Source organism: Astyanax mexicanus, chromosome 14 (assembly GCF_023375975.1).
Source record: "Astyanax mexicanus isolate ESR-SI-001 chromosome 14, AstMex3_surface, whole genome shotgun sequence".
NCBI classification, from domain to species: Eukaryota; Metazoa; Chordata; class Actinopteri; order Characiformes; family Acestrorhamphidae; genus Astyanax; species Astyanax mexicanus.
The window spans coordinates 3749957-3808961 of NC_064421.1; the positions used below are offsets into that span (position 1 = coordinate 3749957).

The window sequence follows — 59005 nt, forward strand, 5'->3', positions numbered from 1 at the left end:
AAAAAAAAACTCAAGTTTAAAAAGGATGATGTGGCAACCGTACAAAAAAATCCCTCCAGGATTTACTTCTGCCAGTGTGGTGCACAGGGTATACACATGTGGAGCTGTTCACACTACACGACTGGTTGTGCTGTAATCGTGAGTCCTTCAGTTGCTGAGACTTTCACACTGAGTTAGTCCAGAATGCTGCATGCAGATTATTGACAAGAACCAAGAAAAGAGAACATATAACACCAGTTCTCGCATCTCTTCATTGGCTACCTGTCAAATACAGAATACAGTTTAAAGTGCTTTTAGTTGTTTTTAAAGCATTAAATGGTCTGGCACCCTCTTATATCGCAGATTTGCTTACCTCCTCAGTCTCACAGCGCTCTCTGAGATCATCAGCACAGAATTTGTTGGTCATTCCTAGAGTTCGTTTGAAACTCAAAGGTGATCGTGCATTTTCAGTGTATGCCCCAAGACTTTGGAATAGTCTGCCACCCATTATTCGCCTAGCTACCTCTGTTTCGGTTTTTAAATCTGGTTTAAAAACTCACTTATACAAACTTGCTTTTGATTAGTGAGTTACTGTGGTAATTGAGAGGTCGATTTATCCTACATTTATTGTTGTGCATTTTAGTTTATTTGTATTTTAGCGCTTTTTTTATTTTATTTCTGTTTTATGTTGGGATACTTATTTTAATATGTTATTTAAGTGATTTCTTCTACCTATGTTTTGGTTGTATGTATTTATTTGTAGTCATTAGACATTTTGTGTACAGCACTGTCACGTCTGGTGCTGTTAGCTCCTCTGTCCCTTCCACACCCAGCTCTAACGGAGGTTCTCAGGTCAACAACTACATTACCCAGAATGCACCACCCGCTGACATCATGCACTCACCTGATCACGTGACACCTCACCTGCTTCCTCCAGGAAGTCCTGAATACTGATTACTGGCACTATATAAGAGCACTCCACACAAACACCCACGCCGCGTATTGTAGGTTCTCCTCATTACAAAGCGTTACTTTATCTCTTGTCTCAGTTTATCTTGTGTATGACCTTGCTTTTGTTTTCTCGACGCCGATTATTGCCTTTGCCTCTGATACTGGATTGTTTGTGTATTACCTGGACTGTGTTTTCACTACTGCCTCTTGGATTACCTCTGACATTGGATATCTCGTGTATGAACTCTGGACTGTCTCTCGTTTATGGTATGGTTTTGTCTACATTGCTCTGGTTTCTGGTGATTACCCATTTTCTGTATCAACCACGTCTTACAGCTTTTTATTTTTATAATAAACGTATTGTTTTATCAGTATCTGCACGTGTCTGCAATTCTGTGCTCACCATGACAAGCACCTTGGGCAGTGGAAGATGTGTAAAGAGTGCTTTATAAATAAAGTTTACTTACTTACTTACTTACCTACTTACTTACTTACTAAATGACTGATCAGTGACACAGGATCACAAATTACACTATTTCTCGCTGTGGGAAATCGTCGACTCACCTGTCTGCTCTCTAGAAACACGTTTCATAACGAGAACACACCAGACCTAAACACACGAGGACTAGTGATGCTATGCAGAGAATCTCTATAGAGGAGAATACACACTTAAAGTGAGTCCAACATGAACAAGTTTATATAAAGCAAATAAGTAAAATCAGAGTTTATAAATGTCTGATCAGTTTTATTCTAAAATATGTACTTACATCCTCAAAACAGAACTATATCAAATGTTTCAGTACGACAGGCATCATTTTTTATCATTTTGAACTCTGGTTATAAGCCTTTTAAACATGCTCTACTCATATCTCCAGCATCAGCTCGTCAACCAATCAGCTCACAATAGCAGTAATGTAAAAATCTGTAGTAGTGTAAAATCTGTTTTCTGTAGATAAACTGAAATATACAGGCAAGCTTGCTTTACTGTTTTAGTAAAATACATTATTTTACTTTCTAAAATGAAAGAAATACTCAGAACAAGTAGTTCATTTTTATTTTTAATTTAACAGGGGAAACATAAAGTGCTCATGTAGTTCTCTCTTCCTGTGATCTCATTAGCAGTATGTATCCTCTGCTCCTGACTCCTAGTCGTCGACTGAGTCAGATATTAAACATGTTGAATATTTGCCAGGCTTCTGCGCAAATAAATGTTATGTAAAATCATCTGGTTGGCTCTTGTTTTAAAAGATTGTGATCTGTATCTGTACTGTATCTGTTCTTGTATTCCATCCCCAGCTTAATGTCCCTAAACTGTTTTACCACCACAGGCTAAATGAAGCCTAATTTAATAAAACAGTCGGTGTCTGAAGCTATTAGGCCCACAGTTGTGTTTTTATCGATAAGGACAAGTCCTCACAGGCTGAGGCTGTTCCTGAATCATTAAATAGCCTGTTAGAATTTAGAAATTAGAGAGACATTATTAATACAGCTCAGAAAATTTCAAAAGTATTACCTCTTGTTTAAATTAGACAGTTTTGAACATCTCTGCTGAATTCTCTCAGTCAGTTTTATGAGGTAGAGTCTCCTGGAATTCAGGCTTTCAGTTAACAGCTGTGCTGAACTCATCAAGAGTTAATTACTTGAATTTCTTGTCTCTTAATAAAGTGTTTGAGAGCATCAGTTAAAGTAAAGTAGTGAAGAGGTAGAGTTACAGGTATACAGTGAATAGGGAATATTTGAGTAATGTTCTAATCCAGGTTATAAGAAGCAACAACTACAACTGAAAGTCGTTCAATCTAAAAAGAAAAAATTCAAGAAGTTTGAAAGTATCACCCAGTGATGAAACTGGCTCTCATCAGGAAAGGAAGAGCAGAGTTAACTCTGTTGCACAGGATAAGTTCCAGCCTCAGGAACAGCACATGTAATTTTATAATTATTACCGTATTTCTTGCACTATAAGGTGCACCGGATTGTAAAGCATATTGAATGAAACGTTATTCTTAAAAAAACATTTTTAGACGAGTCAGACAAGTCAAACTAGTGCTGGATTTCTTTCCTGATTTCTTTCCTGAAAACGGTTTATTTGTCTGAGTAAAGCACTTTCGTTTATTTACAGTAAGCTTAGATTTCCAGATTTACACTAAGGCTAGAGCATTAGCATTAGCGGCTAACTGCTAATGCCACCTAACTTCTGCCCGACAGAGCTACACTGAGGAACCCTGAGTGTTCCGGTAAACCAGGGAGCTATCAGCTAGAGGTTTTGCTGGTGCTTAGCGGATAATGCTAATGCTGCTCCAGCAGTGCTAGCCGGGGTTAGCAGCAGACTACAGGCTGATAATACTCACCTCTGAACGACGAAAGAGCTAACGTTTAGCGGGTAATGCTAAATGATAATACTGCTGGAGAACTAAACTGAAACTCCTGTATAACTCTGTACTTCAGTGGAGTGGCTTTACTGCTCCTTAATACCTGACTGGTAGAATTCATACATAAGGAGCACCGGATTATAAGGTGCACTAATGATTTTTGGTAAAATTAAAAGATTTTAAGTATTAATTTACAATGTAATACGAAAAACATTGAAGGAGTGTCCAAACTTTTGACTGGCACTGTACATTATTTCCAGTTTTACACTTTTAAACATGGGGTCGCCTTACTGCAAACTTAAAGTTGCACCACATTTTTAAGGGCATCATTTGGGACTGGGGGCCCTTAATGCTCCTTAATTAAGTGATGCCTCCAGTATTGTGCCCTCTAGTGGTCAGTGCCCCCTAACGTTCAGATAGTTAGTCAGGCAGTTCCATGGTTTTACATAGAAAGATATTTAATGCCTCAGTAAATACGCAGTTCTCTGAGCAATTGCCCATTTTCCTAATGAATGAAAATCCACATAAATGTTTAACTTCTATAAATGAAAATCACGTGCACCTGCAGATCCCCAGTCAGACTTAACCAAGGCCAATTCAGCCAGGCAGGCTGTTGAAATGTGTACTTGTGGGTTATTACTGACAGCAGAGTGGGGCAGAGCGAGACTGCTGGAGTCTGGACGTGCAGACGGATCCTCAGCGGAAAAGTTGGAGCTAATCTGAGAGGCTGGCATGTGAAGAGCTCGAAGCTGTGAAGCTGAGTTTGAGTCATCTCTGTAATTTCACTTTGTGCCAAAGCTGAACTTCGCTAACCACAGCTGAGGACCTGTTTGCCATTTGGGATCCGCATCTAAGGCTTTGCCCTTCCTCCCCACATAATAATTATAACGTATTATAATGTATTATAACGTCACTTCCGCCGTTTCTCTCTCTTCTCTCGCAGACCCTCAATCTCACTCAGCCTTTCATTGATTTCAGCTTGTTTTATTGCCTGGCTCTCCTATTATTTACTCAAATTTACTGCAATCTAGGTTAGAACACTTCTCAGACGGTGCTGCTTCACACTCTGAGGACCACCATGGTGTTCAGAGTTTCTTCTAGCTTTGAAAACTACAGTATTTTTCAAACTATAAGGCGCACCTAAAATTATTTAATTTTCCCAAAAATCGACGGTGCACCTTATGTATAAATTCTACCAGTCAGGTATTAAGGAGCAGTAAAGCCACTCCACTGAAGTACAGAGTTATACAGGAGTTTCAGTTTAGTTCTCCAGGAGTAGTAGCATTAGCTGCTAACCGCGCTAAGCACTAGCTCTTTTACCGAGGTGAGTATATCGGACTGTAGCCTGCTGCTAACCTCGGATAGCACTGCTGGAGAAGCATTAGCATCAGACTCTAGTTCAGCAGCACTAGTTCAGAGGCGAGTATATCAGTTAAAACAAGCTATGTGGGACGACTCACTAGCTAATATCACCCTGGCTTACTGGACCACTCAGGGTTCCTCAGTGTAGCGCTATCAGGTGGCATAAGCCGCTAACTGCTAGCAGGTAGCCGGTAATGCTAATGCTCCAGCCCTAGTGCAAATCTGTAAAACTAAGATTACTGTAAATAAGCAGTTTTCAGGAGAGAAATCTGCGTAGATTAACATCAAATGTTTTTGTTGAACTTGTTTAAAGCTTAGCTTTACAGGTCTCACCACTCCTGCTGAATTAAGAAGGAAAATATGGCGACACCCCTGTTCCTAGTTACCAGTGTCGCATAAAATGTGCCTTATAATCCGTGTATGAAAATAGACCATAAAATAGACGTTTATTGATAGTGTGCTTTATGATCCGGTGTGCCTTATAGTGCGAAAAAAACATTAAGCTATCCTGCATAAAGAAGCACACAGTCTGTATAGCTGTGTTTTTAATTTCTTCCCAAATGTAGTCATTACCCATTACACCTGCTAGTTGAAGGGCGTATCATGCAGCTGGATTAAGGCTTTGACTTTGGCGCATTCGTATCTTAAAGTGTGGTGCTTATGCGCGTCTTAGCAGAGGATACTGACCTGCGCGTTCACTATTCACGCTGTGAAGATACACCAGCAGCTCATTTAAAGGAAAAAGCAATGTTATTTTATTCTTTATTCTGTTTATTGTCCTTTTGTGTGAGTTTAATGAGTGGAAATGTACATGCTTAGATTGGATTGGGTGACTGACTCTTGGCTGTTGTCAGGGTTTTAATCAGTCAGTGCCGCACCTGTATTTCCCACCGCCAAGATACAAAAGAAACACACCAGAAATTTAGCTGAACACACCTCACTTCCAGCAGACCACCACGCCCATCAGTGCAGATACAGTATATTCCTAAGCTCTAATGCTCTTTTAATGAAAATGAAAATAGACTTTTAATGGGGTGTAAGATAGAGTAGCAATATGCATTGCAATGCGCCAACGTGTCATTCTGTATGAATGGGGAGATACTGAAATGAAATATATAAGTATGAATATGAAGTGCCAAATCCGATTTAAGCTCAAAGTTGATAAATGAGGCCTGTAATGTTTGGGAACGGGCTCTTGCAAAGGAAACTATGTAGACATTTGAACATTTGAGTAAATTCAGAGCATCTCTATTTGTCAGCGCACGCTACAAACTCTTGTAACCGTGTTTACCTTGGGTTTCAGGGGATACCTCAGCTATTTGGAGCGACGTGCTTATGAAATCAAAGGAGGCCGCTTGTGGCCGAACGGAGCCGCTTTGTGGGTAAACGCTGGGTAAATGGAGCAACTCGGGCCATTAACTGGGATATTCCTGCCAGCAGTCTGGCTCCCGTCCTTTAGCAGGTTATATTTGGTGGATATTCAGCCATCAGCGGTAAATAAAGCTTCAGACTTCCTCTGCTACCGCCGCTCCTCCATTCCGCCTCAGGACAGACAATTGCAAACAAATCGCCTTTGAAATATTTCCACACGCTGTTTAATTTTCTGCACCTCAAAGGTTCTCCCCAAAATACTGCCTCCCTCTAACAAAGCGGCCTTTGTGCTTATGAGCCAACCAGCCAAACCAGTGGGCCGAGATCCAAACACCTTAAACAGCTTTAGATTCCCTTCTGCCGCGTGGCTTTTCGTACAGGGCGATTCCAGCCAGAATCAAACCCAGATCTTGTTTAGGTTGCTTCCCAAAACACACGTCAGCCGCACTGGAACCGCCAATCAATCACGCTGAGTATTGTATATATCGGCTCCGGACTCTTCGCTTACTGTAAGCTGTCGTGAAGCTGTACGATAAAAATAAGCGCTGTGGCCTCTGTGATGGGAAAGACCACGAAAATCAGCCTTTCTGTTCCGGCTTTTTGGATTAATGATGAAAATGATGATTGTGATGTGCCTTGTGATTATATACATAAGTTATAGAAATAGATATAGTAAAAATATCAACTTATTGCACTTTTTGCTGACACAGATTGTGTAGTCCCTGCAGAGATGTACTGCCAATAGAATAGAAAACATTGAAGCAGATAATCAATCAATCAATCAATTAATCAGTCAATCAACCTTTATTTTCACTCAGGAATACATTGAGGGTGACCTTCATTTACAAATCCTGACCAGCATTTACAGTAAAAGGGATTAAAAACATTTAAAAAGAAATTAGAAATAAATCAAAATAAATAAAATAAATTAAAATAAATACAAAAAATTGAAATATTTTTTTTTCTTTTCTTTTGTATTTATTTCAGTTTTATTACCCAATTTAGCTAGGTTGACTATCTCACCCGTTCAGCTGCTACTCAGCTGAATATCCTCCATCACTAGTGATGCCCCAACACCAGGAGAATGAAGACTAGCACATGCCTCCTCTGATACATGTGAATTCATGAAGACTCCGGCTCTTTTTGAGCTGCTGCTGATGATGATGCAGCATTACCTAGTAGCATCACAGCGCTAACGCTCGGAGGAAAGCGCAGCGACTCTGTTCTGATACATCAGCTCACAGACGCAGCCTTGTGCTGATCCACATCACCCTTTAGAGTGATGAGGGGAAAGAAAGAGCGCCATCTACTGTACCCACCCAGAGAGAGCAAGAGGTCAACTGTGCTCTCTCGGGGCTCCAGCAGCTGATGGCAAGCTGCATGACTAGGATTCGAAGCAGCGATCTCCCGATCATAGTGGCAGCGCTTTAGACCGCTTTTTTTTCTTTTTATGTTTTTTTTACTTTTTTAAATGTGATATTATAGACTATATTAAAGCTATACAAGAACACATGCTGAATTACTTAGTACATGAAACGTGTTACTTTTCAAACCAGAAACCAGAATATGTTTTATACTTTAGATTCTTCTAAATAAGTATCACATTTATTTTTGAGGACAGATCTGCAGACTCTTGGTATTTTAATCTCAGTATCTTTATGAGGGAGAGTCACCTGGAATAGTTTTTTACTGGTGTGTTGCTATTTTAGCGGTGGAAAACAGAGACAACAGACAACAGTCACTTGTCAGTGTCCATTCCCATAGGTGCGCCCAATGCTCGTACACCACCATTTATTAAACACACACACACACAAACCATCCATCCATCCATCCATCCATCCATCCATCCATCCATCCATCCATCCGTTCTAGTTGAAGGGCGTAGGCTTGCACAAACTTCTTCCAGACATGTCAAGAGGCTTTTATCAAGAGTCAAGAGGCTTTTATTGTCATTACATCTGAGTACAGGTACACAATGTAGTGAAATTACGTTCCTCCGGAACCATAGTGCAAGTGTGCAAGAGTGCAAGAGTGACGATAAACTATAAAACTACAATAAATACAAGACATACAAAAGACGAGACATTTTAAAAGACAGGACAGTGCAGTACCGATACGGTACTTTGTCTTTGTGTGTGCTAAGGGAGTTCATGTGAAGCTACATCTCAACTTATCAAACTTCTGCTGACATACACATTGTTACTAGAGCTCAACACACTTGGAGGAGAATACAAAACTTTTCCACATCAGCTTGTGGTCAACTGCTGCATTTAGGGTGTGTCGGTGTGTCTTTGGTATCGTGAGGGCACAGAAAATAAGCCTTGCACGTCTCGAAATGTGAAAAAGAGATGTACTAATTCTCTTAATTAATTATGGGTGTGTTTTGGGTCAGTATCTGTCTCTGATGAGACACTGCGCTGTTAAGATACGAATGTGCCAAAGTCAGAGCTCATCTGGTTCTTAAAGGGAATGAGGACTGGCACACTAATTGGTTTATTTCACAATACACCCAAAAATAACCACACCCATGATTAATTAAGAGAATTATTGTATTTTTTGCGGCCTCACGATACCAAAGATACCATACCTGCAGTTGACTGGTGCACTATAGATCTCTAAACTATGGCCCGTAGTGTTTCGGATAAGAACATCCAGTCCTGCCAGATGTGCAGGTTAAAGCTCACTGGCTGCATTGTTTTTTCCTACAAGCTATTTTAAACCTCCTCAAACCTTCTCTCACCCCCTCCGACAAGCTTCATCACCGTTCCTCCCCATTTATAGACCCAACCGGTGGTTTGTTCCGTTGAAATTAACCAAATTATAATCTTTTAATTTGGAAAGCCGCTGTAATCTATACATTCACCCTCCATTATCTCTGAGGTTTTGTGACATTTCTGAAACACCCTTTCGCAAATTAAAGGCCAGAAATGTGCCGGAGCCTGAGATTATGAGCTGCGTGAGTCCGCCCAGTCCTACACAGCTATCTTAATGTGAGATCAGGGTGCCGAGGATCAGCTTCAGGCTCAGCACTCACTTCTGGGAATGAGAGCTGTTTCAGACGGGTTCACACTGCTGCTGAAACACTCTAAATTAAGGTTAAATGGTAATATAAAACACAAAAAAAGCTTTTTTTTATATTGGCAGCGTTGAATCTATATACTTTGTTTGGAGGATCTTTAAGGTTCAAAAAGATTCTTCAGATGAGCACACCTTTTTTTTGGTCTATTAAAGTAGGTATACACAATGATATCCAAATTATATTGATCAATATGACCAATATTTTAAACTGTTACTTAAGCTGACGTTTAAGTTTATTGTACTTTGGTACGCAGACACATCACAATATGCAGATCAATCAATCAATAACACCGTTCACCGGCTCCTGTCCAACCATCTGCACCTGTTGCCCTGCCCATAAACCCATACATCACCCAGTGCTGTTCCCAAATAACCCCTCCCATTTTTTAACCTTTTTCTAATTTGAACTGAGGCTGGAGTCAGCAAAAATCCGGAAGTTTTGTGCCCCTTTAAAGCATCAACATTTAAAGCAACGACATTATATATACAACACTTCAGTTTCTGAATCAGTTTCTCTGATTTTGCTATTTATAGGTTTATGTTTGAGTAAAATGAACATTGTTGTTTTATTCTATAAACTACAGACAACATTTCTCCCAAATTCCAAATAAAAATATTCTCATTTAGAGCATTTATTTACAGAAAATGAGAAATAACAAAAAAGATGCAGAGCTTTTAGACCTCAAATAATGCAAAGAAAACAACAAGTTCATATTCATAAAGTTTTAAGAGTTCAGAAATCAATATTTGGTGGAATAACCCTGGTTGGTTTTTAATCACAGTTTTTTTTTTCATGCATATTGGCATCATGTTCTCCTCCTCCACCAGTCTTACACACTGCTTTTGACTTTATAACTTTATGCTGCTTTACTCCTGGTGCAAAAATTCAAGGGCAGTTCAGTTTGGTGGTTTGATGGTTTGTGATCATCCATCTTCCTCTTAATTATATTCCAGAGGTTTTCAATTTGTAAAATCAAAGAAAATAGTTTTCTCAGCTTCTTAAAGGAAGGAGTTTCTGGAGGTGCTAAACAATAGTTGCTGCTTTTCCTTCATGTTTTGAAGTGTGCATGGTGCATTACTTAATTAAAAGTAAAGATGCACATTTTTATTGCAGACGTTTTGAGAGGTTTTCATTATTTGTGCCACTTTTTCACCATTTAATTAATTATATAGCCTAAATGTTTTTTTTTGAAGACATACAGTCTCAACAAATCTAAACACAGAGTTTTTACTACAGTGGTGGCCAACGCAATTACAAAACTTCATTTTAAAAATATTTTTTGAACATTTAACATTTTTACCATGTCTTCCAAATCTTCACAGCAATGCTTTAAAACCTTGTAGAAAGTCTTCTCTGGTCAGTAGAAACAGTTACTTCAACAAAAGCATGATAAACCTTTTTTAAAACCCTTACTTTTAGAAGAAATATAGTATATAGTGTCTCTATATTTTTGTCCTTCACTCATTTTTGGCACCTTTTAAGGCGATTTTATAAGATTAAGAAGCTCATTCAAAATGCACCCTACGTATTCTATATCCTCTCATAGTGTAAACACATTTTAAGGACATAATATTATAATATCGTAAACAAGAGCTCATTTAGAAGATGTGAAGTATGTATATTGTTGTATTAAATGGTGAAATGGTGTCTGCTGATGGAACAGAAAGGCTCTTTTGTTTTTGCCGTGACATTTCTGAGTGTGAGTAGGAGTTTACACACTGTCTCTGTTTCTATGGTTTCTGTGGTTTAATTAAACTCCATATTAAAGACAGAACGTCCCACGATAATGCAGTCTGCTATAGGCTGAGCGCAGTGGAAAGAAAAGGGAAGGTTTTATTGAAGCTTTTAATCTTAAATCTGTGATACCCAGAATAATGCTCCTGTAGAAATGAGGGTAAGAGCCAAAAACCCATCCTGGAAAAGTGCTGTATCTCAGTTTTAGGGTTTTAGGGTCTCCGCATACTTCTTACAGCCTGCGCTCATCTTTGTGTAGAGCAAAAATTCTGTTTCTTAAACTCTTAGACAGTTTTCTTGCCAATTTTAACAGGCCTGCTCCCCATTCACACCTAATACCTGGTAACACTAACGAGTCACATGACACCGCAGAGGAAAAATGGCTTTAATTGGGCACAATTTGACCATTTTCTCTGTAAGGTGTTCTCACTTTTGTTGCCAGTGCTTTAATCATTAATGGCTGTGTGTTATTGCTAATTATTTTGAGGGCACAGCAAATTAACACTGTTATACAAGATTCACCATATTTTTTGGACTATAAGGCTCACTTAAAATCCTTAAATTTTCTCAAAAATCAGCAGTACAAAACATTTCGACACCCTTGTTCACATCAATGTAGGCATCCCTAGTAGCGTACAACATTAAAATCGAGAAAAAAAGAGCATTCTCGCTACAAAACCACGGTCCACGCTTCACACAGTTTTTACACATTGATGGACAACATTTTTGATGAGAAAAAAGGGTTTTATAATAAACACTTTATAATAACTTTCATTAAAATATGTTTAACTACACTGACTACTCTACTTTGTATCAAAGAGTCATATCTTTAAAAGATACATAAGGTATTCTTAAAAAATGTGAGATACTGTATAAGGCAGGGGTGTCAAACTTTTTTTGTTGGGGGCCAGAAGGAGAAATATATGTGCAGTCATGGGCCACAGACTATGTAATAAAACAAATAATGAAATATACCACTTATAATAATACATTTCCTTATTACTATCATTTACACACCATTTTATTTTAGTTACTATCTTTATCTATCTTTAACAGTGTTGTGTAAACTAAGATTTTCAAATTGATGTTTTGTTTCATAATGTCTCTTAATATTATACTACTAATTAGGCAACTGATTCCTGACAAATTAAATATTAAACACAGTTAAAAAATAGTCATTTTTCCAACATGCCTAAATTTTTTTGCTTTTGCTGTCCATTTTTCATTTCTTTGGAGTTGTTCGACTCTTTGGCACGTTTTTTGTGCTACAACTGCGCATTCTCTCCGCATAAAGACTCTTTGAGCTGTTTCCCGCGCTACAACTGTGCATTCTCGCTGCTTTTACACTCTTTGGCCCGTTTTCTGCGCTACAACTGTGCATTCTCGCTGCTTTTACACTCTTTGGCCCGTTTTCTGCGCCACAAGTGCGCATTCACACAGCATATAGACTCCTTGGTCTGTTTCCTGCGCTACAACTGCGCATTCTCACCGCTTTTAGACTCTTTGGCCCATTTTCTGCTCTACAACTGCACATTCTCGCAGCTTTTACACTCTTTGACCCGTTTTCTGCGCCACAAATGTGCATTCTCGCCGCTTTTAGACTCTTTGGCCTGTTTCCCGTGCTACAACTGAGCATTCTCGCCGCTTTTGGACTCTTTGGTCTGTTTTCTGCGCTACAACTCTGCACTCTCGCTGCTTTTACACTCTTTGGCCCGTTTTCTGCGCCACAACTGCGCATTCACACAGCATATAGACCATGGAACGACTGCTTCTCCCACTCCTCAGACCCCAGGTACAGCATGCACTGGACCCTCTCCAGTTTGCATATCGGGAGAAGATTGGTGTTGAGGATGCAGTCATCTACCACCGAACCTACTCTCATCTTGACAAGGGGAGTAGTGCTGTGAGAATCATGTTTTTTTATTTCTCCAGTGCTTTTAACACCATCCAGCCTCCACTTCTCAGAGACAAGCTGGTGAAGATGAATGTGGATCCTCACCTGGTGTCCTGGATCACAGACTACCTCACCTGCAGACCACAGTACGTGAGGCTCACTGACGGCACATCGGAGACTGTGGTCAGTAGCACTGGAGCACCACAGGGGACTGTGCTCTCCCCCTTCCTCTTCACTCTCTACACATCAGACTTCCAGTACAACTCTGAGATGTGCCACCTGCAGAAATTCTCGGATGACACTGCCATCGTTGGGTGTGTGAAGGGTGGTCAGGAGGAGGAGTACAAGAGACAGGTGGATGACTTTGTTGCTTGGTGCCGACTGAACCAACTGCAGTTGAACATATCCAAGACCAAGGAGATGGTGGTGGACTTCCGTAGGTCTGGACCACCCTTGCAGCCAGTCTCCATCGAGGGGGTTTATGTGGAGACAGTAAAGACCTACAAGTACCTTGGTCTGCAGCTGGACAACAAACTGGATTGGTCAACAAATACAGACACCCTGTACAGGAAGGGACAGAGCCGGCTCTATTTCTTGAGGAGACTGCGGTCCTTTAACATCTGTAAGAAGCTTCTGCAGATGTTCTACCAGTCAATCGTGGCCAGCATTCTCTTCTACGCTGTGGTGTGCTGGGGAGGCAACATGAAGAGGAGAGATGCATCACGGCTGGACAAGCTGGTCAGGAGGGCCGGGGCAGTGGTTGGAATGGAGCTGGACTCTCTGGTTACAATAGCTGAGAGAAGGACTTTGGATAAACTGCTTTCTATCATGAACAATGATAGTCACCCACTTCACACCACCATCATGAAGCAGAGGAGTGTGTTCAGTGGCGGACTGCTGTCACAGAGCTGCACAACAGACAGACTCAGAAAATCCTTCATTCCGAGAGCCATCAGACTCTTTAACTCCTCCCATCGGGGACGGGATGCTGCTGACGACTGAGTTTAATCCAGGCACACCACTTGGACATTATTCAACCACTTAATTATTTATACTAACACTTCCCCAACCTCGCTTACATTAAAGTATACCTTACTCATGATTGGGTATTCACATTTTCACATTCTCTTTTTAGAACTGTATTGTAACCTATGCATACTTATATTATATTATATTACTATGTCACATCAGTCACTTTCATAATCGATGTCATTGCACATTGCACTTTACTCTGTTAATTATTTAATTATTTATGACCATTAGCAACATCTACTGCATCTACTGCTCTGTTTACAGATAGATCCTTACCTTGTATAGTTAGGTTTTTTTTTATAGCCTTATATATTTTCTATTCTTCTGTGTTTTGATTTTTCTGAGTATGTTTCTTATTGTATTGTGTTGTTGCTGCTCGATGCCTAAATTTCCTATCTATCTATCTATCTATCTATCTATCTATCTATCTATCTATCTATCTATCTATCTATCTATCTATCTATCTATCTATCTATCTATCTATCTATCTATCTATCTATCTATCTATCTATCTATCTATCTATCTATCTATCTATCTATCTATCTATCTATCTATCTATCTATCTATCTATCTAGACTCCTTGGTCTGTTTCCTGCTCTACAACTGCACATTCTCGCAGCTTTTACACTCTTTGACCCGTTTTCTGCGCCACAAATGCGCATTCTCGCCGCTTTTACACTCTTTGGCCTGTTTCCCGTGCTACAACTGAGCATTCTCGCCGCTTTTGGACTCTTTGGTCTGTTTTCTGCGCTACAACTCTGCACTCTCGCTGCTTTTACACTCTTTGGCCCGTTTTCTGCGCTACAACTGTGCATTGTCGCAGCTTTTAGACTCTTTGGCCCGTTTTCTGACACCTAGCGTTTAAACTTTAAATCTCACATTATAAACACCTGCGTGCCAACTTTCATTTTATTTGCAAAATACTTTGTGATCCACTTCAAAAAAGGGAATGGGCCGCAAACGGCCAGCGGGCCGTAGTTTGGACACCCCTGGTATAATGTGAAATGCTGTGCTGATTTTTGTATTCAGGTGCACGGCACCAACCTCAAGTGTACTATTGCTTGATTCTGCAGATAAACTGCCTCTAAATTAGAGCCTAAATAAAGATATTGTGAAAATGGATCTCACGAGAAACATCCGTGTAATTGCACACTTTCACAACTTCTCAAGCCTGAAATTTAGAAGTTCCCTGGAGCTCAGTGTCTTCTGGAGTGTGTGTGTGTGTGTGTGGAGAGAAAGTGGCGGCGCTGAATTTATAATTACTGTATGTGTGACGTGAAGTTGGCGAGTGTTGGAGCGTAACTCAGACAGTGCTGTAAGTCTGTAATCATGAACGTGAACTGCAGATAACTTTAATCCATATTTACTGCCAGTGGGGTTAGCGCAGAAAGACTAGCATTAAGCGGGTGAAGACACATCAAACGGCGCTGCTTCACATCGTAATTAAGCAGTTTTCTTCTGTTTTTACCCACATTGTGAGAACTTCCACGAGCTCTGAAGGGCCTGGGCTTAAGCGGCCCTAAGTTTAAACAAATCTGTGCGAATGAGGAGCGCTGTAATGTGGAATCGTGCGCATATTTGTGCATTTGAAGTCTTTAAACCCTGCACTTGGTGCTTGTACGCTGTTGCGTCTTGCTCTGACACACCTCCACACAACCGCAAAGTGCCTGTAATATAGCAGAACTAAAGCAGCTCGCCACAGAGCGGGCTTTTGCTGGTCTCATGAGTCAGCAGGAGCGTTGGAGTCGGTCCCAGGAGAAGGAATGAGGCGTAGTAAAGCAGGGCTAATTTAACTAGGCATCTATTTGGGTCCACAAGTTCAAGGCCCAGCTGGAGAACCACACCTGATCCCACTTTCAGTGCAGTAAAGCCATAGAATGGTCTTAATGTTATGCAAATGCACCATGTTGCAGCTTAGCTTTACATTTATTGACTGTAGAAATAGACAAAAGGGTGAGAACACTACAAGAAAACATCACAAGCTATCAAACCAAGCTGAATTTTTGAGTTATCCAAAAGCAGTGTGTAAGACTGGTGGAGGAGAACATGATGCCAAGATGCATAAAAACTTTGATTAAAAACCACCAGGGTTTTAATATTCCACCAAATATTGATTTCTGAACTCTTAAACCTTAAAACTTAATGAATATGAACTTATTTTCTTTATTTGCATTATTTGAGGTCTGAAAGCTCTGCATCTTTTTTGTTTTTTCAGCCATTTCTCATTTTCCGCTTGCAAATATATGCTCAAAATGACAATATTTGGTAACACTTTACTTGAGTGGTCCATTTGATGGCTTCGTTGATGCTCAACTGACATTCAACTAACATTCAACAATGTCTATTAACTGCAACTTAACCAGTTAATAAATAGAACATAATAGAACGAACCCTACACCTAACCCTAACCTTAACCCTTAATCACCACTAAAATCTAACCCTACACCTAACGCTTAACCTGAACTTTAAATCTAACTCTAAACCCAATGCTAAAATGTTAAGATTAGAGTTTGGGTCCGATTTGGATGTTGGGTTATATTCAATAGAGAATCATTTACTTTCACCTTTCAGTTCAATTGCATTTAATGGACATGTAGTTGAATGTTAGTTGAATGTCAGTTGAGCATCAACGAAGCCATCAATTGGACCATCCAAGTAAAGTGTTACCCACTATTTTTATTTGGAATTTAATTGGGAGAAATGTTGTCTGCAGTTTATAGAATTAATAAAACAATGTTCATTTTACTTAAACATAAACCCATAAATATCATTTAAAATCAGATAAACTGATTCAGAAACTGAAGAGCTCTGAGCCGTTAGTGTTATAAGTATAAGTGCATGCTGTACAGCTCATTAAGATAATAATACTTAAGTAGCAGAGAAAAACAGGCCTCTGGTTGACTTAACGTCAAGTGCAGAGCTCTGCTCTCTGTTCCTGAATCTATATTTACCTTTTCCGTAAATACCTGCACCCTCACGCTCAGGGACCAGGCACAGTTTACTCAAAGATCCACTAAAGCCCAAAGCTCACAGCCCTGCCTGATGTTTTTAATTTGTCATTAATTTTGCTCCATTTAAAGCACAGGCTCTAAGTGAGATAAATGACAGAAAAATGAAATGCAAGCAAAGCAGAAAAAAAGTCCTGCTTTAACAGCAGCACAGGTTATTACCACAGGATCAAAATCTCACACTGGCTTTACTGCCCAACATTAACATTCCCTTTGCTTGTGTACTCGTTTTAAAAAGCTCACTCAACAAGTCCATTAAAACACTCCAGATTAAATGCAGCATTTAAAGCATTGTTGCTCAAAAAAGGTCTATGTAGGCGTATGTTTTTTAATGCTATTTATATTTTATATAAAGCTATGCTATGTTATGATAATCACAATATAGCAAAATAACCAATCAAACTGTGTTTTTTAATTTTAAAAAAGTTGTTTGCATTAAGCACTTGACTTGCAACCTTGAGCGTGCAGTGCATAGCCATTATCGCAAAGATAGCAATACACCAGGTGTCGGCAATAGACATGAAACATCTGGCCTGTTATATATACTATAATATAATGAGCGATAATGGAAAAAAATAATAAAATGTCTCTCTGGACAGTTTTTGTTTTCATTCCTCTCCTGTCTCTCTCTCTCTGTCGCGATCGGCGTGACTTTAGTTTCTGCCTGTTCTCGTTTTTCCGCGCATTCTTGGGCTCCCTATCTCCTTATAAGGGCGTTTTTTTCTGGCAGACTAGATCAGTTATTCTGTATTATAATATCTCAGACAGAGAGAGAGAGAGAGAGAGAGAGAGAGAGACAGACACACAGTACAAGCGCCTAACCCTGCGTTCACACTGGAAAGCGACAGGTGACCATTAATTTCCTATGGCAGCACAGCGAAAAAGTGTGGACAGTTTGTATTATCTGCGTTTCTGTGTGCGCTCTCTGCTTAACCTTAATACATGTGTAATTACATAACCTGTACCTCTGTAGTTAATCTGTAACAATGTGTGCTTAATCAGTAATTACACTATAGTTATATGGGTTGTTACCATGTAACTACATAGTACTTAGGGGCACTTATTATAAAGTGGGACCACTTTGTCTGATTGAGCTTAATATGTCTCATAGTTTTGCCATATAATGCCCTGTGTGGTTAAGAAACTTTGGGATGGTCATTTTCACCTGAACATTACTTTTACCTGAACATTACATACTGCCCTCTGCCTCCTTGCATGCACAGTGCATCATTAGAAACAGAACGAAAACGAGAAAATGAGATGGCCTTCATCTTACATTTCCCATAGATCCTTATGTAGGTACCTGATGGTGCCTGATGGTGCCAGAGGGCTTGACTTGCACTTATTGTAAGATTCACCTTAAAAATATGTGTGTAAAGTGCAATTTTCCATATAAATGCACCTTTTTACCTTGTTTTATCTTTTCGTGACTGGATGCAGAAACTATTGAAGTTGTTTTTTAAGGAGGAATATTTGAACTGTCACTTTTACCTGAACATTACATACTGCCCTCTGCCTCCTTGCATGCACAGTGCATCATTAGAAACAGAACGAAAACGAGAAAATGAGATGGCCTTCATCTTACATTTCCCATAGATCCTTATGGAGGTACCTGATGGTGCCTGATGGTGCCAGAGGGCTTGACTTGCACTTATTGTAAGATCAGCCTTAAATAGATGTGGATAAAGTGTCATTTTTGTACCACAAGCTAAATCTTTCAGAGTTAAGATACTTTTTCAAAGACGCTTCTCTTATAAAAATGCATTGTTTGCCCATGTGCTGCCCATGTTTGGGGGAAAAGAACACTTTTGCCTCAATATTTCAAAGTGCACAAACATCTGGACACACTGTAGAGCGTAGTGTATGTAGGAAAATGGCATGTTACTGTAGTTTTTTTAGGCGTTATGAGGGACTGTCTTACGTAAACAAACAGGTCACACTACCCACACTGTACAGTTCCCACAGCGGTAATGAATAAGAAGAGCGAGTGTGTGTGTGTGTGTGTGTGATATCTGGTGGGCGAATTCTGCCCAGCCCCTCCAGTTTTAACTCTACACACACTCGCTGAGGCGGTGGCTGGTGTTGGGCTGCTGGGTGGGAGCCTGTGGTCTCGGCCTTTTCCCCCGGAGTCCCTCTCTCTCTCTCTCTCTTTTCCTCTCTCTCTGTCTCTGTCTCTCTCTCTTTCGCCCCTGGTGGCGTCTTTCCCAAACCAAAGGTAAAGAAAGCTATGGAAATGACAGTGTTGCTTATAGCAGGCAGAAAATAGATGTTTTGATCATCCTTAAAGCTATTTATTCATGTGCCTGCTCCACTCAGCTATAGCATTAGCTGCTTTAGGAAAACTAGGAATTAAAGAAGGTTCTATCTTTACGGTTCTCTCTCCGTACCTTACCATTATTGCTCGCCCAGGGTTGCAAATTAAGATTATGCCTGTCTCTCTGAAACCGCCGAGCAGCAGAAAAAATGCGTCATAAGAGACACACTGCAGTCGTTTGCGGCTGCTTTTCTAAAACGAGAAAATGAGATGGCCTTCATCTTATAGTTCCCATGATGATCCTTATGGAGGTACCTGATGGTGCCTGATGGTGCCAGAGGGCTTGACTTGCACTTATTGTAAGATCAGCCTTAAATAGATTTGAATAAAGTGCAATTTTTGTACCACATACAAAATCTTTTAGGATTAAGATGCTTTCTTAAAGATGCTTTTCCTGAATTTGTCTGATTCTGCTTTATATGTCTCACACTTTTAACATATAATGCGTTGTTGGGTTGAGAAACATTTGGAAGGTCATTTTTCCTGAACAATTAATTCTGCACTCTGCCATCTTGCATGCACAGTGCATCATTAGCGACACACTGCAGTCATTTGCGTATGCTAGTCTAAGATTGTCTTCATCTTATAGTTGCATTTACTGTAAATTTGACCTTAAATGCTTGCAGATTAAGTGCAGTTTTTTATCACAAAAAGATCTTTCATGTTTATGATGTTGTTTTCAGTGGAGAAACTTTTACCTGAATATTTTATTCTGCACTCTGTAACCTTGCATGCACAGTGCATCATAAGTGAAACATCGCAGTCTTTTGAGGACACTGTTCTAAAACGAACTGAAATGGCCTTTCTTGTTTAGTTATTTGTCTGATTTACCCTTTAATGGGTTATAGTTTTCTATATTAATGCAGTATTTGTCTTATAGGATTCCTTCATACTGTCAGGGCTTCATAGGAAAGGCATAATCTGAAAATGCGGTTGAAAACAGGTAGGGTCAAAACCAAAATACCATAACAATAAGGCTGCAAACATACCTAGAGTAGTTAGACAGTCTTTGTTAAAACATGGCAAGGCAGTGTCAGGGAGCTAAAACAAATACTAGAACGGAACTAGAACAAATACTCAGCAAGGTGTTTTTGAAATAAAGTGGTATAAATATATAGTGGCTGTAACAGGTGAAGTCAATATTCTGGTGAATGTGGTCTGTTGGGTGTCATGTTTGTGTGTGTGCAAATATCACATCAGTGTTCTATGCTTTACCCAGTAATTCAGATCTTAGGAACTACCCACCTCTCTACCTCTCTGTGTAACTATTACTATAGGTTTAAATAGGATCTCCGGTAGATTTGTGTTTTACAGAGACTCTAAGACTAGGTCAGTGGCTGAACTGCACTTAGCAGGGCATTATTCCACATGTTATAAAGTAACATGACATTGCTAAGGCTGTTTTAGAGTAAAAATGTCTTTATTTTTAAACATTTCTAACTACTGTCCTTGCTGTCTTGCTGCCACACTAGCTGGTGTCGCAGTGCTATTAGCCAATCAGAAGCGATATGTTTGCGTGTATGAATTTTCATGAGGAAGAGCCGAGATCCTATCGTTTCTCCTGGTCCACTCCTCCACCAGACTAAAGCAGCGTTATACAGGATCACCGGAGCACTTTTTTTCACATAACAGCTCACATGGAATTCATTCATATTAAAGACATAACTAGATATTTTAAAATGAATGAAAAACGATGGAATGAGACCTTTCAAATAGTGTATTGTTCTAAAATACAATTTGTAAACCTGCCTTCGCTCTTTATTATCTTCCTTTGCCCTCGGATGACCACAATCCCCAGATCTTAGACACTTTTTCAGTGATCTAAGAAGAGTGTATGTTCTATGTTCATCAAGCTCTGCCGGCGCATTGATCTGATTGAGTTTCAGCTTAGAAACAGAGATCAAACCTGGCCTGGTCTGACCTGGGAGGCGGTGGTGGTGATCAGCACGTGAGCGAGGAATCGATGCAGTGTGATCAGTGTGATCAGACGCTGGGCCGTGCGGAGCAGCCTGCTGTCCCCTGGAGAGCTGCCCAGGCTCTTTAAAGGCTTCAGCACAGATGGTCATTTTACACACGAGGAAACAGGATGGATGCAAAAATCCACAGTTACAGAAGAGAGTGTGGTGGAGCAGCAGACTCGGGTCCCTTTTTATAAATATCTGCACCACAGACAGAGGAGAAGAGGAAAAACAAGAGCCGAGAACATTCTCTCCTCCGGCTCGGCTAAATTTACAGAGCAGACAGGAGCCGGGATGCGAGTGTTTGCTCCAAAACATTCTTCACCATTTATTTTAACGCCTAGAAAACGTCCATGAATAAAAACAGCGCTGTTTTCTGAACATGTGCTCCGACCACAGCGAGGTGCAGAACAAGCAGAGCGAGTAAAACCCATCCTGCAGTGTGGAGCGAGGGATTAGTGGGGGTTACTGAGGGGGACTAAAGGGACAAAGGTATTGAGACACTCGTCTAATAAATACAATCATTTCGATTAAATTTGATTCGATTCGATTAGATTAAATTCAACGTACTTATCATTACAATGTACAGGTACAAAGCAACAAAACCAGAAGTGCAATAAGCTGCAAGTGCAGAATGTACAATCAAATATATACAGAATATACTGTATATACAGCTCTGGGAAAAATTAACCACTTCAGTTTCTGAATTAGTTTCTCTGATTTTGCTATTTAAAGGTTTATGTTTAAGTAAAATGAACATTGTTGTTTCATTCTATAAAAATAATATTTTCCAAATAAAAATATTGTTTCAACAGTTCAGAAATCAGTATTTGGTGGAATAACCCTGTTTTTGAATCCCCATTTTCATGCATCTTGGCATCATGTTCTCCTCCACCAGTCTTACACACTGCTTTTGGATAACTTTATGCTGCTTTACTCCTGCTGCAAAAATTCAAGCAGTTCAGTTTGGTTTAATGGCTCTTATTTTTTTCCAGAGCTGTATAAATGGATAAATACCATATGGATAAATATAAATATGGTAATTTGAACATGATTTATACATGGAGTCGTTTACAGGTTATGTATAATGATTTATAGGATAAATAGAAATATTATGGACTATAATATATTATAGATTAATACAGAATAATAACAAAAGAAGGGTATGGATACATTAGTGCATCTCAGAACTAAACTAAAATTAGAATACCATTATTTTCAGTAAGTCAATTTAAAATGTGAAACTCATATATTATATAGATGTATTAAACACATAGTGATCTATTATAAGCGTTTATTTCTTTTATAGTTGATGATTATGAAGCTTACAGCCAATGAAAACCCAAAAATCAGTATCTCATAAAATTAGAATATTATATAATAAAACCAATTGGTACTTTTGGCAGTGTGGGCAGTGTGCCAAGTCCTGCTGGAAAATAAAATCCACATCTCCATGAAAGTTGTCAGTAGCAGAGTGAAGCATGAAGTGCTGTAAGATTTTGTGGGAAAACAAAAATGTGGAGCTACTTTCAGCTTGTTGTTAATAATGTACAAATAGGGATTTTTTTTTGCATAACTCTATGCCCCTATCACCAGCATTGTCTTTTGGCTAAAAGCTCTGTATTTGAGAACAATGTAGGAGAACAGAGGTGTACTCTGTTTGTAAAAGTTTGTACTTGTTTTTAAGTTTCACTACAACCCAAGTTCAATTCACACCAGATTTCTCCTTTAACCCTTGTGAGGTGTTCGGGTCTGTGGAACCCGTTTTCATTTTTCATCAAATGATACTAAAAAATATTTTTTCTAAATCAAACTCATTGGCATTGGCTCATTTTTTGTGAAAAACATATATCAAAACACATTTTTGATAAACACACACTGTACACCCCCCCCCCCCCCCACACACACACATTTATATTACATACAGTCTGTTTGGCCAAGGGCTAATAAACATTGCTTCATTTGTAAATTTGAAACTAAACAAATGTTCTACTCATATCTTGAGTTTAATTCATTTTCTTTTACATTTTATTAAAAAAAACTAATAAAAAAAGAGTAGCACTTTTTGAAAGAAATGTAACATAAGAAAGGTAAAGGGCAAATATTAACCATGTAAGCTGTTTATATTGCTTGCAATTTAGGTGAAGCAAGCATGTGTAAATCATTTTAATGTAGAATTGCTTAATTTTGCTGAATTAAATACAAGTAACAAAGTAAACGAGAAACAAAAATATGAACACCACACAAGGGTTAATACATATTATTGCCTTAGTAAGTGTTTAAAACAAGGTGGACCCTCTGCATCACAGTGTAATTAACTATTAGGTTGTATATTATTAACTTATTAACTTGATTTACCACTCCTTTAGCACTATTTTTGAAATGATTTATATAGAACCATATATTTACTAATGCAAACAACAATTAAACCAGGAAAAGTAATTTATACATGTAGTTGGTTCTTTTTTGGAGTTGTCACAGCCCTATATACAGTACCGTATTTTTCGGACTATAAGGCGCACTTAAAAACTTTTAATTTTCACAAAAATTGACAGTGCGTCTTATAATACGGTGCGCCTTTTGTATGGATTTTACTCGTCAGGTGTAAGGAGCAGTAAACACACACTCCGTGCAGAGCCGTGCCGCTCCGAGGCTGGAGCAGCAATAAATAGCATTAGCTAGATGCTAACCGCTTAGCTAGCTAGCTTTTTCACTGTTCAGAGATCAGTATTTTCTAAATTTAGCACTTTTAATACTGCTGGAGCAGTATTATTAGAGTTAGATGCTAATCGCTAAGCGTTCACCGTTCAGAGGTGAGTTATCGGCCTGTAAGTCTGTGCTGCTTTGCCTGGCTAGCATTAGCTAGATGCTAAGCGCTAACTCTCTCAGAGGTGAGTTTTATCAGCCTGTAATCTGCTTGTTTACAGTGTTAAAACAAGCTACGGGGGACGAATCGCTAGCTAATATCTCACTGTCTTACCAGAACACGCAGGATTACTCAGTGTAACGCTGTCGTTTAAGTTTGGGTTAACTTTACTAGTTTAGGTGACTAGCTAGCGTGCTAGCGGATAGCTATGCTAACGCTGGTGCAGCAAGCCTTAGTGGACATCTGGAAATCTAAGCTTACTGTAAATAAACTGAAGCATGTTACTCACCCAAATAAACAGTTTTCAGGAGAGGAATCTGTGTAGATTAATATCCAGCACTCGTTTGACTTTGAAATAGCTAGATTTGTATACTGAGACGCTCCACCGGCAAGCGACCACCCCCGGTGGGGGAAGGGAAACCACCCCTGTTCACTTTGATATAGGCACCCTTTCTAGTGTCACTTAACGCGCCTTATAATGCGATGCGCCCTATGTATGGAAAAATAGCAGAAAATAGGCGTTCTTTGATAGTGCGTCTTATAATACGGTGCGCCTTATAGTCCGAAAAATACGGTACATGCTAAAAGTTTGGACACACCTTCTCTTTTTCAATGTGTTTTCTTTATTTTCATGACTATTTACATTGTAGATTCTCACTGAAGCATCAAAACTATGAATGAACACATGTGGAGTTTTATGTACTTAACAAAAAATGTGAAATAACTGAAAAAAACATGTTTTATATTCTAGTTTCTTCAAAATACCCCCCCTTTGCTCTGATCACTGATTTGCACACTCTTGGCATTGTTCTCTCAATGAGCTTTAAGAGGTGGCCACCTGAAACGAAAAGTTTTTTCAACAGTCTTGAAGGAAGGAAGGAGTTCCCAGAGGTGTTTATTAGCACTTGTTGCTCCTTTGTCTTCTTCACTCTGTGCTCCAGCTCACCCCAAACCTCAAATCTGGATTGGGTTCAGGTCCGGTGACTGTGGAGGATCAGCTCATTTTTTGTTAAGTACATAAAACTCCACATGTGTTCATAGTTTTGATGCTTCAGTGAGAATCTACAATGTAAATAGTCATGAAAATAAAGAAAACACTTGAAAAAGAGAAGGTGTGTCCAAAGTTTTGGCCTGTACTGTATATCTAACCAATGTTTTTACTAAAGAACCTTTTAAAGAGTGCAGCTGAACTTGCTTGTAGTCGCTTGTACTAAACAGTGACCCACTAAGCTGAAGGCAGTGAGTGTTTGGAGCAGAAGATTTGGTGCCTGTAGGGTTTTGAGTTTTACCACGTTGTAACCAAGTTATTCAGGGTTTATAAGAAGCTGGCGCAGAGTTCTCAGTAGCTGCTTAGACTCCACTGTGTTTCCTGATGTGGGTTTTCTGTGGTGCTGTTTTAACGAATAACGACTTCTACACATCACAAATGCACTGAAGCTGACCTGCAGCACTTTCGTTCCTCACCCTGCTAACAAATGTGTAGTTTTTTACTGTATTAAATAAGCCTACAGGGACTGGAGTAACCATCTGAGTACTGGGTCCATCAGAAAAGTGTAGGCAGGGGTTCAAGTCCCAAGAGCATCATTTAATTCCCTCTATTTCCCTGTACGACAACAAGCATGGCGATGGCACACGTTTCTTTTTCCCAACTTTCTTCTTTAAAAAGCTTCTTCCTCATATTTATACCATATTTTCCCTCCAAGACTTATATTTTTCAAGCGGGAATAAAAACGACTGGATGATGAATGAATGTACAGGGGTTGGACAATGAAGCTGAAACACCTGTCATCATTTTAGTGTGGGATTTTAGGTTTCATGGCTAAATTGGAGCAGCCTGGTGGTCAATCTTCATTAACTGCACATTGCACCAGTAAGAGCAGAGTGTGAAGGTTCAATTAGCAGGGTAAGAGCACAGTTCTGCTCTAAATATTGCAATGCACACAACATTATGGGAGACATACCAGAGTTCAAAAGAGGACAAATTGTTGGTGCACGTCTTGCTGGAGCATCTGTGACCAAGACAGCAAGTCTTTGTGATGCATCAAGAGTCACGGTATCCAGGGTAACGTCAGCATACCACCAAGAAGGACCAACCACATCCAACAGGATTAACTGTGGACGCTGTAACAGGAAGCTGTTTGAAAAGGATGTTCGGGTGCTAAAACCAGGTGTTTCAGTTTCATTCACCATGTCTTATTAAAATCAATTCATTTTTAACAATTTTAGTTACCTTTATTTATTTAACAAATACATATTTGAACCAAACACACGTTTAATAATTTTTAAGGCCATTAAAGCAATAAAATTTTTTGTGTCTTTTTTCTTGTTGGAAGCTGGACCATGATTAGTGGTTAACATGTTTGCCTATGAGCACGAGGGTCCTGGGTTCAAGTCCCTGTCTGGGTGAAGTTTCTACATTATTCTCGTTTCTACGTTAGCCAAAAGATTTTGGATTTTAGCCAAAGGTTTTTGGACACTGCTGTATCAGAGAAAAGTTAGCCAAAGTTTAGCCAAAACTTTTTAAATTTTAGCATTTAGACAAAAATCAACAGCATAACAACTCTTCACAGCCTTTACCCTGCGTTAACACTGGAACGCAACAAATCGCTTGTGTCGCCCATCGTTTGTCGCTTGTGGGCGTGTGAAGCTCAACGCCCGCGTTTATCATGGTCCAGCCTCCGACAGGAAAAAAGGAACAAAAAAGGAATCGCTTGGCCACTTTATTCTACAGCTATAACTCCCAAACTTGCTGGACTCTTGTGCGTTTCTGTGATTTAACTGCGCTGGAAACGCAGCCGTTCCCGCAGATTGATGTGGGTCCACCCCGTTCAACAGAAAGAACCGGGAAAGAAACTAGAAATTTAGAGAGCAGGAGCTTGAGGACGTCGAACCGCCTTGTTTGTGACTGGTCCAAAGAAAAGATAAGAGCCAATCGGGTTAGAATGTCGCTTCACCGCATCATAATTCTTTTGCATAAAGTTGAGAAAAATTCAGCTCCGTGTCACTTGTCGCTCTGTTGCTTTGTCGCTTGTCGCCTCTCGCGTGTCGCAGCGACAAATCGCGCCCTGCCATAGGAAATGAATGGATGCCTGTCGCTTTGTCGCTTTCCAGTGTGAACGCAGGGTTAGACAGAAACAGTACTTTTCCAAGATAAAAATGAAAGTGTGCTTTTCTTCATAGATGAGTTTGGATGAGTTTAGTATTAATTTACAATGCAGAACATTGAAGCATAAAATAATGAAAAACTACTGAACTTTGTGTTCACCGCCTCCTAGAGATGTTTTCTACTAGATCCAGTTTTAATTGAATGTTAGATGAGCATCTACGAGTCGTCTATAATGAACCATCCAATTAAACCCAATACTAAACATTACACACACACACACACACACACACACACACAGACACACTGAGCAGCTATATATAAGGCCAAATGTCAGTTCCTCCCCTCGTTTTCCTGAAGCGTGCGAGAGCAGAGAAATAAAAACTGCTAAACATCCCTTTTACTTGTCATTGGCCTTCAGTGCAGAGCTGCGGGAGGATCAGATACGGTCGCTGAACGAACGCCTGTCCATCCAAATTGGCAAACGAGGCTGTGTTTTAGTTTATTCCGGCCTTCAGCTCGCTGCCTGTGATGTACCATTAAATAAAAACACCAGGCTCTGGATGAAACAGCTTGTATAATATATTTATATTTATGTATGCGAGGCTGTTGTGTGGAGTTATTGAACACGCTCGCTCAGTGGAAACTTCCAGAGAGAGCGCCTGCAGCCCAGTCAGCTGAGGCTGCATTGCGCTGCAGCTAACCCTGATTCAGGAGAATGCAGCCAGTGCGGCTGTCTGACAGTGCCACAATGCGTGCGCCATATATCACGGCACGCGTGGACGACATTTTTGAGGCGTTTCGTGATTTATATTCCGTATGCCACGGACGACCCAGTCTGCACTGAGATATTATTCATGTATTCTGGCCTGTCTGGTGTTTTGGTGTATAGTCTGGGTCTGAGGGGTCTAGCCGTGGTGGGAATACATGCAGACAGAGCCGAACCAAAGCAGTTCTGTGGGGGGAAATGAAATGCTGGGATGTTTATAGTCGAGTGAATTCCCTCACACACACACTCACTCACACAAACACAAACACACACTCGTGAATGTTTATGTAGGAGGATGGATTCAGTAGGTGAAAGCCAGCATACATTAGTTTTATCCTTTTTTATAAAGGTAAATTTCTGGCATATTTCTTTCTACACAGGTGCGCAACTGACTCATTAAAACCCCGACAAAAGTCAACAGACAGCCGTCCAATCCTATCTTAGCCATGCAGCTTTTAACTCAACAATAAACATATTGAGATTTTAACACGCCAAAGTCAACACGCCAAGAGCACATCTGGCTTTTAAAGGAAATGACTGAACTGGCTCACTGATTAGTACGTGCCTTTTATTTCTAATTTTGTTTCCATTTTATCCACAATTTACACAGCCAATTACCCAACCCACTCATTAGGACTCTATATCACCAGTGATACCCCCCCCCCCAACACCAGGAGGGTGAAGAAGACAAGCACACGCCTCCTCCGATACATGTGAAGTCAGACTCTGCCTCTTTTTGAACTGCTGCTGATGCAGCATTGCCGAGTAGCATCACAGATGTGCTAGTAGCACATAATTTTTTTTTAAGTAATTAACTCTTGACGAGTTCAGCACAGCTGTTAATTGAAAGCATCTTAAAGCTGACTGAGAAAATTAGGCCTAAAATGTGTGAAGCTGATCATCTAAGCAAGAGGTGCTACTTTGAAGAATGTAAAATATAAAACATATTCTGTTGTTTGTTTCACACTTTTTTAGTTTACAAAATAATTACATATGTTCTTCTTTATGGTTTGGATTACAGAGTTCTCAAGTTTTAAAGCCCTACTAGGTAGGATTTCTTTGATTTTTGATCTTTTTAAAGAAGTAAAATTACAGCTCAAACCAGACTCTGTAAGTTTTCCGCGGCGGCCGCGACCAACACTCGCAAGAACTGCGACCTGCTTTCCGACCTTTAGTTCTAACAGTTCTACAAGGACTACTGGTTCATTCTTTACAAAATAACATACAGACACTCTGGCAGAGGCTGGAAAGAGACCAAATATGTCTGTGAAAGTCAGAAAACGAGAAAGAGAACCTAATCCGCCTGAAACCTTTATTACATTCTACAACTGTAGGGGGAGCCCACGAGCACAAAATCTCAATCCTACCTAGTGGAGCTTTAAGAAACATATTCAAGAAGCATAAAAGTTCATTTTATTCTTACTAATACAATAAAGCAGTCTAGAGAGTCCTAGAGAGCATAACTGTGCTTGCTGTAGAATTAGTAGCTAGTGTTCTCCTCCAAGCGTGTTGAGCTCCAGTGCTGTGTTTAGCAGTATTAGCAGCAGTTCAGAAAGATTGTGATCGATGGAGGACATGCACGTGTCTCAGAGTCTGTAAATGGATCAGTAGCAGGATGCTGGGGGTTTATAGGGTATTTAAATCTCTCAGCAGGTCTTGTCGGAGCTGTAGCAGTGCGTGTGGATGAGTTCACCAGTCGGCCTGCGCAGAAACTCAGGCCCTGTCAGCTGCAGACGACAGCAGTGGCAAACACAGCTTCTGTCCAGTCTGACCTTTTCTTGCGTCGCCTCCATCTGTGGGAATAAGACAGAATACAATCAGAAACACGGCATGACTGGGTTGATTTGAATGGTGCAAACAGCACTAACAGCTGTATGATCTTCAATAACAGGCCTGAATCATGAATTCAGTCTAATGCACAAGTTATCCTCTGTAAAAGAATAGATTTTGAATATTCATGTATAGATTCTTAAAAGGACCAGAGAGTCATGTAGTAAATTAAAGGTGAGCCATCAACTAGGCACCATGCAGCTTGATTTAGGGCGTGTCAGTGTGTCTTTGCTATCGTAACGACAGGAAAAGTATGACTTGCGTGGCTCGAAATGCTCAAAAGAAATGTGCTGACTTTGGCGGATTGGTATCTTAATGGCGTAGCCCTTTTGGTTTGGAGAGACATGCCATCTGCTGGACCAACACCAGCAGATGACATGTCTCTGCAAACCATCACTGATTGGTGGAAACTTCACACTAGACCTCGAGCAGTTTGGACTGTGTGTCTCTCCACTCTTCCTCCAGACTCTGCTCCCTTGATCTACAAATGAAATGTAAAATGTACTGATGATCAGTGATGGTTTGGAGAGACATGTCATCTGCTGGTGTTGATCCACTGTGTTTTATTATCAAGTCTAAAGTCAGTGCAGTTTTGTTTTCCCACAAAATCTTACAGCACTTCATATCTTACAGCTTCCCTCTGCTGATAACAACTTTTATAGAGATGCAGATTTCATTTTCCAGCAGGACTTGGCACACTGCCTAAAGTATATAATATTGTAATTTTCTGAGACACTGATTTGTTGGTTTTCATTGGCTGTAAGCACTTCAGAGAGCACTTCAGTTTCTGAATCAGTTTCTCTGATTTTGCTATTTATAGGTTTATGTTTGAGTAAAATTAACATTGTGGTTTTATTTCATAAACCACAGACAAAATTTGTCCCAAATTCCAAATACAAATATGGTCATTTAGAGCATTTATTGCAAAAAAGAGAATGTTGAGAAATGACTGAAATAACAAATAATGCAAAGAAAACAAGTTCGTATTCATAAAGTTTTAAGAGTTAAGAAATCAATATTTGGTGGAATAATCCTGGTTTTTAATCACAGTTTTCATGCATCTTGGCATCATGTTCTCCTCCACCAGTCTTAGACACTGCTTTTGGATAACTTTATGCTGCTTTACTCCTGGTGCAAAAATTCGAAGAAGTTCAGCTTGGTTTGATGGCCTCTTGATTATTTTTTTAATGGTCTGATATATTGTAATTTTATGAGATGCACCTGTATCGTGATTCAGGCCTTTTAAAGCAGGTTCTCACCCAGGCGTTTTTGTGTCTGAGGTTCTCCACGTGGGCCAGGTTCTTCTCCAGGCCTCTCATCCTGCTCTCGTGGACCGTCTCCCTCAGCGAGTCACACAGGAAACGCCTCAGCAGCTGGAGGGACCAGGAGCTGGGGAGGACCTGCAGGACCCGGGCCGGGTTAAAGGTGGCGGCGTTGTTGTTGAGGAGGTCCACGGCCGCAGTGATGCCCTGACTCGACTCCAGATAGACCTGGAGGAGGCAGAGGAAGAGCTGCTGGGTAAAGTCCCGGCTCTGGCCAGCAGAGGTCCTCCTGCAGTAGCTTTCTGCAGCCTGATGATCTTTTTCCTGGATGACCAGAATCTGCAGGGCCGCTCTGTGCTGGCCGGCTCGCCCCAGCAGGATCGCTCTCTCCACATGCAGCGCTGATGACTTTATTTTAGCTGCGGGATTCAGAAAATCAGGTCAATTTTTTCACACTTTCGCTGAACAGATTGCGTGAGGCTTTGGAGAGTTAGAGGTGCAGAGGAGGAGTAGAGTAGCACCAGAATTTTATAATGTAGAAGACATACACTCTAGGTGCAAGTTTTAAATAAATTATTAGGAGGTATTCTAACCTTTTCTAATTGTGATTAAATATATATTTAAAAATAAATAAATAAATAAACTGTAGCTTAGATAGAGGCAGTTTTACACATCTCTGCTGGATTTTCTCCGTCAGCTTTATGAGTTAAAGTCACCTGGAATTCAGGCGGCTTTCAGTTAACAGCTGTGCTGAACTCATCAAGAGTTAATTACTTGAATTTCTTGTCTCTTAATAAAGTGTTTGAGAGCATCAGTTAAAGTAAAGTAGTGAAGAGGTAGAGTTACAGGTATACAGTAAATAGTGAATATTTGAGTAAAAATGAAGGTCAGTCAATCCGAAAAGAAGAATTTCAGTGCAGTCACCACAAAGAGTGCCAAAGACATTATAATGATGGAACTGGCACTCATCAGGGCCATCCTAGGAAAGAAAGAGCATCACCAGATCTATCATTTTAACCAGTGTGACCAGCTTGAGTTGGCCAGGATGTGTTTTAAACACATTTCTTTTGAAATGAAGGGTAAAAATAGTATTAAAATAGTTTATCCTGTTTTTGTTGAAGTAACTGCCTTTACTGTCCAGAGAAGGCTTTTTATTAGAGTTTGAAACTGTGTGGAAAGAAGTAAGTAGAAGCAATTTGACCATATTTGACCAAAAGTGTCTCTGAAGATGGCAGACCTTTGTTGCATATATACTAGTTTATCTAAAAAAAAACTATCATTGAAAAGTTACTTTATTTCAGTAAAAAAGTGAAACTATATATTATATAGATGTATTAAACACACAGAGTGATCTATTTTAAGCGTTTATTTATTTTATTATTGTTGATGATTATGGTTTACAGCCAATGAAAACCCAAAAAATCAGTGTCTCAGAAAAAAAAATATTTGATACTAGACAAATTGGTACTTTTGGGAGTGTGGGCAGTGTGCCAAATCCTGCTGGAAAATGAAATCCACATCTCCATAAAAGTCGTTAGTAGTAGAGGGAAGCATGAAGTGCTGTAAGATTTTGTGGGAAAACAAAACTGCACTGACTTTAGACTTGATAATAAAACACAGTGGATCAACACCAGCAGATGACATGTCTCTCCAAAACCATCACTGATTGGTGGAAACTTCACACTAGACCTCGAGCAGTTTGGACTGTGTGTCTCTCCACTCTTCCTCCAGACTCTGATCCCTTGATTTACTTTAAATGAAATGTAAAATGTACTGATGATCAGTGATGGTTTGGAGAGACACGTCTGTCATCTGCTGGTGTTGATCCACTGTGTTTTATTATCAAGTCTAAAGTCAGTGCAGTTTTATTTTCCCACAAAATCTTACAGCACTTCATATCTTACAGCTTCCCTCTGATACTGACAACTTTTATAGAGATGCAGATTTCATTTTCCAGCAGGACTTGGCACACTGCCCACACTGCCAAAAGATATTTTAATTATCTGAGATGCACTAGTGTATAAGTATGTTTTTGTTACTGTGTGAGGACGTGAGGATTGTAATATTCCATTACCTTGAACAGTATTAACGTTGTAGATGGAGGACTCCCACAGTAAGTGCTGCAGTTTGTCTCTGATCTCTGTGTTCTCCTCACTGTGCCGGGCTCTCTGTGCGGTCTGGAGGATGTGTGTGATGTATGCGGTGGCCAGCAGGGTGTGGTGCTTCTCCTCCTGGTGAGAGAGGGATGCGTGTTTAGACTGCGCTGCATTAATCCGAGTGAAATACTGAACCGATCTCTGTGTGAGGTAAACGATCGCCGGCGGTGAGGCTGTGTGTACTGAGCAGGATGCTTGTGGTTCGAACCTGAGCATCCGGCTGTGTGTGAGGTGATGGACTAACCTCACTGTGCAGCTCATGAACCAGATATTCCAGATACACAGTCAGAGCGGCCGGGTACTTCTCCAGGAACGTTAGAACCTCTTCTGGTGCGAACATGTTCTGATCTTGTGGTTTTCTCTTGGTGAAGATCTGAACCCCTGTCTGTTGAGATACAGTAATACGTTGATTAGCTTCAGTAGAAGTTGTAGTAGTCAGTTAATTACCTGTTAATTAAAAGCATATGTTTTTTGATATCTCTATTTTTACACATTTTAAGTAAAATGAGATATGCCACAACATCACTACACTCATTACTTGGTTGGATAATCAGCTAAAATGAAGTAAATATTACCATCATTTCTATAAGTTATAAGATGCTACTTTTTTCACACGCTCTGAACACTGCAGGTTACTGTAAATAAACAAATGTGTTATTCTCACCCAAATAAATTGTTTAAAACTGTTTTCAGTAGAGATAAGTGTGTAGATTAATAAGTGTGTAGATTAATCCAGTACATATGGACGTAAGTACATATTTCAGTGTAAAACTGTTCAGACATTTATAAAATCAGATTTTACTCAGTTGCTTCATTTAAACTCATTCATTTATGTTGGACTCACTTTAAGTGCGTATTCTCCTCTATAGAGATTCTCTGCATAGCATCACTAGTTCTCATGTGTTTAGGTCTGGTGTGTTCTTGTGACCAAATTTGTTTCCCAAGAACATCAACCTCAAAAACTGACTGTTTGCTCACTAAGAGAGAGCTTAAAAAAGTTTATTTTATTCTACCAAATTGAAAACCTCTTGAATATAATTAAGAGGAAGATGGATTGGGTTATCCAAAAGCAGTGTGTAAGACTGGTGGAGAAGAACATGCCAAGATGCATGAAAACTGTGATTAAAAACCAGGGTATATGTTTTTTGATATCTCTATTTTTACACATTTTAAGTAAAATGAGATATGCCACAACATCACTACACTCATTACTTGGTTGGTTAATTGGGTAAAAAGAAGTAAATATTACCATAATTTCTGAGCTATAAGCTGCTACTTTACTTTTTTCACATGCTTGGAACACTGCAGCTAATTTATATATATATATATATATATGTATATATATATATATATATATATATATATATATATATATATATATATATATATATATATATTTTTTTTTTTTTATACTTATTTTTGTTTACGGGCTAACAAGCTTCATGCCACCAAAACACACCAGTTCAGTCAAAATACAGGAAATCTTAGCTTATTGTAAATAAACAAATGTGTTATTCTCACCCAAATAAATTGTTTAAAACTGTTTTCAGTAGAGATAAGTGTGTAGATTAATACGTGTATAGATAATTAAGTGTGTAGATTAATCCAGTACATATGCACATAACTACATATTTCAATATAAAACTGATCAGACATTTATAAACTCTGCTTTTACTCAGTTGCTTCATTTAAACTCATTCATTTATGTTGGACTCACTTTAAGTGCGTATTCTCCTCTATAGAGATGTGTTTAGTTCTGGTGTGTTCTCGTGATGAAACGTGTTTCTGGAGAGCAGCCAGTTGAGTTAGCAATTTCCCACAATGAGAAATCGTGTAATTTTTGACCCTGTGTCACTGATCAGTCAAGTAGTGTGAAAGTCTCAACAACTGAAGGACCAATGAAGAGTTTCTTTGATTTTACCAAATTGAAAATCTCTGGAATATAATCAAGAGGAAGATGGATGATCACAAGCCATCAAACCACCAAACTGAACTGCTTGAATTTTTGCACCAGGAGTAAAGCAGCATAAAGTTATCCAAAAGCAGTGTGTAAGACTGGTGGAGGAGAACATGATGCCAAGATGCATGAAAAAAACTGTGATCAAAAAACAGGGTTATTCCACCAAATATTGATTTCTGAACTCGAAAAAATGTTGTCTGTAGTTTATAGAATAAAACAACAATGTTCATTTTACTCAAACATAAACCTATAAATAGCAAAATCAGAGAAACTGATTCAGTCTCTTAATTTTTTCCAGAGCTGTATCTATTAGGCAAAGAGCCAGTGGTCATAATGTTGTGGCTGATTGGTGTATATCAACTTCAGCTGCTCAGTATGAAAAGCTTGGTTGGTACAGGGTGAGATGGAGGTGATTTTTTTTTTATCTCTTAGATGTGTTAAACTCTGTTCACATTCATAAATATGCTTATAGATTTTTACTTCTAAAGGAACGTTATCCTCACCTCGCCTCTCCTCACTGACTGATATATCAACAGACGAGCCCACACGAAAGTAAACTTCACGTTATAACTCTGAGTGGATTTACCCTCAGTGTGTGAGTGTGTGTGTGTGTGTGTGTGTGTGTGTGTGTGTGTGTGTGTGCAAGAGATCACTTTCCTTTTGGTCTTTTTGAAGAACCCAATCTATGAATTTCATGATGATGGATTTCTGCTGGAACTGAGAGAGAGTTTTCACGATGTGCAGAAACACACCCGGCCGAGGGTCCTCACACACCCCGTCCACGATCCGCACCCACGTCTAACAAACACACATTTACAACATTCTGTTAAATCTGCATATATATACTAGTGCATCTTAAAAAAAATTTAAATTATTGAAAAGTTACTTTATTTCAGTAATTCAGCTCAAAATGTGAAGCTCATATATTATATAGATGTATTAAACACAAAGTTATCTATTTTAAGCAGTTATATCTTTTATTGTTGATGATTATGGCCATTGGTACTTTTGGCAGTGTGGGCAGTGTGCCAAGTCCTGCTGGAAAATAAAATCCCCATCTCCATAAAAGTTGTCAGTAGCAGAGAGAAGCTGTAAGATATGAAGTGCTGTAAGATTTTGTGCGAAAACAAAACTGCCCTGACTTTAGACTTGATAATAAAACACAGTGGATCAACACCAGCAGATGACAGACATGACTCTCCAAACCATCACTGATCATCAGTAAATTTTACATTTCATTTAAAGTAAATCAAGGAAGCAGAGTCTGGAGGAAGAGTGGAGAGAAACACAGTCCAAACTGCTCGAGGTCTAGTGTGAAGTTTCCACCAATCAGTGATGGTTTGGAGAGACATGTCATCTGCTGGTGTTGGCCATCTACCCACCCAGACAGACCAAGACAAATTATGCTCTCTCGGGGCTCCGGCAGCTGATGGCTGATGGCTTTTTTCATTTAGTAAATAATTACATGTGTTTTTTCTCTATAGTTTGGACAAAACACAACATTTTAAAACAATACATTTAGGTGTGTCCACACTTTTGACTGGGACTGTAAAATTATTACTTACGTATTATTAATCAGACAAAAAACTGACCTGAATTGCATTGAAATGCTGATCATGGCTTTGATAGAGCAGTCCAACTGTGAAAAATCTGGAATATACAAACATAAAATAGAAACTTCAAAAAACATCGACTCATAGTTGGCTGTGTGATGTACTGTGAACTTTATAGCATTTTATTTCACCATCCAATTTTCAAATCTATATTTTACTGAAATAAAATAAAAAGAAAGTCCAAATACAAGTATATTTTTCACCTGCTCATAAAACTAAAAGTAGAATTATTGTGCAAAGCATTTTTTTACAACCTATTAAACTAACTTACAATTTAGGCATAATAAATAATAGTTTTAAATCTAATTAACTCACGTTTTCAGTAAACATTACTTAAAATGTTTGAGGCAACAAATAATTACCACATTAATTAAGTACATTTAGCTTATCCAGGCTTACTGTGTAGGTGTTTCTTATGAAGTGGCCAGTCAGAGAATTTAGTATAAGGCAGTGGTGTGCAGTGAGGCCCTTCTAACCCCTTCAGCAAAGGGGTGAAAATAAGTGCATGTAAATAATTATATAATTTTTTTAAATCAGGAAATATATATTATAGTTATTGTAAGTGTATGGACTAATTTTTATAAATTAACTAAAATAAAAAACAGCAACTAATTCTTAGCATTAGTTGCTGTTTCAGTTGCTACAGGACTCCTATCTTTTTTTTTTTTTTTTTTTTTTTTGGCCCAACCACCACCCCCCCTCTTCGGAGGACAATTAATACTTTATTTTTATTTATTTATTTATTTATTTTATTTTTTATTATTATTATTATTATTATTATTATTTTTTTTTTTTTTTTTTTTTTTTTTTATATATATATATATATTTTGTGCGGATATAATTGTGGGAGTTCAGGGTTGGAAGGATCGGAGTGTGAGGTACAGGAGGGGGGCACAAGAAGAAGAAAAAGAAAAGAAAGAAAAGAAAAAAAAAAAAAAAAAAAAAAAACGAAACAAAAAACAAACAAACAAAAAAAAAAAATACAGGACTCCTATCTGACTGACAGCTCTTTAAAACGGCTTCTGCCCCCTTGTGTCTGCGTGACCCTTCTCCTGATTATGAGAAGGGTGTAGTAATGAGTCTGTTAGCACAGTCGTTGGACAATCTAACCAATCATATTCATGATTTTCACTCCGGGGGCGGGACCATGGCTGCCTAACCCCTTCTCAGCGCTCTGCTGAAGGGGTGCGCATTGATTAGTCGTAAAACAGCGTGCATGCTGGATTGGTTTAATAGTTAGTTAGTTAACTATATTATGTCACGATATTGTGTCACATCATATTAAAAAGCCATTTTAAAGGCTGTCCTTCAATGTGAAACTAATCCATAATAACAGGCTGTCTGACTGGTGAGTTTTTGTGTGTACTTAATGTTTTGGCTGCCCTGGCAGACTGTCGTCATACAAATGAGTGATATTAAGCATTGATTGTTGGGTCTATTGTACACTTTTGTGGTTTGTAGCTGTTGTATTTGTGGGCTGTTAATGTTTGTTAAGTTCATATAATTCAATATAAGGGTTGGGGGGGCGGATGGTTTGCAGAAGGGGTAAGTGTTTCTAATAAAGTGGCCAGTAATCTACTATATATAACACTAGTGTTGTAATTGATCATATACAGTTGTGGTCAAAAGTTTACATACACTTGTAAAAAAACATAATGTTATGGCTGTCTTGAGTTTTCAATAAGTTCTACAACTCTTATTTTTCTGTGATAGAGTGATCGGAACACATACATGTTTGTCACAAAAAACAGTCATAAAATTTGGTTCTTTCATAAATTTATTATGGGTCTGCTGAAAATGTCACCAAATCTGCTGGGTCAAAAATATACATACAGCAACAAAATTTGTCAATTTTGGTGATGTAGCGAGTTGTGTCAATCAAATTAGCTTCATGTCATGGCCTCTTCACTTCTTGTAAGTGATTCTGATTGACTACAGCTGTTGACTTCTCATGAGCCCATTTAAATAGGGCTCATTTGACCCAGTGATTAGACTCAGCTACAAAAGCTACAATGGGAAAGTCAAAGGAACTCAGTGTGGATCTGAAAAAGCGAATTATTGACTTGAACAAGTCAGGGAAGTCACTTGGAGCCATTTCAAAGCAGCTACAGGTCCCAAGAGCAACTGTGCAGACAATTATACGCAAGTATAAAGTGCATGGAACAGTTGTGTCACTGCCACGATCAGGAAGAAAACGCAAGCTATCACATGCTGCCGAGAGGAGATTGGTCAGGATGGTCAAGAGTCAACCAAGAATCACCAAGAAGCAGGTCTGCAAGGATTTGGAAGCTGATGGAACACAGGTGTCAGTCTCCACAGTCAAGCGTGTTTTACATCGCCATGGACTGAGAGGCTGCCGTGCAAGAAAGAAGCCCTTGCTCCAGAAAAGGCACCTTAAGACTCGGCTGAAGTTTGCTGCTGATCACATGGACAAAGATAAAACCTTCTGGAGGAAAGTTCTCTGGTCAGACGAAACAAAAATTGAGCTGTTTGGCCACAACACCCAGCAATATGTTTGGAGGAGAAAAGGTGAGGCCTTTAATCCCAGGAACACCATGCCTACTGTCAAGCATGGTGGTGGTAGTATTATGCTCTGGGGATGTTTTGCTGCCAGTGGAACTGGTTCTTTGCAGAAAGTAAATGGGATAATGAAGAAGGAGGATTACCTCCAAATTCTGCAGGAAAACTTAAAACCATCAGCCCGAAGGTTGGGTCTTGGGCGCAGTTGGGTGTTCCAACAAGACAATGACCCAAAACACACATCAAAAGTGGTAAAGGAATGGCTAAACCAGGCTAGAATTAAGGTTTTAGAATGGCCTTCCCAAAGTCCTGACTTAAACCCCATTGAGAACATGTGGACAGTGCTAAAGAAACGGGTTCATGCAAGAAAACCATCACATTTAGCTGAACTGCACCAATTCTGTCAAGAAGAGTGGTCAAACATTCGACCTGAAGCTTGCCAGGAGCTTGTGGATGGCTACCAAAAGCGCCTAGTTGCCGTGAAAATGGCCAAGGGACATGTAACCAAATACTAATGTTGCTGTATGTATATTTTTGACCCAGCAGATTTGGTGACATTTTCAGCAGACCCATAATAAATTTATGAAAGAACCAAATTTTATGACTGTTTTTTGTGACAAACATGTATGTGTTCCGATCACTCTATCACAGAAAAATAAGAGTTGTAGAACTTATTGAAAACTCAAGACAGCCATAACATTATGTTTTTTTACAAGTGTATGTAAACTTTTGACCACAACTGTATGATTAGATATTTCTAATAAATTAAAGTGTTCAGCTGTATTGACCTGTTGTGCTGCTCCAGTTCAGGAACACACACTGGTAGAAGGCAGTGATTGGGAGAAGATACGAGCTCCTCCAGAAGTTCCTGCTCCTCCTGCTGTAAATACAGCTTAAACAGCGCCGTGTCCACGTCCTGCGGGCAGGTCTGACCCAGGACCGTCTCGCGAGTCTCTCTTAAGAACTGGCTCAGGAAGCTCAGGTACTGCTGAAACGCTGGCCGGTCGTCTCGGCTTAGCATCCGCAGGTCTCTAGCATTGCTCACGGCCGGACGCTGAGATTTATAGTCCGGGGTGATGACGTCCATTCCTGGGTAGAGACTGATGAGGTCCCTCGGGTCCAGCCCACCTTCACTAATGCATAAAGAACAAATATATATTTATTATATATTTAGCATGTTTAATGGACGAGCTCTTAGACATCTGTACTCTTAAAACACGTCTTATATTTAATTCATTTTTATTATTTTATTTGTATTTTATTTTCCCCTTTGAGGTTGATTTCCAATATTTATATTGCATTCTTTATTGTCTTGTTAAAATCATATACACAATATATGAACAACTATATAAAAGTGATCTCACAGCTCTGGACTCCATTGCCCAGAATGCACCACACACTGACATCACTTATTCATTCCCTCAAATGACACCTCCCAGTCCAAAATCACCTGAGTATTGATTTCACCTGTTCCCCTCACTATATATACCCCTGCACTTCCTCACTCCCGTCCAAGTAATAGATCGGGTTCTGTCCAGTTTCAGTGTACTGACTGTACAGACTGGAGTGGGGATGGTAAATATTAAATAATCCTTAATTTGTTTGCTGTGATATGGACCCTTTTACTAATATATTTCAGTGAAATGTGTTGAAATATATTGCAACAATTACATGAAATGCTCTTTGGCCTCAGAAAAGTCTTCCCTGTAGAACTTCAACCATCCAGATGTGCAGATGATACTTCTGTGCAAATCCTGAAAGAGAAACAAATCATATGTTTATTATTTATACAGATAAACAGTTTATAGTGATAATCTGCTAGGCTAGCTGTCCAGTGCAGTAACAGATAGACAAAAGATGGATAAGAATTACAATAGACAACAGATAATAAATGTGTAGGTACAAGAGGGATTAAGGTGCAACTATATATAGGTGCATATATGTATATATATCACACTGTCACACATACTATATCTCTGTCACATATGACAAATCTTGGATTTAGATGTAGATAAAGTGAATTTAATATGTATACACTATACAAGCCACTAATATGTATGTAATCTTTAAAGTGTACATGTACAGCTCTGGAAAAAATAAGAGTTCACTTAAAAATTATGAGTTTTGAAAACCTCTAGAATAGCCATCAAACCAAACTGAACTGCTTGAATTTTTGCACCAGGAGTAAAGCAGCATAAAGTTATCCAAAAGCAGTGTGAAAGACTGGTGGAGGAGAACCAGGGTTATTCCACCAAGTATTGATTTCTGAACTCTTTAAACTTTATAAATATGAACTTGTTTTCTTTGCATTATTTTGTTATTTCAGCCATTTCTCATATTTTCTGCAAATAAATGCTTTAAATGACAATATTTTATAGGGATTTTTTATTTGGCAGAAATGTTGTCTGTAGTTTATAGAATAAAACAACAATGTTCATTTTACTTAAATATAAACCTATAAATAGCAAAATCAGAGAAACTGATTCAGAAACTGAAGTGCTCTCTTCATTTTTTCCAGAACTGTATACATATCGGCTCTTATTGACAGATATTAATAGTTTAAATGTACGTCCAGTGTAAAAATGAGTCTATTTGTTCTTATTAAGACAGACGGTTTGATGTTCAGTCCTGAAATCTTGTCCTGTTACTTTAAGAGTCGGTAACGTTGGAATTAAATCTGCATCTGTTCCCGTTTCTATGTGAATATCTCTGCGATGTGTTTATAAGCAGCTCAGAGAGCCAGCTGCTTAACTCTGCTGATCTGATGACATCACTTCCATTACAGATGATATATATATATATATATATATATATACGCTACAGGACTATTATTAGTAATCCTCAGCCGGTCCTGGCCTTTAGCTGCTCATCAGTATTAATTAAGTGTGATCCGAGTTGCCGTGGAGGTGATAATTGAGGGAGATGTGCTCTCCGGTATGCAGGGGATTACGCTCTCTGTCGTATCTGAAGAGGATCGGTATTATTAACTCTCTGTCATCACTTCCTTACCTTATACGAGTCCTCCGGCAGGAGAGCTCGAACTCCGTCCAGCAGAGTCAGAGCCTCATCCGCTCGCTCGCGGCCGAGCAGGCCTTCAATCTGATCCTCCAGGGGCGTCTGTGACAGGCAGTGAATCTCCCTCTCAGCAGCTACCAGCACATTCTCTACACACAGGAGAAAAGACCAGAGAGAAATGACACAGCAAAAAGCAAAACTGCTGCTGTTAATACTGGTAGTATTATACTGCTGAGTGGGGATACTCTAATTCTAATTCAAAATATGTCATGTTGATGCTCCACTGACTGTAATAGTGAGAAAATGACATATCCATGTTTCCCACTTTGTTTTTTAAGCCATTTATTCACCTGTTTTATGACACTGCAGCAGTTTATTTCGTTTCTTTAGGAACATATGTGCCTCCCAGTTTAGTTTGAACACAGACACAGACGCTCTGGTAGCATACTGTCCCATCACTGAAACCCTCACTCACTACTGTCATCCATTTCCCCTTTTTTTCAGAAACGTTTCAGAGATGTTTAAATATTCAGTTGTATTTAAATTTATTGTCATTGTACCGAAACTAGGTTGCACAGAATAACGAAACTCTGCTAGGCTAGATCTCTGGTGCAGTAACAGATAGACATTAGAGACACAATACGTACAATAGACAACCCACAATAAATACAGGTATGTAAATAAGAGATTAAAGTGCAGCTATATACAGGTATGTGTGTATCACACTGTTACACATACTATATCAATGTCACTTATGACAAATCTAAGATTTAGAACATTTTTCATCTGTAGAGGGAGCTATTTTTTTGCAGTGTTGCTTTAATATGTATAAACTATGTATACACGCCACTAAAAAGCTCTGGAAAATATATGTAAATTATGAATTTCTTTGATTTTACCAAATTGTAAACCTCCAGAATTATAATGTATTGTAATGTGCCAACATCCCCTGTTGCTGAGTATAATATGGGATTTAACCTGAGCTGCTTGTGCCAATACTAATTTTTAATCTGTACTGTAATCACACTCTGTAACATGAACATCTACACCTTTAGGACTCTATTGACATTTCACTGTACATCCTGTTCATTTGCACTCCTGAACACTATAGACTCTTAATGGTACTTCCTGTATATTCACGCTCCTGGGCACTACACTACTCACTTAACTTAAATACAATACTTGCACAGGTTTATCTATCCATCCATCCATCCATACATACAGACATACAGACATACATACATACATACAGACATACCCCGGATGCTGAGTATTATATGGAAATCAGCCCAAGCTGCTTGTGCCAACACCCCGGTTGCTGAGTATAATTTGGAAATTAGACTCAGCTGCTTGTGCCGACTCTCTGGTTGCCAAGTATATAATGGAAATCAGCTTGAGCTGATTGTGCCAACACTCCAGTTGCTGAGTATAATACAACAACTGGCACAGGTTTATCTATCCATCCATCTATTCATCCATCCATACATACATACATACAGACATACATATAGACATACCCCGGATGCTGAGTATTATATGGAAATCAGCCCAAGCTGCTTGTACCAACACCTGGGTTGCTGAGTATAATATGCCAATTGGCCCCACCTGCTTACTCCAACATAACTGTTGCCAAATATAATATAGAAATTGACCTGAGCTGCTTGTGCCAATACCCAGGTTGCCAAGTATAATATGGAAATCAGCCTGAGCTGATTGTGCCAACACCCGGGTTGCTGAGTATAATATGGAAATTAGCCCCACCTGCTTACGCCAACATAACAGTTGGCAAATTATATAAAAATTGACCTGAGCTGCTTCTGCCAACACTTCGGTTGCCAAGTATTATATGAAAATCAGCCTGATCTACTTGTGCCAGCAACCCGGTTTCCGAGTATAATACAGCAATTGGCTCTACCTGCTTATACCAACATACAATTTGCTAAATATAATATAGAAATTGACCTGAGCTGTTTGTGCCAATACCCAGGTTGGTTGCCAAGTATAATATGGAAATCAGCCTGAGCTGATTGTGCCAACACTCCAGTTGCTGAGTATAATATGGCGATTAGCCCCACATGCTTACGCCAACATACCAGTTGCCGAATATAATATATAATATAATATAATACAAATTGACCTGAGCTGCTTGTACCAACATCCTGGTTGCTGAGTATAATATGTAAAATAACCTGAGCTGCTTTTGTTGACACCCCGGTTTCTGATTATAATATGGGAATCGCCCTGAGCTGCTTCTGCTGACACCTCGGTTGCCAAGTATTATATGAAAATCAGCCTGAGCTGCTTGTGCTGACACCCTGGTTGCCGAGTATAATATAACAATTAGCTCTACCTGCTTATGCCAACATACCATTTGCAGAATATAATATAGAAATTGACCTGAGCTGCTTGTGCCAACACCCCGGTTGCTGAGTATAATATGTAAAATAACCTGAGCTGCTTCCTACACCGATTCCAGAGTATAAACCACATTCAGTCCAAGTTTGCATGCTCAAAATCAAGTTTCTGCTATACTTCAGCTGATTCTTCATGCTATCTAGGTGATATCAGTGTCCTAGCACAGCCATTACTGCAGCCTCTAATATATTCATTCTAAAAACAGAGTGTTTTTCATAAATTAACATTTTTCTAGTAAAGATAACAGTGAGGCAAACGTGAAATGGGTGTTCAGAGAAGAACCTGTGGTGGACAGCAGTATCTTGGGGTTCTGTATTGAGATGGTCTGTTTGAGCTGCTGGTCCAGCATACTGTAGATATGGAGGGTCTGACCCTGAAGAGCCAGAACATACGGGAAATCCACCACCGCGTCCAGAACTCCATCAGCCCACGGCACAGGAGGCCTCTCAGAGATACCGTCCGTCTTCACAAACATACCTGAACAAAAATCACACGTCACCCAGTTCAATAGAATTAAACTAATCCCATTCGTGACATTAAATTAGGATACTTAATAATAATAATAAAAACACATATTAAACAATTTGCAGTGGGAACTGAATAAGTCATAGTAGATACTGAAGAATAATTTATAGTGGATGATGATAAACAATTCAGATATTACATTAATAAATAGTGTATACTAAATAATTTATAATAGTAGATACATAATCATTTAAGTTAGATACTAAATAGTCAATGAATCATTCTTAGCAGTTACTGAACAGTTTATGGTGAATTCTTAACAAAAATAGAAATGATTAATATGTGGATAATTAAACGATTCATAGTAGCTGAGTAAATTCTGAATCATTCTTATTAGAAACGGAGAAATTTATAGTAAATATACAGCTCTGGAATCAGTTTTTCTGATTTTGCTATTTATGGGTTTATGTTTGAGTAAAATGAACATTGTTGTTTTACTCTATAAACTATCATTTAGAGCATTTATTTGCAGAAAATGAGAAATGTCTATAATAACAAAAATATTCAAAAAGATTTAAGAGTTTAGACATCAATATTTGGTGCATTAATAACCCTGTTTTTTAATGCATCACAGTTTTCATGCATCTTGGCATCATGTTCTCCTCCACCAGTTTTACACACTGCTTTTGGATAACTTTCAGCTTGGTTTGATGGCTTGTGATCATCCATCTTACTCTTGATTATGTTGCAGAGGTTTTTGAATTTGGTAAAATCAAAGAAAAACACACAATTTTAAGTTTTCTCTCATTTTTTTCCCGAGCTGTGTATTTTTTCTTATGAGTAAATGATGTAAGTAAATGTGAATGTGTGCTGGTGTGAATCACCCTCATTTACCCAGATTTCCTGGCCCGTTCAGGAGGAACTCTCGCGCTCCGCTTTCATTGAGGAGGATGTTCTGCTTGGGGAGGTTGTGGGGGAACAGGTCGAGGGTGCTGTGGGTGAGATAGTCGTGGAGAAAGTATCTGTCGCTCGTGGCCACACACAGACAGGTCTCACACACGGCCAGAGCCACGGGGTCCTGAGGCAGCGCCACATGGCCCACACACTCCCATCTGTCCACACACACCTTGTGCACGCTGATGGCCCGGCGCTTGGTGGAGGCTGTGAAGAGGTTCACGGAGACCGGCTGAGTGTGAGCAGCAGGCTGGCTGACGCAGAGCACCGACACGTTCTGGATCTTCTTCAAGCCTGGGACGGGCTCCAGGGAGAACATGTTTAGAGCGCTGACGGATCCGTCCCAGAGCACTAGAAGGTGGTTCAGAACTGGGACCGTCTTCAGCTGGCTGACGGCCCCGCCCCGGCCCATCTGCCTCCTGCCCACCTCCCGCGCTCCTCCAGGCCCCGCGCTCGGCCTCCCCGCGCTCAGATACAGGACCGCTCCGTCTCTCAGGCCGAGGTACAGGTTGTTGCAGAACCACTCCACGCTCTCGATGCTGGATCTGTCTCTGCTTTTTCCAGTGGGCACCTTCTCAAAGAGCAGCGAGGAGCTGAAGATGCTCATACTGTCGCCTGTTTTTGAACTGGCTCTGATAAAAATAGAGACAACAAACATAAAGAACACATTAAGAGCGTTTTAAAACCTGTAGTTTTTAGGTTTCTATGATTCAGATCAGTTGATGAGTTTTTTTTGTTTATTTCGATCGTTTCTCCCTCTGTTTGGTTTGGTTTCACACAGGCATAAAAACCTAAACGCAACAGAATGCACAACAATAAACCATGCAAGCACATCGTCTCCTCTGATTGGTCAGAGCTGTCTGTTGCGGGAGGAAGAATTTAGTAAACATAGCGAGAAGATTCTGTGTTCTTTTAAACACAGTGTTTTTAATGGGACATGCAATGTGAGCAGTGAACACTGCACAGATTAAGCTCAGTGTGTAAACAGCATGGAGCAGCAGAGACAGTATCCAGAGAGCCCTGACATTTAAAACGAGGCATTAATGACTTAAAAAGTGCAGAAGAAGCTTATTAAAAAACACTGTTTATATCCAATAATGCTAGTTTCAGCTCCGAGCACCGCCATCACTGTACTGATAATATTATAGACATAAATATACATAGACACTGTATAGCCTGCCTCCTGGCACCTGCTGCTATGCTATGCGGATACATGTATATATATATATGTATGTTATTATCAGTACAGTGATGGCAGCGCTCGGAGCTGAAGCTAGTAGCGTTATAGGATGTAAGCAGTGTTTTTTTATTAACTTCTTGTGCACTTTTTAAATTATTAATGCCTCGTTTTAAATGTCAGGGCTCTCCGGATGCTAGTAAGGAGGTGTGGAGCTACTTTGAGCTGGATAACGGTGTAAAAAGTGATTTATCAGGGTAAATTATGCCACATGTCTCCCAGTCTGAAGGGTGTTTGTTGGACAAACTGTTAAAATTTCTGGATCTCTGAACGCTGTGGGAGAACGGAGGTGTGCTATTCATCAAAGGTAAGAACTTTTTATCATGTTTTACTACAACAAAAGTCCATTTTACACCAGAGTTCTCCTTTAACAGGCCAGGATTTTTGTCAACTGTCTGCCTGACATTACACCACTAAATATTGAGGATTTCTATTCAAGCATTACATAAAAAGTATTTTTATGTTTGACACGGAACATTGCTGAAAAGCATATTTGTAGTTGTTTAGCAAAAAACAGTAGATAATTCAGCCGGTAATTTTTTATCTCAGAGGACGTCTGAGAAAAACTCGTACATGGTCGTTCTGGACGGGAATAAAATCACAGAGGATAAAAACCCCCCTTAAAAGAGAAAATTACCCCAGAACCCCCTGAGAAACTAATCTTGTCCAGATAGAGCGTTTGTTTGAATACACTGTGCACCACAAACATGATTTTTCAGCTGTTTTTGGCTACTTCACCTGCGCACATCTCCACATCAAGGGGTGGCAAAATACAATAAGGCTATTTAATAATTTAATGACACACCAATTGTCCAATATTCATTAATACTGCTGGGTCATTATTAGAATATTGAACGTTTTGCTGTCTTTTATATTTCCAAAAGAATATTTGACTATTAATCATTATTATTTTTAAGACTTATAATATTATTTTCCAGCTTAATCATTTTTTTTATTTTCACTTTTTATACCCTGTCATGCATGCATTTACTCTTTTATGGCAAACTGCACGACAGGGTGGACAATTCTAGCAAAGTGAAAAAGCGTAATAAAAAATGTTATTTAACCACTAATTAAAAAAAAAAAATATCCAGCTTAACCAGACATCACTGTGGACATGACAAATCCCCTCATCCACCACATTAAAGAAAACTGTATAACATCTACATACTACTTCATGTATGTAACCCCATATTTTAATGAGCATTACAACTGTATCACTATTACCAGATCAGGAGAATCTCTCGCTATCTTTAATAAACTCCTGAAGACAGAGCTCTTCAAAGAGCAGCTACTCTCCTAACACCTCTAACTAACTACCTTCTACTACCAGATCAGGAGAATCTCTCACTATCTTTAATAAACTCCTGAAGACAGAGCTCTTCAAAGAGCACTTACTCTCCTAACACCTCTAACTAACTACCTTCTACTACCAGATCAGGAGAATCTCTCACTATCTTTAAGAAACTCCTGAAGACAGAGCTCTTCAAAGAGCACTTACTCTCCTAACACCTCTAACTAACTACCTTCCACTACCAGATCAGGAGAATCTCTCACTATCTTTAACAAACTCCTGAAGACAGAGCTCTTCAAAGAGCAGCTACTCTCCTAACACCTCTAACTAACTACCTTCTACTACCAGATCAGGAGAATCTCTCAGTATCTTTAATAAACTCCTGAAGACTGAGCTCTTCAAAGAGCACTTACTCTCCTAACACCTCTAACTAACTACCTTCCACTACCAGATCAGGAGAATCTCTCGCTATCTTTAATAAACTCCTGAAGACAGAGCTCTTCAAAGAGCACTTACTCTCCTAACACCTCTAACTAACTACCTTCTACTACCAGATCAGGAGAATCTCTCACTATCTTTAATAAACTCCTGAAGACAGAGCTCTTCAAAGAGCTCTTACTCTCCTAACACCTCTAACTAACTACCTTCCACTACCAGATCAGGAGAATCTCTCGCTATCTTTAATAAACTCCTGAAGACTGAGCTCTTCAAAGAGCACCTACTCTCCTAACACCTCTAACACACTAACTACTTCTAACCTCATTTCCTTCTTCCCCTCCTTCACTCCTCTATCCTATTATTCCCCTTTGACCTCCTTTTATCCCTATCCAAAGATGTTTTACCTTTAAACTTATTTTACATTGTACTTGACTATTGTAAGTCGCTTTGGACAAAAGCGTCTGCCAAATGTAATGTAATGTAATGTAATGTATTATATTATAATAGAAATATAATACAAATATAATAGAAATATATTATATTATATTAGAAATTTACTAAAAATTGATGTTAAATATATGTGATCTATATTTACATTAGAGTACAAATATACATCTTATTCCTGTCTTTTATAAGAAGCACATTTCTAGTAGGCTACACTTCGTTGTGTATAAAAAATATATTTTAATATACTGTACTATAGTTTTGGCGTGTTACAAATTTACTATACATTTTATAAATGTAGTAATTTAATTCACTTTCTGAAAGTGACATGATACATTGTACTTTAAGTACAAGTTTAACTACTGTAACAGTTGTTTTTATGTGTGTAAATGTAACAAAAATGCAAAAAGTATATTTGGAAGGAAGTATATTAAATTACATTGAACTAAAAGTGTACTTCATAGTAAATGTGATAAATGTGATACTTATTTAGAAGAATCTAAAGTATAATTCTAACATATTCTGGTTTGTTTAACAAAATTATTCTTTTTTTTATAGAATAATTCAGCATGTGTTCCTGTATAGCTTTAATATATATATATATATAGTCTTTAATATTAAATTTACAATGGAAACAGTCATAAAAAGAATCTAAGAAAATGTAAGAAAGCTTTTGACTGGTACTGTATAAAAAGTTAATTCTCTATATGTGTAATAATGTGCTAATTCAGAGTACATTTTCTATATAAAAAAATATTGTTACATAGTGTTTGTATGCAATTTAAGCTGCAACACTAAATTATACATGTTATATTAGTATTGATCCTGCAGTGTATTTGATGATTATAGATAAGCTCACCTCTGCAGCGCTGTGTTGGTCCCGCTGTAGTAAAGTGATTTTTCTCTGGGTGTATTTTGACCTTACCATGTGACTCATCCTGTGAGGAAGTAGCAGTCAGCAGTTTACAGGCCTCAGTGTGGACCGTCACACACTGCCGTAACGCTGAGCGTGATCTGTGTGTTTATTAGCTACACTTTGAGTAAAAGGAACATTGTTGTTTTATTCTATAAACTCCCAAATTCTCCCAAATTCCTAATAAAAATATTGTCATTTAGAGCATTTATTTACAGAAAATGAGAAATGACTGAAATAACAAAAAAGATGCAGAGATTTCAGACCTCAAATAAAGCATAAAAATTCATAAAGTTTTAAGAGTTCAGAAATCAATGTTTGGTGGAATAACCCTGGTTGGTTTTTAATCACAGTTTTTTTTCATGCATCTTGGCATCATGTTCTCCTCCACCAGTCTTACACACTGCTTTTGGATAACTTTATGCTGCTTTACTCCTGGTGCAAAAATTCAAGCAGTTCAGTTTGGTGGTTTGATGGCTTGTGATCATCCATCTTCCTTATGATTATATTCCAGAGGTTTTTTAATTTGGTAAAATCAAAGAAACTCTTCATTTTTAAGTGCTTTCTTATTTTTTTTTTCTAATTAAAGAGAAAATCTCTACATTTTATTAACATCTTGCCCCCTATTATAGTTATGCACAGGTCATCAGCTGTGCACCAGCAGCTTGATTTAGAGTGCATCAATGTGCCTTTGCTATCATAACCACGGGAAAAGTACACCTTGAAGTTTCATGTATGGATTGCAATGCATGAAAGGAGTGCACTAATTATCTTAATTAATTATGGGTGTGTTTCATTTTGGGCGTAACGTGAAAAAAAAAAAAACAATCAGCATGTCTCTTGCTTCCCATTGCAAAGACTGTTATTAGTGTAGAAATTTCTTTATTCAAAAAAATTTGTTTTGTTCGTCTCGCTGTCTCACAGGGCTTTTAACCAATCAAACGCGATATGTTTGCATGTATGAATATTCATGAGCAAGAGCCGAAATCCTATCGTTTCTCCTCCCACCCCCACTCCTCCACCGGACTAAAGCAGTGTTATACCAGATCACCAGGGGCCTCATGTACTAAAGGTGCGTTCGCACAAAAACATTGCATACGGCATATTTCACGCTCATAGTCAGATGTACTAAATTTGACTTGATTCTTGTGTTTTTGTTATTTGGTGACACTTAGAGGCAATGCATTGAAATTACAACTATTAAGATATTCTTTATGTACACATTGTAGTAAGTATTAGTGGGTAAAATAAAGTAAATTAATCAGACAATTTCTTTCTTACTGAAGTAATAGTTTAACGTGTTTCCACGTAGCCTAGATTATATAAAAATGCATGAAAGTTTGCGCTGGAGTTGTTGGAGATGGCAGAGTTGGCATTGTTGGAAAATATTGCTAATGGCCAAATTCATTGAGAGCGCATTTTACGTGACCATTATGTTTTTTTGGCGCATGATGATGACTGGCTTATAAACCGTTTCAGATTTCCGAGAGCATAAGAGGATAAGAAAACAAGCTGAGTGCGTGACGTGTGGCTTCTTGGTAAGCAACTCATTTAAAGCATTTATTATCCATCTTAGAATAATGCATTTAAACATGGGTAATTATTAGTTATTACACTACGCGTCTTGCAACACTTTTCTTTCTTGACTTGCATATTATACTCTAGCATATTATTATTATTATTATTATTATTATAAAATTATACTCTGCGTAATTAAGAGAGGAGTCGTGGCAGGTGTGATGTTTTTGTGCATTTGCGCTTGATTTCAAGTTGATTGCGATGTACTAAGAGAAAGTACATGTGATTCTGCTTATGCACGGTTTGATAAATCTTGATAAAGTCTCAGTACATGAGGCCCCAGAGCACTTTTTTCACAAAGAACAGCTCACATGTCATTCATTCATACTAAAGACCAGAACAAGACATTTTAAAATGAATGAAAAATAGATGGAATGAGACTTTTAAGCACTTTTATTATTTTTGTACATTAGGCCTTTAAGGGCACATTTACAGTGTTTTACATCAGTTCAGTCATTATATGATAATCAAAAGCAGCAGTAAAAGTATTAAGTGAACTATTTATTCAAATCTACTCAACATTAAAAGCTGATAAAAGCTGAAAAGTCCTTAAAAGTGATTTTAGTGTAAAGTAAACTGCGCTATAAGCAGGCTGTAGAGTAGGACCTGCTCAGATTCTGCAGGGTTTCTGGTGTTTCTGGTGTTTTCCGTGTTTTGAGGTCACTTTTCACGCCCGCAGTCGGTGCACAGGACGTCGTCGCGCTGGGTGAGGAAGCCACGCCCCACCAGAGACACAGAGCACTGCATGCAGGTGAAGCACTCGCTGTGCCACTGCCGCTCCTCAAACGACACGTACTTCGCCCCCGCCAAGCCTGAAAAACACTCTGCGTTAATACAGGACGTATTATGGCTTGATGTACTTTTGTTGTAGTACAACATGATAAAAAGTTCTTATCTTTGATGAATAGCTCACCCTGATAAATCACTTTTTACACCGTTATCCAGCTCAAAGTAGCTCCACACCTCCTTACTAGAATCAGGAGAGTCCTGACATTTAAAATGAGGCATTAATAACTTAAAAAGTGCACAAGAAGCTTATTAAAAAATACTGTTTACATCCTAAAACACTATAGCTTCAGCTCCGAGCGCCGCCATCACTGTACTGATAATAACATAGACATATATTACATTACATTACATTACATTTGGCAGACGCTTTTGTCCAAAGCGACTTACAATATTGAAGTGCAAATAATAGAAGAGGTTAAGTACAAAAATAATAGAAGTTAAAAATAAAGCATCTATAGATAGGGCCTTAAGGAGGTCAGAGGGAAATAATGGGATAGAGCAGTAGAGAAGAGGAAGAAGGAGATGAGGTTAGAATTAGTTAGTGTGTTAGAGGTGTTAGGAGAGTAAGAGCTCTTTGAAGAGCTCTGTCTTCAGGAGTTTATATATAAAGATAGTGAGAGATTCTCCTGATCTGGTAGTAGAAGGTAGTTAGTTAGAGGTGTTAGGAGAGTAAGTGCTCTTTGAAGAGCTCAGTCTTCAGGAGTTTATTAAAGATAGTGAGAGATTCTCCTGATCTGGTAGTAGAAGGTAGTTAGTTAGAGGTGTTAGGAGAGTAAGTGCTCTTTGAAGAGCTCAGTCTTCAGGAGTTTATTAAAGATAGTGAGAGACGCTCCTGATCTGGTAGTAGAAGGTAGTTAGTTAGAGGTGTTAGGAGAGTAAGTGCTCTTTGAAGAGCTCTGTCTTCAGGAGTTTATTAAAGATAGTGAGAGATTCTCCTGATCTGGTAGTGGAAGGTAGTTTGTTCCACCATTGGGGAACTCTGTATAAGAACAGTCTGGATTGCTTTGTGTGAATGTTTGGCAAAGCGAGGCGACGTTCATTGGAGGAGCGCAGCGGCCGGGAGGTAGCGTAAGCCTTCAGGAGCGAGTGCAGGTATACATACATATATATATACATAGACTCCACATAGCCTAGCATAGCAGCCAGCACCAGGAGGCAGGCTATGCAGAGTCTATGTATATCTCTATATATGTATATGTCTATGTTATTTTCAGTTCAGTGATGGCGGCACACGGAGCTGAGGTTTTTAATAAGCTTCTTGTGCACTGTTTGAGCTGGATAACGGTGTAAAAAGTGATTTATCAGGGTAAATTATGTCCCGTGTCTCTCAGTCTGAAGGGTGTTTGGATAAACTGTAAAAATTTCTGGATCTATGAACGCTGTGGGAGAACGGAAGTGTGCTATTCATCAAAGGTAAGTACTGAAGTACAGCGTTATAAGGGTGAGTTTTCAGTAAAGTTTCTCCAGCACTAAGGCTGGAGCAGTATTAGCATTAGCTGCTAAATGCAGCGCTAGCTCTTTTACCACTTAAAGTTGTTAAGTTGTAGATGCTCGGATGCACTGAAAATGTGGGTTACACTCAGTGTATTACAGAGTAAAAAATAAAGGTTGTTTGATTAATTTATATAGTATTATATATATTATTATTATATATATTTTTTACATTGACAGTGACTCTTTGGAAAAGGAGAGGTAACACTTTTTGCTCCTCTAAAGTTTCCATTTTGGACATGCATGGTTTTTGCATGATCGTGACAATTTTTAAAAATGTGCAATTTAAAATATATTAATTTGTAGTAAAATGTGTGAATAGAATTGAACAGTATAAAAATTAAGGATTTCATGGGAAAGTATTATTTTTAAACAATTAATTGATTGATGGATGGATGGATGGATGGATGGGCTGTGTGGTCCGCAGGAAGACTCACTGGTGATGGGTTTGGTGCAGCCGACGCATTTCTTGGCGTACAGGTTGCTGAAGCAGTCCAGGCAGTAGGGGTAGTTCTCTCTGGAGGTGAAGCGCTGTCCGGCCAGCTGCCTCTTACAGCCGATACAGGTGAAGCACTCGCGGTGCCACGGCTTATCCTGATACGTGACTCCGCCCGTAGTGATCGCCTTCAGAAAACAACCATTTATATTCTTACAGTTTACTTCCAGCATTAGATTCTATACAGAGGAATTAGTGCCACAACTGTGGAAAATGGAAATGCAATCCACACAATACATTGAGTTTTCCTCACTAACATGCAGAATTTGTGTTAAAGTAATAATGTAAAACCATTATTATATTACATTTCACTGCACTTGATCTCTTTATTAAAAACAATACACAAAAAATTACATTTTTTAAAACCAAACACTGTTCAGTTCAGCATCAAGTTCAGTACTGTGTTCTGATTGGACAGTGATTACTTTTTTTTGTGGCACCTAGATGAACTGCAATCCTGTGCATTGTGGTTTGCTGTTGAATATTTGCAGCGTTACACAGTGGAACACATTGGGGTTGAGCTGATTGCATTTTAAGGAGGTTTTTGTGCAATTCTGACTCAAATTCAGTGTTTGGTTTTGGAAAAGTAAATTAATGTGTTTTGTTTTTTTAATTAAGATATTAAGCGCAGTGATATTTACTGTATTTTACAATTTCAGTGAAGTTTCTCCAGCACTAGGGCTGGAGCAGTATTAGCATTAGCCGCAAACTGCAGCACAGTTCCATCATTATAATGTTTTTGATGGTCTTTGCGGTGACTGCACTTGAGGATAAGGCAATAATGTTTTGGAAATGTTTGAAGTAAAATTCCCCAAATTAGACTTAGCATTTAATGAATGTGATTAAATTTGTTTCTGAAATCTAAATAATTGGAACATTTATTTAAACATGAAATAAATAATGTATTAGTTTACCATATTTTTAGGACTATAAGGGAAAGTTTTCAGCAAAGGTTTCTCTTTCGCTTGTTTAACTTTAAAGGAAAATGTGTTTAATAAAATGCAATATATAAAACACCCTATAAAATAAAGATTAGAGCACTAAATAAACGTTGCGCTCAGTCTGGTCGTGTGTATGGGGGGGGGGGGGTGTTCACCTTTTTGCAGGCGCAGCACTGGTAGGCGAACTGCTTCTCGAAACAGGGGACGCAGTAGTAGCTGTTCTCTTTGGGGATGAAGGACTTGGTTCCTATTGGCTGCTGGCAGCGCTGACACAGGAAGCACGTCTCGTGCCAGCTGTTCCCCTTGTACTCCATTTTTCTGGAGCCTAAAACAAACACAGACTTTTAGATCTCCTCAGAAAGAGACATGACTGGACATCCTCCAGGTTCAGCTACAGTGCAGCGCTCTCTGATAGGCTGGACTGAGTTTATAAACCATAGAAATGTGGTGAAAGTTGCCCAAATCTAATCTATTACATAATAATTAGTCTTCATGTGTTTTTTGAATGATAAAAATACACTCATTTTGACATTTTCAATTCAAATTTGACATTTAAAAGGAAAAAGAATGGGAATCAAAAGAAGGGGAAATGGATGACAGTAGTGAGTAAGGGTTTCAGTGGTACAAAAGTTTTACAGTGTTACCATGAATTTTGTACCTTTAGTCCAGTAAATTTTGGTTTCACATTGCAGTTTATAGTAACTGAGCGCACTAAACAATGTTTAATGGGTGAAGGTAGAAAAAATTGGACTGAGATTTGTTTGGACCAAATTTGGTAATTTAGTGCAGTTCATTGTTAACAAAACCTTGTCAGGGTTTTAATCAGTCAGTGGAACTCCTGTGTGTATTTTTTCTGTTCCCAAGATAAACAAGCAAAAATCCAGAAATTTATCTGAACACACCTCATTTCCAGAACACCACACCCATCAGTGTAGATATATATATAATAGACTGTTGGCGGGGTGTAAGATAGCAATGAGCAGCTCAATGCTCAATGCCTTGCACAGGGTGTAATATAAAGGGCCCTGCAATTGTGTTACAACAGTGAAAACTGTTTGTTTTTGTGTCGACTCTACAGCAGGATAAAAGCGAGTATATAAATGATTGATGCTGGTGATCCACCTCCAGCAGCGCAGCATCAGACGGGTAACTGTAGCGCAGGTGGAGGGTGCGGAGGGGCACCGGGTCCTACCTGGCATGATGGTCTTCTTGCAGGTGGAGCACTTTGAGGAGTACTCGTGGGAATAGCACTCAGTGCACAGCAGCAGATCGTCTTTAGCAGCAAACGCTTTCTCTACCAGAGAGCGGCTGCATTTAGCACACTTAAAGCAGCCCTCGTGCCAGTGCCGGTCCTTATACGACAGATCCTAAAGTTTAAACACACATACAACAAAATATTAATGCAAACCCATTATATACATTTAGCTTTAATCAATTTGGTCTTGCTCTCTCTAGGTGGGTACAATACAGTAGATGGCGCTCTTTCTTTCCCCTCATCACTCCTAGGGTGATGTGGATCAGCACAAGGCTGCGTCTGTGAGCTGGTGTATCAGAACCGAGTCTCTGTTTTTTCTACCGAGCGTTAGCGCTGTGATGCTACTCGGCAATGCTAAAGCATCAGCAGCAGTTCAAAAACAGGCGAAGTCTGACTTGACATGTATTGGAGGAGGCGTCTGCTAGTCAGTCTTCACGCTCCTGGTGTGTTGGGCGATCACTAGTGATAGGGGGAGTCCTAATGAGTGGGTTGGGTAATTGGCCGTGTAAATTGGGGAGAAAATGGAAAAAATAAAGAAAATACTCAATACTGAATAGTTACCATGTACTGAATAAGAATGTATTTAATTAATTATTTATTTTCTTCATTGTAGACAAACAAATAGTGTTTAATAGATTAATATTTAAGACAGTAAAAAAAGTGTTAGTCCTCCACATTACACCCCTGATCTAAACCTGATCAACTGAGATTAAAAACCAGGGTTATTCCACCAAATATTGATTTCTGAACTCATCTCTGAACGTTTCCCATTTTCTGCAAATAAATGCTCTGAATGCTGATATTTTTATTTGGAATTTGGGAGTTTATAGAATAAACAGCAATGTTAATTTTACTCAAACATAAACCTATAAATAGCAAAATCAGAGAAACTGATTCAGAAACTGAAGTCCTTTAAAAATTTTCCAAGGCTGTATTGCTCAGCACCTCCAGGAACTCCTTCAGGTCTATCTTACCTTACTGTTGCAGCCTATAGGTGAGGAGCACTCCTCACAGCAGTTGGCGAACAGGTTCTCATAGCACTTAGTGCAGTACTGAGTGTCCTCCTTCAGGATGTACTTCTTCCCCAGCAGGGAGTCTTTACAGTAATGGCAGTCGAATCGCTCGGTGGACATGACTGTTCACGACCTGCGGGCGACAGAGCAATGAACAGACACTGAGGAATCCAGACGCTGCCTTTAAACACAGTTAAAGTCTTCAGTTCAGACTCTACAGTACAATAACACACAGCACACACTGTTAACAGTAACGATATACAGTAAACAGAGCCAGTAGTGAAGTGTGTTGATGGTGAAACTGGTGAAACTGGTAAAACCGTACCTTCAGTGCAGTCTGGAGGTGCTGGGAGTGGAGGCTTGCAGGCTGGTGGTCCAGTCTGGGTGGGAGAGGCAGGGATTAAGGGGATGCATTGAAAAGACCCCCTATAAATACCATCGCTCTTATTAGCTGAAATCCCTGGGGCGCATGAATGACCACCCTGCACATATCTACACCTTTTATGGGAGTTCACCCACTCCACACGTATTGCTTCTTGCCTGTGTGTGTATATGTGTGTGTGTGTGTGTGTGTTAGGAATGGGAATTCCTCAAGGCTTCTCAAAATTCAGTATTTTGATGATATGTTGCCCACAATATAATGAGGATATCACGATACTGTGATTCCGCAACACTTCACATCATCTGTATTACTGAAGAGGATAAAATACTCCTAAATAATAAAATACCAGAAATTATGGATTTAATTCAGTTTCACTTTCACAGAATTTAATAACCAATATTCTTATTTTTCCACACAAGGCAGTCAAGGATGCTTACAATTATATTCTGCACAAACCAGGGGCATTGCCTGGCCTGGGCTTCTGGGGCTTTAGCCCCGAATAAATTTCCAGTAGCCCCCAATCGTTTCGCTCAGCTCAGCAGTATTATTATTAAGGAGACAGGCCGCTGTCTGCTGTGAACGGAAAATCTCTTAACGGCAATCACGGAGCCAGTTCAAGGATAAAGTTCCACCTTTCAGGAGCAACAGCCAATCAGCTTGCTGGTTTTGTGGAAAGCGGTGGGCTAGTAGGAGAGACCCCACCCATCCCCGCCTCACTGGGGAGGATTTTTGAGTTCTTGCACCGAGTTTCAGTGGT

At 39.1% G+C, this 59005-nt stretch overlaps 2 protein-coding genes across 2 annotated transcripts; both read right to left on the reverse strand.

The window, feature by feature from the left end:
• Positions 1 to 29085: 29085 nt before the first annotated feature.
• Positions 29086 to 50278, reverse strand: si:ch211-266g18.9 (transforming growth factor-beta receptor-associated protein 1). Its single transcript, XM_049463339.1, has 12 exons — positions 50250 to 50278; positions 45918 to 46609; positions 44841 to 45035; positions 42138 to 42292; positions 40800 to 40882; positions 39917 to 40261; positions 36588 to 36645; positions 35649 to 35793; positions 33280 to 33416; positions 32954 to 33110; positions 30877 to 31298; positions 29086 to 29580 (listed from the first exon to the last, which is right to left on the reverse strand). The coding sequence occupies exons 2-12, from the start codon at positions 46582 to 46584 to the stop codon at positions 29434 to 29436; spliced, it is 2511 nt and encodes an 836-aa protein (XP_049319296.1). The 5' UTR covers positions 46585 to 46609; positions 50250 to 50278; the 3' UTR covers positions 29086 to 29433.
• Positions 50279 to 52256: 1978 nt separating this feature from the next.
• On the reverse strand, positions 52257 to 58322 carry fhl5 (four and a half LIM domains 5). Its single transcript, XM_049463336.1, has 6 exons — positions 58192 to 58322; positions 57828 to 57999; positions 56791 to 56965; positions 55754 to 55923; positions 54599 to 54785; positions 52257 to 52693 (listed from the first exon to the last, which is right to left on the reverse strand). The coding sequence occupies exons 2-6, from the start codon at positions 57984 to 57986 to the stop codon at positions 52542 to 52544; spliced, it is 843 nt and encodes a 280-aa protein (XP_049319293.1). The 5' UTR covers positions 57987 to 57999; positions 58192 to 58322; the 3' UTR covers positions 52257 to 52541.
• Between the last annotated feature and the right edge of the window lie 683 nt (positions 58323 to 59005).

Coding starts and splice junctions, on each gene's coding strand:
- si:ch211-266g18.9 (XM_049463339.1), bottom strand. CDS start 46,584: ATGAGCATCTTCAGCTCCTCGCTGCTCTTTGAGAAGGTGCCCACTGGA. Junction 40,883..42,137: donor TGCCGGAGGACTCGTATAAG/GTAAGGAAGTGA, acceptor TTTCTCTTTCAG/GATTTGCACAGAAGTATCAT. Junction 40,262..40,799: donor GAGGCCAAAGAGCATTTCAT/GTAATTGTTGCA, acceptor TTTATGCATTAG/TGAAGGTGGGCTGGACCCGA.
- fhl5 (XM_049463336.1), bottom strand. CDS start 57,986: ATGTCCACCGAGCGATTCGACTGCCATTACTGTAAAGACTCCCTGCTG. Junction 56,966..57,827: donor CTATAGGCTGCAACAGTAAG/GTAAGATAGACC, acceptor TTTAAACTTTAG/GATCTGTCGTATAAGGACCG. Junction 55,924..56,790: donor CAAGAAGACCATCATGCCAG/GTAGGACCCGGT, acceptor TGTTTGTTTTAG/GCTCCAGAAAAATGGAGTAC.